This window comes from Anastrepha ludens, chromosome 5 (genome assembly GCF_028408465.1).
Source record: "Anastrepha ludens isolate Willacy chromosome 5, idAnaLude1.1, whole genome shotgun sequence".
NCBI classification, from domain to species: Eukaryota; Metazoa; Arthropoda; class Insecta; order Diptera; family Tephritidae; genus Anastrepha; species Anastrepha ludens.
In genome coordinates, this window is record NC_071501.1 from 108,756,662 (window position 1) to 108,828,750 (window position 72,089).

Consider the following 72,089-nt stretch of genomic DNA (forward strand, 5'->3'; position numbering starts at 1 on the left):
ACCTGACTTGACTTGAAACAATAAGTTCTTCATCTGCTTCATCAATTGAATCTTCATCGTTTTCTAAAAGTTCAGTTTCTGGCTGAAAATTGGGGCTTCGCCGACTTCAAAGTATTTTCAAAATCTCGTAATCTTGCCAGTACTAACTATGATATGATCTCAAGCAATATTAGCGAGCTAATCTGCAGAAAACCTATAAATCCGCCTACAACTACGTCACCTGCTGGTGTGCAGAAAATTTTAAGAAATTTATTTCTCCTATGATTTTGGCTCTATCCATGAATATATTTAATTTCAGAAGAACTTTAAAGTGGCATATATGTATGTTAAGTAGCTAATAAATATTCATACAATTTGTTATTACTAACTTTACCTTACAATGGGTATGTACGCACAACATAGTAATCGCCTACAGAGCTAAACTGCCAAATAGCCCGAAGTAGGTTTGTAATTTATGAATAAATTTAAACGTCAATTACATTAACGTTTACATCTTTAGCGTACATACACATACAAATACATATAGATTTACGTACACTCACATATGTGGGACCATAGAATATACAAATATACGTAACTGCATAAAAGTGTCAACACTGGCACTCACTCTATAAGTGATGAGCACCTTGAAGGTAGTAGCCCAGCACAAAGAGGCGAACCAGACCACCTCCATCACAACGCCACCGTATAAATTGCAATCAAAATGAAAGGATGCCAACCATAATGTCAGAGTGATAATTCAATTCAATTTAATTCGATGCGATATGATGCGCAACACTGAGCGATGTGGTGGATGTAAAGTGAAGAAAAGGCGGCGACATACTGAGACGTAAAAACCCCGCAGGACAATTAGGTAATGGATTCGGAGAACAAAGTAAAAGTAGTGAAGTATTCGCTTATAACTCAGGATGACCTATTGACACTCTATGCTATATACAAGTATAAGTATATTATCATACTCAGGAGGTGCTAGGTTCGAATCTTTGGATAGGCAGCTCCTACTACAGCTCCTCTTACTTTTTCAGTTTCATTATGAAATGGGTGGTACCCAAGAATGGTAGAATACAAAACTACGCAGATTGAAGAGGTAAATCTGGTGTGTGAGAGATCTAAGAACATGTTTTCTTCGTCAGTCAGCTTTTGTAAACGAGAACGAAAAGTTAGATTAGGTTAAAAAAAAAAGTTAGATAAGGTGGAAAACAAAAGAAGAAAATACAGAAATAAAAACTTGTAAATTTGATACTTTGAAAACAGCTGCAAAGAAGTAGTTCTCGCAATCGCTCTAACTAGAAATTCTTCTCCACTCATTCAGATTTTTCCCTATGGGGTAAATGTACAGGCATAGATTGTACTGCAGCAGGTCGTATGAGATGTGCTGGTTGTCTCATACGTTCGTGTGTCAGCTCGCCAATTTATGTGCGCGCATAAATGTGACGCCGATTGTCATCAACGTTTTTAAATTGAAAGATTTATTGCATTACATGCACAAATGTATCGGCAGAATTAAATGAGTAAGAAAAATACGTAAATGCAAAAACACTCAGGTACCTACGGATCGTACAAATCATCATTCAAACGAGAAAAAAAAACATTGCGAATGTACTTAAGACGCTTTAACTCATGGCATGTGTGTGTGTGTGTGTGTAGCTGTGTATGCGCTTGTGTGCAAGTAGCTGGAGCCGTTTTGTATAAACCCACACTTAAGCTGCATGAGATATGCTTATTGGCTGCCATTGGTGCCACACGTTCGACAGCAACGAGGTGTAAATGTGCGTCGTAAAGCATAAGACACTAATACTCGTACATGCAAACATAAATATGAGTTCATGTGTAGGTGTGCTGCACTGTAATCGACACAAATGTGTTAGTGAAATAAATCGAAGATGCAGAGGCTTTCTTTTATGCAACACCTTTGTTTGTGCGCCGCCCTGCCACTTGTGTTGAGTAATTGAATAGCATAAATGCAGCATGTGGCTTTGGCAATTTAGCGTGACAAAATATCGACAACAAAGAAATCACAATAACTCTAAAAGGATTAACGTTTTATTTATAGCCAATCAATTTGGTTGTCTGTAAGCTGCCTGACGCTAGAGGTAAGTTGTGGAGGCGGCCTGGGGTGGATGAGATATTTTCAGAAATCAGTGAATTCGATAAATTGCATATTTCACTTTGCTATTTTGCTTTATTTCGTTTTATTTCGTATTTAGATTTTGTTTCTGATTTATTTATTTAAATATTGCATTATATTAAATTTTTTACAATATTATTAACGTGTATTTATATTATTTTGTTATTTTTTTTTTATTTTATGTATGTTATGTTAAGTTATGTCCATTTATGAGTAACATAGACATGTTTCTTGTATGTTATGTTATGTTATGTTATGTTATGTTATGTTATGTTATGTTATGTTATGTTATGTTATCTTATGTTATCTTACGTTATGTTATGTTATGTTATGTTATGTTATGTTATGTTACATTATGTTATGTTATGTTATGTTATGTTATGTTATGTTATGTTATGTTATGTTATGTTATGTTATGTTTGTTATGTTTGTTATGCTATATTATGTAATGTTCTGTTATGTGTTGTTGTGTTATGTAAGGTTACTATAAATTCACATTTTTTTTTTTATTTATGATAAAATAATGTTTTATAATTTTGTATTTGAAATTTTATATTTCTTATTTATTTCATTTGATGCTCTCGTTTTAAGTTTAATTTTACTTTTTTATAATTTATTTTAAAGTTTAGTTATATTTTAATATATTAGTTACTTGTATTATTTTATGCTATGCTATACTAATATATGTTATGTTCTGTTATGTTTCGTTATGTTATGTCATTTTAAATTTAGTTATGTTATCTTATTATGTCTTGTTATGTTATGTTACTATAAATCCACTGAATTATGGGTATGACTTATATTTTACTCTGTTTTACTATTTATTTTAAATTCTTATTAATTTTGCTTAAATTTTGTATTACATATATTCTATTTTTTATCACTTACATTAATGTATAAGTATGTGTGCATATTATATTTTACCTTATTTTATATTGCATTAAGTTTTGTTATGTTATGTTTTGTATGTTTACTATATCATATTCTGCTATGCTATATTATGTTATATTATATTATGTTTGGTTATGTTATGTTTGCTTATGTTATGTTTTGCTAGATTTTATTGTAAATATATGTACATACTAAATATAGTTGGTGCCTAAATCCTCTGTTGGTGGTTCGGCCTAGCTTCTCTTTAACCGTCCGTTGTGTGAAAGTTTTATATTCTTTCGTTGTTTAAAATGGCCTGGCCAGGCCACCTATGAGAACACGTGCTTTATTTATAGGCTGGTACGAAAATTATGTCTGTAATCAATTTAAGTGTAATACGGATTAATAAAAAACCAGATTGATTAGTGTTAAAAGAAATTTATTTATCAAGGTTCATCCTTCGTACTGTTTTTTAAAAATTATTTGAAAAATTCAATTTATAAATAAATAAATAAAAATATAAAATTTTAAAAGTTGCTTATGAAGTTGACGTAGTTACTGCAGCTAGACATATGCTGCAAGTGTAGGTTTTGGTTTCTAAACCGTGAGTTAAGCACATTGCATCTTTGCAAATGTGGCAAGTAAATCGGGGTTTTCTTTTAATCTTATCCAGTTTGGTACATAGCTTGCACAATGGCCGGTACTGTGAGCTTACGGGCTTTGATGCAGTTTTTTGTGCTGGGGAAGTCGAAGTTGATGGTGGATCCTGTGAGAGATACATTATTTAAATTAATTATATATTTCAGTACGAATTCGGATGTTTGCATAAAATACATTGAACTTTTGCATTGCTATTTTAATTCCTGGTCTACCATATACACTGGGATTTGCTGCACGTGTTTCCATAAGGGGGATTGTCAGTTGTTCAGCCAATTCTAATATAAAATCCCTTCGTTGGTCTGACTTCTTGCTTGGTCGCAAATGCTTGTATATAATATAAGAAGCCAAGCCAGTAATATCAAGCATATTAAAAAAAATGGCCAATGGCCACCGGTTTGTTGCGCGTTTGCAACTGTAGCCAGAAAGCATTTTGTCCATTGTATCAATCCCAGACTTATTTTCATTGTAGTCTAAGACAGCTGCAGGTTTATATTTGTTTGAAGTTTCTGTGGCTTGCGTGTAATGTTGTGTCGACAATACTACCACATATTTGTCTACTTTGGCAACGTATGATAACATAGATATATTTTCATCCAGGAAAGCAAACAAAGTCTGATATAGAGGTCGAAACTTTTTATACGGCCTTGTCTTTTTGTTCAGCGGAAAGCATAGAGGAACAAATTTTCTATTTGGGCGCACTGTGCCTACGACAGCTAATCCCTTCTGCATAAGACACTTGGCCAATTCGAGTGATGTGAAAAAGTTATCGCAATACACCGTTCGGCCGGAATTACGATACCTCTCTACCAAATCCAGTACCACTCTTTCACCTTGGTTAATTTCTCCTTCTTCATTTGGTCGTTTTCCTGTGTAAATCTGTCCCTTGAGAGGGTAGTTTGTTGAAGAATCTCAGACCCATCAAATTTCCGTACTTTGCCGGCTTAGACGGAATATACTGCGTAAACCTAGTTCGCCCACGGTACGGAAATAGTTGCTCATCTACTGTTATTACTGCATTTGGAGTATATGCTTCTTGCAGATTGTGATTCATCATAGTCCAAATGTCGTCGATTGGTGCAGATTTACTCAACAGCATATGTTCAGAACGAGTATTAGCTCCATCAAATCGAACAAACCGAAGCAACATTTTGAATCGATCTAACGACATTGTTGCATTGTAAATATCAAAATGCCGAGAATGCCATAGATCCTTTGATTGCATATTATTACAGTGGAACACACCGGAAAATAATAGCAATCCAAACCAAGCATACATTTCCATTTCGTCTGTGGGCTTCCACTCTTTTAGTTTACATGTTGGATTAGCCTCATTCCCGGCCTTGATCATTTCTCCTGCTTTCCGATTCGTTAGAAGACCAAGTACGGTGCATGACTATACTAAAATTGCAGTGGTGGCCTGTGCAGGCCATTTACCCTAACATATGAAGTTTTTGTGTAAAATGTATTTTTTTTCATAATCACTTTGCTGAAAATGGTTATAAAATTTTCAGAAGATTCATCTAACAGACCTGTATGGTATATTTTCGCCGTTTTTTGAAAACTTAACGAAACAAAAAGATACACCCCTCTAAAATTCGGAATGGCCTGCGTAGGCCACATCACACAACGGACGGTTAAATATGTTGTGTGTGTCTTATTGTTCCACAATTGACTGAGATTACTACAGCTTTATGATTCGATCTGAATGGCAGCTGATTTCTTTTGAATATCTTTCACATTTTTTCATTACGAGAATATACCCGGAGGTTTTCAATTATCTGGCGAGGGGCGACCGCTTTTAGAAATAAACATTGTCTGTGTTTTTCTGATGTTTCATGACCCCAGTGGTTTTCGAACCTAGATCCGATTGTTAGACACGCATACTTTTTTTATTATTAATTTTTACAGTATCATAATTATTTGATTTTTTTGTTTGTTTGTTAGGTAGGAAGGTATAGTGGTTGTCGGTTGACACTCCTAGGCCTGTTGTAGGCCCACTGTGATACCACCAGGGCTGTCCCCTCTCCTCACTCTACATTGTTCTCATTGAACCAACCAGTGGCCTTAATAAATCTAACAAGACTTGTTATTTTTATATTGGCTACTTCTGCCAAGTTATTCAGGGAACTTTTTCCTAAAATGTTGAACCTTCTTCTATCCAGAGCCATGTACCCCCGCATAGAAAGTGTTCTATGGTCTCTTCTTCTTCAATGTCGTTACAGCTTCTGCAATAGTCGTCATAGGGTGCTCCCAGTCAACTGGTATGTCTACCAATCAGACAATGCCCGATTAAGACCCCGAGAAGATTTCTCATATTTTTCCTGTTTAGTTTCAACAGTCGGTTTGTGCGGCCCGTATTCCATTCCGACCACGTCATTCTACTATTTAGTTGCACAGGTCAGGGATTGAGTCCATAGCCTGTTAGTAGCACTGATAGTGTGTTTATCTATGAGCATTTTACAAGTTGCTAAATATATAGGTATGTTAGCTTTGTCTGGCTGGATCGGTAATGTGGTACAAAATCTCGCTAGTTCATCTGCTTTGCAGTTGCCTTCTATGTCTCTATGACCCGGCACCCAAAGCAGGTTTATTACAAAGTACTGTGATAGTTCTGTCAAAACGTTAAGACATTTCAAAACGTTAAGACATTCTTTTACTGTCTTCGAGTTAATTTAAGGCGATTTTAAAGCTTTTAGGGCCGATTGGCTATCTGAACATATGTTTATATCTCTTGTGGTGAGGACACTTTTATTTAGGGCTAGCAGGCCTTCTCTGATAGCCAATATTTCAGCTTGAAATACACTACAGTGATCCGGTAACCGGGATGCGATGTTGGCATTCATTCCTTCAGAATGAAGGTCTCCGCCCACTTGATCGTTTAGTTTGGAAACAGCGGTATAGATGCTGATTCCGCTTTTGTTGTCCATTATCCCAATCTTCTCTCGTTGGGAAAGTTGTGGTAAATGCAACTCCACTGAGCTACAAAAGTCTGTCGTTTGATGTAGGAAGGGGTATTTGTCTTGCGTGTTCTCTTCTGTTAGTGGCTAAGTTAGAAAATTATCTTAACCTAAGTGCAGATATCGCTGCCAGCTGTTTGCCGTAGGCCTCAATCGGTAATAAGTGCAGCATGACATTCATCGCTGCCGTAGGCGTATTCTTTAGTGCCCGGCTTATGCAGATACTAGCGCCCCTTTGAATACTTTCTAGGCGTTTTACTGCTGCTCTTTTCTCGAGTGTTTGGACAGACTAAGACACCGTATGTCATGATAGTCCGTACCACCGCTGTATATAGCCAGTGAACTATTTTTGGGGTTAGGCCCCATTTTGCCCCCACAATTCTTTTGGATGTATAGAGTGCTGTGGCAGCTTTTTTTACTCTATCATTAATCGTTTGTTTCCACGAGAGCTTCCTATCTAATACTAGTCCTAGGTAGCTCGCCTCTTCTCTAATTGATAGTGTGATTCCCTCAAAGGTAGGGGGTTTAGAACAGGTATTCTCTATTTTCTGGTGAACATGATTAGTTCTGTTTTGTTGGGATTTATCCCAAGACCACTGGATGCAGTCCACCGGCCTACATCGTTCAAAGCATTTTGCATTATGTTGCAGAGGGTATCTGGGAATTTCCCTCGAATTAATATTGCAACATCGTCGGCGTAGGTCACTACGTGTATCCTCCTTGCCTCTAGATTCTTCAATAATTGATTCATTGTCAGAATCCACAGCAGAGGGGTGCCCCGCTTGACAGATCTGCGTATCGACGAGGCGCCCAACGTCGAAATTACGAACCTGCAACTGTAGTAGCAACTGTTCCGTGAATTTCACAAGGCCCTCCGCGACACCCAAATCAGTCAGCGTGCTTTTTATGGCCTCCGGTTTGTTAATTTTACTTTGATTTTTTTATTTATTTATTTTTGCATATTTTTCCACCGCATGTTAAGTTATGTTTCCCTTACGTCCCGGGTCCTAACGATTGTTAGACCCGTACAATTTTTATTTTTAATAATTTTGACAAGAATTATTTTTTTAATTTTTATTTTTTTAATTTAACTAAGTTTTATTTATTTATTCATTTTATTTAATTAAATTTATTTTTGCATTCTTTTTCAATTTTATGTTATGTTATGTTACTCTTACGTTATGTTACCTTATAAATTTCATATAATTTTCTTCGCTATACTTTAACTAATTTTATTTTTGTTTTATTTTGTCGTTGTATTATTTAAATTTCCACCTAGCCATCAACGTCAAGCTTAACTCTTATCCATTGCCCCTTTAATCACCACCAGGCGTCAAACTGGCCAACATTTACCCATGTAATTGTCAAGAATTGCAGAAAATGCGAATTCTTCTTCTTCTATTTACCCCACAAATGACCAACAATTAATCAACATTAACCCATTCCGCATGGCTGTGGGCCATTTTCAACACTTTAGAGTGCCACAGCAAGCTGTAATTTTCAAGATTGATGTTTTAAAGTATCATCATTTTTCTGGCACACCTGTCTGACAGTCATCTACATAGAAAACTACAAAAATAAAGAAATTAAATTAAAAGCACATCGCCAGCGTCGCTCATCATCTGCAGCGCTTAAGCTCACAGCATCGGTGAATAGTTTGTTTGTTTACTTTATTGTTGCTTGGTTGCTCGATTGCATGCCTGCTTGCGTGCGTGCAACAACGCTCCATCATCATCAATTTCACATCAAAATCTCGTTTTTCTTCAACATTCAAACATATCAGCTCAAAAATTGCTTACTCACATATTGTCTAGTTTCTCGCGTCAACCGCGTAATGTGAAATTGTTAAGTTTTCAAGGAGAACGAAAAACTTATTTGCATTGTGAAGATAAATGAGCTCACTCTCAATCAGCTGGTAAATAAGTAAAAATGTTCAAAGAGCCCTAACTGCAACTAGGAGAAAGGCATAAAGAATCATTGGCAATTTAAGGTTTTACGCCCAAACCACATATTGACGATTTCGCACTAAGTGAATGAGTCGTCTCTCAGATAAAAAAAATGAAAATTTGATCAAATGTAGTTAAGCAGTTGTGCCAAAAATCAGTCGATATGCACATAGGCGCGTACAAATAGACGCATTGCAAATGACAAATGGCATATTGCAATACATCGTTGTTTGCCGTTGCCGCAAGTGCATCATCGAGTGTGGCAACTGATGCTGCTACTGCCGACATCACTTCTTAATGATGCTTGCACACATATATGTATGCACTTACACATGCAGTTTGACGAAACTGTCAGACAAGCTTGTTGGCGACATTCTTCAGTTGTCGTTTGCTTCATCCATACACGCACGCACGCACGCACTCAACGCCTCAACACCTCAGCTCCACTTCACAGCTTACACCTATTCAGGCCTCCTGCTGTTGTTCAACATTCTGCTGCATAGTTATTTGTGAAATGTAATTTCTCTCGATTCCCTTTTATTCCCACCGATCGTTGGTTTTGACTGCTTGTCAATTACAACTTTTCACATCTCTAAAATTTTTTTTTTTTTGTTTTTGCTTCTTTTCATTTCTTCTTACTTTCAAAACATTGCCGGCATTTCTCTAGTCTTGTGCATTATTTTCATAGTTACGATATCTCTTCATCATTTGCACTCACTGCAAATTCGCATAGAAATCGTGGCATTCTCAGTTGCCTGTTGCTGTTGCTGCTGCTCTTCCTGTTGATACCCACTTTAGCATTACTCGTTGACATATGAAAATGATGGCACATATTGATGCTATGTCATGACACCAATCAGCAACATTGGCAAATTGTTTCCCAGTACTGATGATTTTCGTTGCTGTGCAAAATGCTAGTGGAATGCAAATGTGTGGAATGAAATGTGCGAAAGTTCTTAAAAATTAATTATTTTTACTTTGAAATTTGCGAAAGGTAAAATATGAACTCGTCACCTATGACTTTCTCTTGCCGACGGTGAGTATGAGAATATTTACGAGTCTCAATTCGTAAGCTATAGAATTTAAAAGCCTTGCAAATAAATTTAGATGAGACAAGGAGGTATAGAGCGTTGAACACTTCCGCTGTCACTGCCCGCTCTTACCAGAACGCGATGTTGCTGTCTAAGATGTAAGATCTTTGGATGTCTAGCAGACTTGGAATTGTCAACCATCCAGAGTATTTGATCGTTTCTCCAAGAGACGAAGTGGTTTTCACACATTGGGAGTTAGATGTGGAGCTTGAGTCCAAACTGGTTGAATTACAATGGGTATCCAGGTCTAAGTGGCCCCTCTCTATACCCTTATAAAGAATGGCAACCACCACTTTTTTTTATCTTACCTGAAAAGTTCTAGTTTTTTAGAGCATATTTTTTTGGACATTTGTGCAGGTAAAAGAAAATTAGATTAGGTGGGACTTGGTTGCTCTTGTAAAAGGTGGTTAAGTTTCAAGGGCCGGTGTTGATTTTGAATAAAATAAAATTATTTTAGGAAATTATTCTCATTTCTCTTTATTATGATAATATTGGTATGGCTCAATTACGAATGAAACAAAATATAGGCCATATGGCCGCCGCGGCCTCGGCGGCATACCTCCATCCGATGGTCCAAATTTTCGATGACGCTGAGGCATAATTGAGGTTCTATGCCGTTAATGTGCCGAATTATCTCATCCCTTAGCTCTTGAATTGTTGCTGTTTTATCGACGTACACCTTTCCTTTCAAATAACCCCAAAGAAAGAAGTCCAAAGGTGTCAAATCACATGATCTTGACGGCCAATTGACATCGCCGCGACGTGAGATTATTCGGCCATCAAATTTTTCGCGCAAAAGAGCCATTATTTCGTTAGCTGTGTGACAAGTGGCACCGTTCTGTTGAAACCACATATCGTCCACATCCATATCTTCCAATTCAAGCCATGAAAAGCTCGTTATCATCTTACGATAGCGAGCACTATTCACAGTAACTGCCTGACCGTCCTCATTTTGGAAAAAAAATACAGCCCAATGATGCCGCCGGCCCATAAACCGCACCAAACAGTCACTCTTTGTGGGTGCATTGGTTTTTCAGCAATCTTGGATTATCATTCGCCCAAATGCGGCAATTCTGCTTATTGACGAATCCACTGAGGTGAAAATGTGCCTCATCACTGAAGATGAAGTGCGCGATATGCATTTTGATTTGAACGCCCGTTTTCAATAACTTTAATGCCTTGCTCGATTGTGTATCTTTCCATGGCTCAAATTGTGTTAATCTGAAATTGAAAAATGTCAAATGAAATGCAGAAAAAACTTGACGTTTAGGTGTGGTTCACATTCAACATCGGCCCTTGAACTTTAACCACCCTTCATATTGCACATAGGCCAGAAATTGATCCATAGTAATACCAAGTGATTCTGTGGAGGGTTTAAGAACTTTATACTTTGTCTTTAATACACAGTTCAGAGGATTTAAGTAGGTTGCTAATTTTTTGTTGTGCCACGCATTCTAAGATTGAAAATTATGCAGAACCTATGCAGTTTTTTCGTGTTTTGCTAAGTGCAGGACAGTGGCCGAGTAGGTGTTTCAGAGTTTCTCTTCCCTACGCGTTGTCGATGTACTGATCCTGCATGAGCTGGTTCTTTCTCATCTTGAGTTCGCTTCTTGAAGCATTACTTTATCTATAGCCAATCGTTGTTTGCAGAGAGATGGTTGTATACCAGCCGTGCTAGCTACAGGAAGATTTGTCCCAACTTTGGACAGTATATCCACTGTCTCGTTTCTTTCCATTCCCTTGTGTCCTGTGATGTTGGCTTGTTTCTCAGTGTCTAGCTCATCCATCCGGTTCCGGAATTGTCGTTCGCAGTGTGAGTTGTCGTTACAGCTGCTATTGCTTTGGTGGCTGCTTGTTTCTTAAGTAGAAGTTTATTTGTGAGTTCGGAGATGTGTTCTCCATGGCTAAGTCTGCTGCTTTCGTTGCTGCGTCACAGATAAATATTAAAACAAAAAATAAATGAACTTGGTATCTCTTTGTTTTTGTCTTAAAACGAATTTAGAGAATAGCATCAAGAAATATTAAAAAAATATTGGGGCATCCTAATTAGAGCTTCAGATACCGAGTAGCTTAATACTCGCTCGAAGCTCATTTACTACCCAACTAGTCAAATGTTTGTTCAAAATTTTCGAGCCGATCAACAATTTGTGCAGCTAAACAAAATATTTTCAATTTTACTTATCAATATTTCTTAGTTTTTCAACGATGTTAGAAGTCCGCACAAATAATTTGTAAATCTGCAAAAAAGTGCAGACAAAAAAGTCAAAATAATCAAAAGTGCTGCTACAATTACTAGAAAAAGCTCGATATACTCGCGCTCAGGCTCAAACATTTTCGAGTAATGAGCATCGAACAAGTGTGCGAGTACTCGTTGCTATTCGAAAATGTGTCCAGGCTATTCGAAAATGTGCGAACAAAATCTAGAGCTCAAATCCTAATATAGGTACACTCTCAAACCCCGCTTTCTTTAATGTACTCGAGCTTGACTGGAATATATCTTTAGCACATTCTTCGTTGGATATCCGCATAGAATGCGTAAAATATACACAAGGTTCTTTCTTAGAAATTGTTGTGGTTTATGAAACGACAGGTCATGGTTGGAAGTATTCCTTTGAAAGATCGCACACCTACTTTTCAAAACTTCAATAAATTCCTTGCTCTCCAATAATTCTTTAGTGCTAATCAAAGTGCGCGTGAAGCTCGGCAAGCTTTCATGTTAGTTCACATGCCGTTAGCATACGAGGCATTTCCTAGTATTGAATTATCTGAACGCTGGGTCACATTGATTTTGGATTTCCGTTTATGGGTCCTGAGTATTAGCACGTCTTAGCTGAGCGCGCACTCTTCAGCCTAAAAAGAGAAGAAAAAGCAACTCATACTGAAATAATCTATCAGGTTTGAAGCAGTCCAGGCCATTTGTGGAATCATGCAACATAACATACAACATTTTCGCAGTACAATCCTAGAATTATCACGGAAATTCTGACAGTACCATTTCGCAGGTTGGTCTGTCACCCGACTAAACGTGAAATTAATTCACGTAGGTTCTGCAGAGTAGAGACTTATCGATAAGTTTTGGCAAATTATTTGTTTTTTGTTTAATTTTAATAGTTGTTTTAAGATAATACGAGTAAAGCTCATTCTCCTGCAAAAACCCCATAATTCCTAGTTTAAACGTTTGTGGAAATTAAACAAAAATCAACAAATTTGTATCGACTTTTTATTAAAGTTGTTGGAAAAATTTTGGGTATGCAGTTTTATAGCCTTATCTACTGCTGTCCTGATTTCCTCGTAGAGCGTAGGGCCTAAAATTTAGGTATAAACAATCGCGAGCATTCGTCCACTATGAAATCAAGCGATTTTATGGCCAGAAAATTTTAATAAAATAAAGTGCAATCTGTAATGCGCTTTATTTTTTGTATGATAACTATTTGCCTTCATCTTGAGAAATCCACGAAAGCAAGCAATTTTTCTTTTGAGAATGGAGAGTAGAATTTCAAGGTGATGCAACGTTTTGGGCATTTTCGTTCCGCGAGAGAGAAAAAAGATACAACGTAGAGGAAAAGGAGAGAGACACACTTTAGGCTATTTCTCCTGAGTTTTTTCTTGTGGTTGCAAATTCCTAGTGAGAAATAACACAGCCTACTTTTTGGCGCTTGTTTGTTGGTGCAAACTTGTAGGAAATATATTATTGGTGCCTATTTTTTGGCGTTATATTTCCCTGATGCCTACTGTTTGGGGCGTTTTTTGGTCCCAATTTTTTTGGTGGTTTTACTCGGTACTACTACCTACCTACTTTTTGGCGCTTATTTCCATTTCCTCGCTAGTGCTTGTGCGTACTATAAAGTGCTATCCCTTCCGGCGTCGGATTTATTGGTATTGCCTTGCGGTAATTTGTGCCGTTCCTACGGTCCTGAAATCGCTGCGTTTGTGCGGCTGATAAACGCTCGGAGTAGTGTAAATTTTTTTGTAAATTTTGTTTATTTGTATTCTCTGCAAATGTTGTGAATTTATTTAGATATATATTCTTTCTCTCTCTCTATCTCTCTCTCTCTCTCTCTCATTCTCTCTCGGGTCTATCCCTCTTTCCTTGTCTGCCTTGAAAGTTTCACTTCTGTTATGTGTACTACGCTACACGCACTTTTCTTTTCATTTTCCTTTATATTTAATTTATCTTCAAAATACTTTTGCTTTCCTCGACTCATATTTTTGGTTAAAAACTGTTGAACTCTCGCGTTTCTCGTATGAATTTTTTAATTTCAGCACTTGTTCCGTAACCTGCAGTTATAGTTAATCCTTTAAGAGCTCACTGATGACCCAAATACAAAGTTTTGTATTTTTTTTTTTACTTGCTTATCATATTATTTCTTACAGCTGTAAATTTTATTGCTGATCCACTTGTTTTGCATAACTGAAAATGACTTTCATAACTTTTGATATTTCTTTTCCTCATCAACTTTGCATTGTTTCATTGGGCCACTCGCTCAGTCGCTCCTCATGCCACTTGTAACAGAAACAATGCGAATTTCACGTTGGCATTTCGGTGTGGAAAATACTTCAAAAGGCACGCCGGTCAGTTGCAGTGCAGCGCAAAGAACTGAGAAACAAAAGCAGAAGCGCAGAAACAATGCCTTTTGCAAGTGAATAGGTAAAAGGGACAGAAAACTTGACCCGCATTGTTTTTGCTGACACCGTTGTCCGAATTGTAGTTGCAGAGTTGCCCAAAATATGAGAGCGAGTATAAGAGCGGAGCCACTTGTAACGGCTTATTGTCATTAGCAGTTGTATTATTCCGTGTATTGTTTGACTACTACAATTGTTGTTATTGTTTTGCCGTTTTCACTTTTTTTTCAATTAATTGCATTTACTTTTAAATCTTCACTTATTCTCAATTATTGTTATCTTAAAACTTTCATTGCTCACTCTTACTTTTATTCCGTTGCGCGGGACAGCATTTTTTTGTAATAAATCTATCAGTTGAGCGGCTTTTTCCTCTCGGTGTATGAAATAAATGTTCCTTGAGGCGTGAAAGAAATATTTATGAGAGGCAGGTTGTTAACATAGGGGGAGGCGGAGGAAATTAATTTGAGGATCTGATTAATTTGTGTATTACAGCTGTAGAGATTTCTCCATCCGCAAACTAGGTTTTGAGGGCTATAATTTAAAGCAGGCCGGATGGGAAGGACGGGGGACTCTGCACAGATATTGGTACCTCTGTTTTCACCGACGGATCCAAGATGGAACCTGGAGTTTGGAGTGAGGGTTTTCTCTAAATCAAGCAATGTTTTAGTCTTCTGTAGTGTTTTTCAAGCAGACGCTTTCGCGATCCCGTAGGCATGCAAAAGGCTTAGATCTTACTGCTGTGCAGCTGTCTTCTGGTCAACTCCTGTAAGGAGGAGATAAAACGTCTCAAACGTGCTGGGAACATTCCTCTTATCTGGGTTCCAGGACATAGGAACATAGAAGGAAAGGAAATTGCCGATGAGCTTGCCAGGAAGTGGTCGATAGAACCGGTTTATGTTGTCCGCATTTCAGGCACCGGTGTTGCCTTGACCGTTGTTAAAGGAAAACTACACAATTTCTTTCTTAAAAAAGTCGCAAGACAGTTCTATCTTATCGTATGCTATCTCAAAAACACTTTCGCCTGAGTACGACAGAAGCAGGACGCTTAAAGTATTGGGGATCCTCGGGTGATCGGAACTCATGCGAAGAAGGTTGGGCTCTCACTGCAGAAGCTGGGTGATCCGCCAGAGATCCCAAACCAAGATCCGGCCAAATGCCCGGGTTTGGCGGTTAGGTGCTTGAGGTTCCTTAGTGCGCATTTTGGGTATAACCTGATGCAGTTCGACAGCTTGGAACCCTTTTTCTCCCCCACTACATCAACTGCACTGGATGGCTGTAGATGGTTTTTCTTTCTTTAAGTTTTTGCAACTTTTCGCAGGTAGTGGTCTACATTATGGTATCACAACGGAACATTAGTGCTACTTGTAGTGTACTCGTGGTACTCTTACCATCTAACCTGCCCTGCCTCCTTACCTGCACAGCTCTGTGGTTCGGGAGGCTCTTTATATGGTTGTTTGTGCCACTATTTGAACTCTTGCTTCGACTCAAATGCATAGTGATGAATCCAGACTTCGTCACCAGTAGCAATCCGGCTCAATATTCAGATCTATTATTATATTTGTAAACACTCTGATGTTACTTCTCAGGTTGTGTGAGCGTCCTTGGGGCTCATCTTGCGCCTGACTTAATATAGAAATTCATATATATAAGTAGCGCACGACAGATGAAAACACATCAACATTTTGACTACTCTTTTTCGTTTTTTCTAGTGTAAGTTAATTTTTTTTTATTAAAGTGGAAGGTGACTGAATTGGCTTCAAAGACCTCCTACACAGTCAATGGCATCCCTCTGACTATTGTTAAAGGGGAATTGCACAATTTATTTCTCAGGAACGCGGAGAAGAGATGGAGGATAATTTCTTCATGCGCTTCGAGAAGTCTTTGGCCCAATAAAATAAACGGAAGACTCACAAAGTCCTCAGTTTCCAAACTCGTAGCTGAATTTACCTGTAGTTTTTGCACGATCAGCACTAACGGGGGAAACCTAAGTTTACCATTTAACACACATTGTAGAAATTATGGGGATATTTCAGAGAAAAATACTATTAAGCACTTTCCCTGTAACGTCCGGGGTTGGCAGTTAGACGATTAAGATCGCTGTGTGCTCCTTTCTTCGACAGTTTTGAACAGTGCGCTAACCTAAATCCCATCAATCTCCTCCATTGCATCAACAGCTCTGACTGTTTGTGGATATCTGCTTGTTGTAGGTCTCATAATGGTATCAAAACGGCGTTTTAGCGCTACATGGGGAGTGCCAGAGTGGTACTTTAACCAGTTCACCTACCAACCTGTAGCTCCTTATCTAACAAAAGTCGTTTAGGTCAAAGTTTTAAACTTTGTAAAAAAAATTGGAAAAACTCCATAAACTTTCCATCACATTCCCACAGGTTTTATTTAGAATTTATATAAAAATGTTTGGTTCGCAATTTTATAGTCCTTAAAATTTTATTACTATTAAGTGGCAGAAAAATCTCGCTGATTTTTTATAATTTTTTCTTTTTTGATGTTGCATATTTTGTCCATATACAAAAATAATTTGTGTGTTCTCTTGGCGCTCTACCGTATATGAATAGACTATGAATCATTGCTTCCCACAGCATATAAATCATTGTTTCCTCGGGCGAGAGTACACCGAAAAAATGGCATCTCTTTCGTGTTGATCTGTAGTGCTTCTTCTTTTTTAGTGAGACATTGAAACTCACATTTCTTCAGGGATGATGCTTTCTTATTGATTGACTTGTTGAGCTGACAATATCTCACCAGTTACTAAACCGATTTGACGAAAACTGGGTACTTGTAAACTAATTACTTATGCTTTATTATAAAATATATAGTTTCAACATTAGTTGGATCCATCTTGTGAACTTTTTGACCTGCTCTCCTAAGCTACTTGTTAACTTTCCTTTTTACGTTTTTTTACTATTGCACAGAACCCTTCAATTGGACGGCCACTAGAACAATTCTGTCTATATTTTTTAATCCAGAGTTCTAAAATTTGCCATTTTTTTCCTTATTATCTATAGAAATATATAAAACCCCAATTCGTGCCACTTTTTATATGTAGAACTTTAAATCGTCTATAGCGAAAATATCGCAATTTACTACCGAAATTTCGTGCACTATTGTAGCACTTAAGTGATAAAGGGTACAGTTTTGCTTCTGCCAAATTTACACATTAAAGACTCTACCCCGGCCACTTAATTGACCACCTGCGGCGTATTCGTTTTTTTGTTGTTAAAGAAGTGCCCAAAAATATCGCCATCAGTTTTTTGTTCAGTATTCTTTTCCGCCTTTGCTACATCACCACAGTATGGTAATCCTTTTAGTTGCAAAAAAAAAGCAAAACACATAAATAAATACGAGCAGGAAAATCTACACAAAACAGACAAAGCAAAAAAAAAATCGCTGTGCCATTAGTTTATATTTCTTTTTGAAGTCGGGGGAAATGTTGCGGCAACTTATATTGAAAGGCGTAAAGCCGAAAAGAAATCGTTAAATCCTTCTGCACTAACAGCTACACAAAGAACGAACAACTGCTGGTGTACACCGCGTCAACTCATCAGCGCCAAATCAAAGCAAATCAATGGCCGTCGGCCAAATGTAATCAGCAAAGTCAACCAGAGTGCTTGGAAAAATTGAAAAGGTTTTTTTCCTCATTGCTTCCGCTTTTCTTTCGCCTTCCTTTCGCTTCACTTCATACAATTTTGCTTTCACTTGCTGCATGAATCGGCAGCGGCTGCATGAATGTCAGACTTTATTATGTCACTCTATAGTTTAGCTTAAGCGACACGCCCCCTCAGACATCAGCAGGTTCATTGGCGGGCGCTGCCTTCCACACTTAGCCGTTTCTGTCTGTTGGTTTAGCAAATATTGGCTTCTTGTATCAGACAATTGAATTATACTATATGCACTCCTTGTTCGCTTGTACCTCGTCGTCTGCATACGTGCCCAATATGTTCCAGGGATGATAATCCCGAAATATGAGTACCGAAAATATTTAGATTGATTGGCAGGATATTTTATAAATTTTTTTAAATTAAAATGTTGAGAGGGAGAAGGCCTTAAAATTTTCTCTTTGCTTGCTTACATATTGGGAAATCGGAAACGCCACAGTGCTTACGAAAATATTTTAAATTTAGCATATCATAAGCTTTAGCCAAGAGAGAAATAAAAAATAAAAATAAATAAAAGAACATTTTTGGTCAATATAAATATTGTGTAACTTGAATTTGAGTTATTTCTGAAGCCAAATGAAAGTGACTTGAAAACTGTTAAATATTGCTTTTTAAAAACAACAAACATAATAACACATATACAATTTTTTTTTTGCATCCACCACTGGTCAGTTTGCAACTAGTCCAACTCTAGTCCCTTTCGTACTAGTACTACTATGTCCTTTCGTACCAGTACTACTATGCCCATCAAATACCAATTCATAAACTAGAATGTCCACTTTGATTTCACACTCAGTTCTATTTGCGACTGGTCCAACTCTAGTCACTCTCGTACTAGTATGACCACTTGCATCAGTACCAATTAAATTAGAAAGTCCACATTATTTTCACATTCATCTCCAAATAGTTACTTTGCAACTAGACCAACTCTAGCCCCTTTCGTACTAGTACTACTATGTCCATCATATACCAATGCATAAGCTAGAATGCCCACTCTCAGTTATATTTGCGACTGGTCCAACTCTAGCCACTAGCTGCATCATTACCAATTAAGTTAGAATGTCCACATTTTTGTACATTCATCTCCAAATGGCTACTTGGCAACTAGTCCAACTCTAGCAACTCTCGAACTAGTATGACCACTTGCATCATAACCAATTAAATTAGAATGCCCACATTGTTTTCACATTCATCTCCAAATAGTTACTATGTAACTAGTCCAACTCTAGTCCCTTTCGTACTAGTACTACCGATTTTCATCAAATACCATTTCTTAAACTATAATATCCACTGAGTAGTTAAGCTTTTCACCGTAACTTTGAATTTCATATGACCCACCTCCGTTAACAAAAATTGTATTCTACCTTTTATTGTGATCTAAATAATAAATACAGTATAACTTATCCTCTAGGATATCTCTATTAGACTGCCACTTACCTTTGGCGGTTCTTGTTTACTATAAAAGTTCTACCTTTCGGAACAAATTACCCTCTCTTGAGCGGACACCTCTCTTGGGTGAACAAAAGTTAATTGACGGTGAGTGTCCGCCCTAAGAAAGTTTCACTTAAAAAATTTCACGCTAATTTAGGGCATCCCGAAATGACTACTTCTTATCAAAAGAACAAAAATTTACATTTTTGCTGAATTTATAAAAAAGTGGCCCATGAGGAATCCCGAAACTTCTTTTTAAAAAATCCCGAAGTCCCATACGCAAAAATTACCATTAATATTGTCACCCCTAGTATGTCCATACCACCTGCTGTGTTGGCAATGCTTTTCCAACTTTTCATTCAACACTTTTAACCCTCCTTCCTTTTTTTATTTTCTAACGGGCGCTTCTCAATATTTGCATTTATTTTTATTCGCTGGCAGTCGGCTTTTTGTTGAAAATGTCAAGCAGTTACGGCGCTTTCAATGTCAAATTGGTTTAGTAATTTGCTTTTCTTCTCAAGTTTATTTTACTTTTCTTATTTATTTAGTTATGTATTTTTTTGCCATTGAAGACTTGCATTTATTGTTGTTGTTCTTGTTTCTGTGTATTGTATTTCTGTGGCAATCGAAATGTCAATTTCGTTTTCAGTTCGCTTCAACTCTGGGCAGTCGCGCTAGTACGTTGTAATTTCAATTACGTCTAACAGCAGCTTGGGCAGGGCACACGCCTCAGGCTTTGACAATTCACGCCTTCTCTGCCAATCTGTGTAATTGATTGGCTTTTTAAGCGCGAATGACATAATGACTGGTTGTGAGATTTGCTATTTATATTGAATTCATTCCAAAGACATTTTCATAGTTGGTGAGGAGAGAGTGTTGGAGGCAGCAGAAATATTTGGAGATTTTTGCGACATTCTGCAGAGCTTTGCCGTATTTTCTAAAGAAAATCGATCGCATCATAGGGATGAGACACAAAGTTCGGCTAGGTGCAGCTTTTATTAAGTGCTTAGTCCACTGTACCGGCGTTAGAAATGTGAATATTTTGGGAAATTTTTCAGTGAGGCAATGAAGTGAATAGAAAGGTCACTTATTTTTCATATTATAAACCAGCGCGAACCAATACAAGTTGGTGTAGGTTCAATAGAGGAACAGCTGACTGATTACTGATTGTCAAAATGTGAATGCAGTATTTTCTTTCGCTCTCCTTCCTTCAACTGAAATTTGACAGTAGCCCGCCATTTTTTTAATTTGCAGAACCAATATCACCATGTATAGATTCATGTAGTCATACAAGGTGATAACGATTCTGCATAAATTATTATTATTATGGTTTTTTTTTTACTTGTTTTAGTTTTCAAATGACGCCTACATCGCATTTCCTTGGCGAAACCTTTCCTTGAAGAGCCTGCGGCCAACTGCACCCAAAATTTTTAATTTTCGGTGAAAAAAAAAAATGTTTCATTACACATTTGAATTACTTAATAGAAGTATATGCAAATTAAAAAAAAAAAAACAGAAGAAAATTAAAAACAAAAAGAATATAAACAAAAATTTAAAAATTTAAAAATAAAAACATTTTCGAAATTTTTCATAAAAAAGCTACGTAATAGACGTAACCAAAATTTTACCCATGCAGGGATAGACTACGCCAAAAACCAAAATAGTAGAGAATAAGAAAATAAAAATTTTAAATTTAAAAAATTAAATTTAAAAATTTTTCAATTAAAAAATAAAATTTAAAAATGTTTCAATTAAAAAAGTAAAAACCTAGAAAAAATTAAAATAAAACGAAAAACCATTTCGAACATTTTTCAAAAATTCGGCAGAGAGAGGCTGCGCCAAAAACCAAAATATGTTGGTTAAAAATTGTTTCCCATTTTAAAAGGAAATAATAAAAACATAAAAATTGTAAAATAAAAAGATTTAATTTAACAATTTTTCAAATAAAAAAATGAACCAACTAAAATAAAAACAAAACAAAAATTCAAAAATTTTTCATCAAAAAATTTATTTAATATAATATATGTATCGAAAATTCGATCAATGCAGTGAGAGACTGCGCCAAAAACCAAAATATGTTGGTTAAAAATTTTTTCCCATTTTAAAAGGAAATAATAAAAACATAAAAATTGTAAAATAAAAAAATTTTATTTAACAATTTTTCAAATAAAAAAATGAACCAACTAAAATAAAAACAAAACAAAAATTCAAAAATTTTTCATCAAAAAATTTATTTAATATAATATTTATATGTATCGAAAATTCGATCAATGCAGTGAGAGACTGCGCCAAAAACCAAAATATATTGCTTAGCAATTTTTTTCCACCTTAAAAAGAAATTATAAAAAATACAATAAGAAAGTAAGAAAATAAAAAATAAAGACTTAAGAATAAAAATCTGAAAATTAAAAAATAAAATTTCAAAAATTTTCAAATTTCAAATTTTCAAAAAACTAAAATAAAAAACTGAAACAAAAAAACCCAAAACAAAAGTTAGAAAAGTTTTCATAAAAAAAGCTACTTAATATTAATATAATGCAGTCCATGCTGCGCCAAAATCCAAAAGATGTTGTGTTGAAATTGTTCACTCCATAAAACGAAATAATGCAAAAATAAGAAAAAATATTATAAAAAAAAGCAAAAAAGAAAAGAAAAGAAAAAAAAACAAAAATAAGAAAATATATATTGTAAAAAATAAATTATTCGGAAATGTAAAAGAATAAAAAATTCAAAAAATAAAAAAATCGAAAATTTTTCATAAAAAAGCTTTGTAATACAATATATGTACCAAAACTTCGATACAAAAAAAAAAAAATAAAAAAACTTTCATAAAATTTGTTTCGAAAATTTTGCATATGTATCAAAAATCCCATCCGTGCAGAATACAATTTTGAATATACTGTTAAAATTTAAATGCAATCGACCAAGATTAGTTTGCATTATGAGTCCGGCTGACTTGAAAAATGTAGTTTCGAGCAAAATGCTTTTAAAGTTTTCGGCGTGGGACGCATTGGACTGAGAGAGAAAGGCTGCGCCCAAATTAAAAATATATTATTTAGAAATTTGCCTCACCTTAAGATTTTGTGTATGAAGCAAAAATATCGACATTTAAATTTCTATATCAATAAAAAGCCACTCGAAAAAGGTTTTAGCGATCTCACTCCGGACTAAGTCGCTTTAGCAGTTATCGCGCCCATCAAGAGGAAGTAGAATCTTGCTGAGATACCATTACCCATTATCATCAATTCCAAACCATTATCATCAATACCACTTCATACTTCAACCCAACTTGTTGCTGAGACGACCATTTAGAAAAATGTACTAGTAGAAAAATTATTCTTGCGAACTCATGCAGATATATTCCAGTTGAACGTAAGAACTAAATAAGAAAAAAGTTCGTAGTGCCGACGATTAGGCTTGAGGCTACATATTGTATCAAAATGGACCTGCTCTTCTCCTATATTGTAGAGGAGAGCTATTCTACCTAGCCATTTCAACCTAACCAACCTAACAAACCTAACATTTCCATATGAAACTCACTACTGCCTTGTGAGAAGGCGGTACCTATATATAGGCAGTATGCTTTTTTGCATCTCTGTATGTAAAATGTTTCAGGACTTTGATTTTAGTGAATTTTCATATTTCATATTTTTAAATTTTATATCACCCCAGTTCAGCGGCAGCCTGAATGCATAGCAAATACATAGATAAATTTAAAAAAAAAATCCACCTGTTTTTACACCAACTACCACAAAGCATTTTAGCAGTTACTTCAAATCTTTTTGCATTATTTTGGCAACTACTAAAATCTAATAATCACTGAGTTTTCAATCCTCATATTTGATATGCACCAATTTTTAGCATTAAAATCATTTCGAAACATGTCCTTTATTCAATCGATTGAGCTCACAAATCCATTATTGTTTTGCCGTATATGTAGAAAATAAATTTCACAATTCCACAAGAATTCACTGAATCCACCTTTCGCCTCCACTCACTACACATACGATTGCATACTTATGTACATCCTTGTACAGCAATCATCGAACTCGTTATGGCCAATAATGGCTGTTAATATTGCTCTTTAGATCCGCATGCGCTTTAGCAACAACAAAACAACCGATAATTTATCAAACATTATCCAAAACTCACCCAGTTGCTGGCACGCCCCCCCGCTTGTGGTGGCCTACCTTCAATTCAAACGCTTCCAGCTCTCGTAGCCATGATTTTAATAATATTAGGAATATTCACTGCGCTCCAAGTAGGAAGGTAGCTGATATCGTACCACAGCAGACGCCCACCAAAACCAACAGCGCCTCTCACCCGCCTGACCAACGATTTCACATACGAAACTCCAAATGGTTTGCGCGTCCTTTACGACCGCGTATTTGTGATTGCGTGCAGAAAGCACAGATATGTACATGGAATGTGTAGTTAACTCTGCAGTCAAGCAGACTAGTTCCGAACTAATGCGATTACTACCAGTTTTCTTTGCAAGTGGAGTAATTTGCCTTTCAATTGATATTTGTTCTACGAAATGTCAATTGTCAGTGCCAACAGTAGCCTCATACCACTTATTGAACTAGTTCATAATGAAAAAAAAAGGTTCTAGTCCAATTTGTGCCTGATTTCATCAGTTTTGGGTGAGTTGCAAAAGTACGTAGAAATTGATAAATGAGCGTTCAAAACAGGGAACATAGGTTCGAACCTCGGTGAAACACTAAAATGAAGAAAAAGTTTTTTCTAATAGCGGTCGCCTCTCGGCAGGCAATGGGAAACATCTGAGAGTATTTTTGCTATGAAAAAGTTTCTCATAAGAAAAATAAGAACACAAAGACGCATGCCACAAATAGGGGAAGGAGCTCCTCCAAACACCAAAAAGTTTGCACACAATTTTTCTTATATTTAAAGTGTTTGCTCGACTTACGATTTTATTTTTTTAAAGTTCCGTATACTCGTATAAATATTTCAAAATTTCTCACTGAAAACTGACTTCAAAGTTATTAAATATTGCTTGCCCCACCAAATAGTTACTTTGCAACTAGTCCAGTTCTAGTCCCTTCCATCAAATACCAACTCATAAACTAGAATGTGTACATTGTTTTCACATTCACCTCCAAAGAGTTATTTTGCAACTAGTCTAACACTAGTCACTCTCATACTAGTATGACTATTTCCATCATATAGCGATTCATGAACTGGAATGTCCACATTGCTTTCCAAATAATTATTTTGTAACTAGTCCAACTTTAGTCACTCTCCTACTAGTATGATTATCATTACCAATTAATCTAGAATGTCCACATTGTTTTCACATTCATCTCCAAATGGTTTTTTTGCAACTAGTCCGACTCTAGTCACTCTCGAAGCAGTATGACTATTTCCATCAAATACCAATGCGTAAACTAGAATGCCCGCATTGATTTCACACTCACTTCTATTTGGTTACTTTGCGACTGGTCCAACTCTAGCCACTCTCGTACTAGTATGACCACTTCCATAATTACCAATTAAACTAGAATGTCCACATTGCTTTCACATTAATCTCCAAATGGTTACTTTGTAACTAGTCCGATTCTAGTCGCTCTCATACTAGTATGAATACTTCCATCAAATACCAATTCTTAAACCAGAATGTCCACTGAGTAGGTAAGCTTTTCACTGCAGCGTGTACAGTACATACATATGTCTGCGTGTGTGTGTGTCTGTGTTCCGCCGGCGCGTGTGTCACGTGATGAAAACTTTGGGCTCAACTAATAATAAATGCCGTCACGCTTAGTTGCCAACGCCATTGTAATCGCAAAATGCCAAATATTATCGGCATGTGGCATGTGGCATGTTTTTGTGTTGTGGCATGTGCCATACTACATATGTTTGTAAGCATATCTGGCATGTTTTGGTATTTTTGAACCAAAAATTATTACAATTATCAGCAACAAACGATTGCGGCATGTTAATACTACGATTCGTAAATATTTTAGCACGCATACCCAGAAAGATTATATATATGTACGAGTATGTATATGTATATATCAGTGTCAATACACATATCATTACTTCTCAAACATTTGCAGAGTGGTATGCAATAATACCGTTATTGTTTCGCGGAAATGCCAAGTTTTATTGTTACAGTTTCGAACAAGAAATTACTTGAAACTTTGCGTGCCACAAACTTGGAAATTGTCGATTCGTGTTGCATATCGTTTTGTTTGAGAATTTCGCAGCAAAATTATTCGTACCATTTTTGGCAGATACTTATTGACAGGCTTCTTAGTTAATGACGTCATTTAGCGAAGTTTAGTTAGTATATTTCTAAAAATTCTATGCGAAAGTTTGGTTTTTGTGGCGGAATGGTAGTTAGTTACTGCGAACAATGGCAGTTAGAAGCGTAAATAGCCGAAAGTTAGCGAGTTAGTAAAAGTGGTTTTGGCAAGCGGAAAACCTCACAAACATTTTTCATGTTTAGCTCAATAAAGTTTTGGACTATTTTTTTACACTTTCCTGGAAATCATCATTCTCTACCCCCTCTACCATTTTCTATTCGCTATTTTTATGTAAATGCCCACTACGTTGAATCCGGTGCCCTTTGCTGCTATAGCCTAAAAAGCGAAAAATGTGGCTTCTAGTTGAATGTGCAGCTCAGGGTGATTGTTAGTACACTAAAATTTTACCAGTTTTCACTATTTTTCAGTTTTTCTTAGTGGATATTATTAATTTGTTTCACAAAAATGTAGCTCTTTGTCTGTACAGGGATCGAAATTTCAGCTTTCATAAAAAAATTAAAAAAATTGCACAAACTTTTCATCCCAATTCCACGCATATTTAATTAGAATTCATAAAAACAAATTTGTGTTTTTTTACTGGAATTTCTGGAAAAATTTTTGGTATGCAGTTTCATAGTCCATTAAATTCTGGTTTAATAAAGTGCGAGTTTGAAGTCGCTAAAAAATCTCGCTGCTTTTGTATACTTTCGTTAAGAATTTCCTCCATCTAAAAAACGTGCATTCGCTTTATGAAGAAAATGTGCAACTCCGTCAAGAAAAAGAAAAAAGAAACTTCGTTAGTAGGCATAGCAAAGAAATGCGAGCCAAGATACTTAAATCTAATCCCCGAGAAAGGAAGGTAGCTAAGGGAAGGTGCAGAGATGATTTCACCTCATCCTCCATACAGCTGACGCAATAAGAATTTAAAGGAATGCCAAGTTTCTCAGCATGCATACTTCGCTGACAGTGGCCTGTGAAGGCACCGACGAAATTCGAGGGCTGAGATTTTGTTAACCTCAATAGTTCCCTCGAGTACCTCCACTGTTGCCACTGCATTGCGGCCACACACAGCCAGAAAGCTTTCGCGAAATTACAAGTTCGTGCACTTGCCCAGCGCCCGCTGAGTTGACGCGAAGCCAACCTCTCCAAGAGCAGACCGAAGATAGTCAACAGGATCTCAATCATCTCATTTCGCGGTTAAACTACCTCACAAAACCCCTATCTAACCAGCTCATCCGCCTTGCAGTTTTCTGAAATGTCGCTATGATAAGGTACCCAGATATGAGCCCTAAATCAAAGAATTCGCAATCGATCGAAAGTGAAATCAGGCATTCCCGAAATAGTTTCGAGTGCGCCATCAACGAGCCCAGATCCATGATTGCCGCTTCGCTTTCGGAGCAGATATTTGCTACAGTGACAGTTATTACACAAGTGAGCAGCCAACCAGCTGCTTTTTTAATTGCCGCTACGTCTGCTTGGAATACACTGCAGTGATGCGCTAAGCTGAACTTGAGTCTAATAGAAAGCTCCTCGCAGCAGATTTCTCTATCAATCCTTCCATCCAACTTCGAGCCATCCGGGAACAGTTTCACCAGGCCCTGCCTCCAAATAGTGCACCCCACCCACTCTTCCCTTGAAGGAATGTGAGTAGAGAGTATTCCGCTTGGGCCAAGCACAGGTATGTAATGATAACTGAATGAACCCAACATTTTTAAGGATACTTGAGTGCCCGTAATTCGGTTAAGCCTATATCCCGAGCCTCTCAGTCTGATTGTGGCACTGCAGCGGCTGCTTTGTCTGTGATGTCTACAAGTACCATATTTAACATTGCATTAAGCACTAGAATGGGAGTAGTTCGAATCGTGACATTAATTCCAATGAGAGGAGACCTAGGATCTTTTTCCAGCTTCTTCACCGATGCCATCCTTTCCAATAACTTCCACTAGACAACGATTCCATGTCACAGAATTGATTTTATGCTGGAATTCTGGAGACAACATACAACTTAGGGCGAGAGATCTCATTTTTTACCAATAGCGAGATGGCAGCCATACAGAACGACTATTGCCTTGCCTATCCTCTCCTTAATGTTGGGCTTCCAAGTTAGCTTTCTTTCAAGGATTAGGCTCAAAATATTTCGCCTTACCAGAAAGCGCTAACGGAGCACTTGTTATTGAGGGGAGAGAGGGGAGGGGAGAGGGGAAAGAAAAATACATAATTGGCCTGTACACTTCTGTTAAGAGTTTCGCCGAGCTTCTCCTCCTATTTGCGGTGTGCGTCTTGATGTTGTTTCCCAAATGGAGGGATACAGCTTTAAGCCGACTCCGAACGGCAAATGATTTTTATGAGGATCTTGTTCATGACAGAAATACAGTTGGAGGCTTGCTATTACCTGCCGAGGGGTGACCGCTCTTAGAAAAAAAACTTTTTCTATTTTTTGATGTTCATGCCAGGAGATTCGAAGCTACACACTTCAGAATGGTAGTCACGCACCAACCCAGTCGGCTAAGGTGGACGTCTTCAAAGACAAGGCCTAAATATTTCATCTTGCCAGACGAAAGCACCAACCGAAGCACCCCCTACTAAAGGCGATTATTTACCATAAAAACCACTACTGCTGATTGTTCTTATGCAAAGGTATACATCACTTCAACAGCTTGAAGAGTAGCCCCATAAAAATCCTTCTTTCCACTTCCGCTTCGCATGCCAAGCGGCAACTCTTCCACTTATTTAAACGCTTCCATTGTGTAACCAATTTTCGCATTTCTAATATTTAAATTCTCTCAAATAACTGAAAAATATAAATTCTCATCTCGCGTGCAAAATTTCGTTTTGTTGCACATGTCACTTGCAGCATATGGCATGCGGTAGCTTGAGCGTAAATGTAAATACTTAGTTTATGTATATCAAATCATATCACGTCCTTGCTGCTGCCACACGGATGGTGGCCATAAGGAAATACCAGCCTTGATTTTTGTTACGAAATTAGAAATTCTCGACATGTCACGAACAACGCCGGCACAACTTAACTCAACTCAACTTGCCGACTACCGGCTTCACAAAATCCGAATATTTTATATATGAGCGTGCGTCTAGACAGATATGGCAATATGGCTGTTCGAGTGAGATGTAGAGAAGGCAGCGTTTGCTGCACAAAGCCGCTAAATGTCTGAGTATTTGTAGGTATGTAGCAGCCAGGCGTTCAGCCGTTTGCTATGATGGCTGCGGTAATGGTGGCATTGCCCGCGATTGCCTGCCAATATTGCCACATTGTTGTCGAGGAGCGATTGTTGAACGAAGCTCGCGGATATGGCGGTGGTGCTCCTTTGGATTTTGCGGCAAAATTGCAAAATTTGTTTTCGCATTTTTTCGTGCCACATTTCTTTTGCACATTTTTTCTTTTGTTGCCTTGAATTGGTTGCCACTGTTGCCACTGCATTGCGGCCATATCGTATGACTAGCAACTAACAGTTTAAGCCGCCACAAAGTAGGCAACACAATAAGCGCGCGCTAACAACTATCTGTGAATGTGTGTGTGTATGAGTGTGTACATTGTGTTGCTGCTGCTATTGTTGTTGTGCCAGTACAACCACAACTCAATTTAGAATGTCAATTTTCAAATTATAGTATAAGGATAAGGAGGAATATGGGCAGCAAACAGTAAAGGCTGGCGCATGCCATGTCAGACGTATGAGTGAGTGAGTGAGTGAGTGAAAGAATGGCAAGAAAGTTTTTCTCTGCCGAAACACACAAACACATACTTATGTATCTATACTTGCACTTACACTCTAATATCCTGGACTTGCCTATCCAGTGGGGCGTCACGTATTCATGCACTTTGACTGCGCTCAGTGCCACCTCCGGCAGCCGCCTCCTTCTGCCGCCATATGGCGATTGTAAGTCCGCCGTCTATGGTTCATTTCATTTGTTGCCTATTCGAGTTGTTTTTGCTGCTTTTGCTGTTACTGCTGCTGCTGCATAATTAATTGGCAATTTTATGCGTTTTATAAAATGAAATTGTCGACAGTTTAGACAGCGCCGCGTGATGTGCGTGCAACATGCGACTTACAGCTGAGAATGATGATTTTCATAAGCCAACAGCGCATGCAAATTGATGCTTCATGTATGTGTGTGTATGTGTGCGTAGATGTAGATGTGCCACCAGTCTGCCTTTAGCCACACATGCCTGCTTTTTCCAATGTATTTCTGGGAGGCGTGTCCAATTATACGCTTTATGAAATCTCCATAATTTTGCCAATATTAACCGGCTTTTGCCAGGAAATGCAAATTTCGCTCGTTTTGCGGGGGTTGCGGGAGTTTATGGGCGTATGTGTGATAAAAGTAAATTACATGTTTTGTTGTTGCATGCGAAATTGACTGACTCGTGATTGAGGCTTATCTGGCTTGACTGAGCACGCGCATTTATGTGTGTGTGTGTGTGCAGGTAGTTTTTTGCGGACTTGGAATTTTAAATCAGTATAATGGAATTGTGTGGAGCGAAGTAAACTTTATGGAAAAAAGTGGAGAAATATGAATAGTAATATTTTTCCTAAACTGATAAGCTCACAAAAGTTAACATTTATATAGAAACGGGTCAATGTGGCCAAACAGTGCCGGTCATGTCAAATCTGTTGTTTATTACTCATTCATTGTTATCAAATCACCGTGGCAAGTTACCAGTTTGGGCAGCTCGGGCCAAAGATAAAGTTTTATTATGTCAATTTGGGAGGAGTTAAGGTTGCCTTCCCGCAAAGGTAAGATGGATTGGTCACCCAGCTCGGGTAATTTGTACCCGCTAGACTTTTACTTGTGTGGCTTTTGAAGTGACTAGTGCATGCCAACAGGCAGCCATCGACGGGTAATTTCAGAGTCTGTGTTATTCACTTCACTGCTCTGCTGTAAGAAGCCAAACGTAAGCGTTTCGGCGCGTCTTCCTAATCACTGTAGCATATTTCAGGCGGAAATTCTAGGCATTAATGAGGCAGCTGTCTGGTTAGGCTAAAATGCGACTACCTTTAGAGAAATATATATTCACTCAGATAGCCAAACGGCGATTAAATCTCTGGGTGGGGTTGTCACTAATTCCATCATTGCTCGCAAATGCCGGGCGTATCTTAATGAGTTGGCGGAATATTTCCGTATTCATTTGGGCAAAACGGGCCGTTAGTCGCTCAAAGACGCTACTTTTCCGGTCAAGCAAAAACGTTTCTATATTAGTTGCTTTGCGCACAGGCTACTGCCTCAAAGGTTGACGTACTAAAAGATTGAACGCATCTCATTTTGATTATTACAGAAGCTGCACGAATGAGGAGGAGGAAGTGTCTGTCAGACAGCTTCTCTGTTACTATTCCGCGTGGCATGCCACTAGGTTGAGATACTTTGGCTCATTGTGTCGAAATGTTACTGATGATCTTAGGGATATAAATGTTAGGTAGATCAGTGGGCTTACACTTAAAACGGAATAGTTTAACGAAAAGTACTAGATAAACCGCTACTGTGATATCACAATGGATCGGCAACGTTCTGATTGAGTTAGTCTAGAGACCGACTGATCCTTCTACCTACCCACCACCTTCTTGGAATGCATGCATCTGTGCTGCAAGCGGAGGTGTATGCTGTTCAAGAAACGATGAACTTTGTTGTAGAAAACAGATAGAGAGGCAGATCTATATGTATCTGCAGCGACAGCCAAGCTGCGCTCATGGCCTTAGACAGCCCCCAACCACTTCAAGGGTAGTCGGGTCCTGTAAATCCAGGCTGAACTATTACGGTAGACATAATAGCCTGATGCTAACATGGGTCCCGAGAGACGTGCGTACCGCTGACTCCTTAGCCAAAGCCCGTCAGAGCGCGTTTTGCCACCCCCTTCTGCAGCCATCAAAGCCACGGTTAGCAAATGGGTTACTACAACCCACAAGCGAGCTTGGCAGGCTGAGAGGGGCTGCAGATAGACTAAACTGATGTTACCTGTCATGTCCGTTCGACTGTCGCAAACCCACCTGTCATTAAGCAGAAGCGACTACCTTGGCTCCTTGGCACCACAAAATCTACTCAGATTTCTTCGGAGATCGGGTAGATTTAAAGAACATTAAAAGGGAATTCGAGTGTAGTACAGTGGACTTAATTGTGTTTGAGTGCTGTAGTGGCTTATTGTCCAGACAAAAAAAAAAAAAAAAAAAAACTGAATATAAAAAATACATAAGTATATGCTGGATTTTTTAATATTTGATCTTAAATATCCAATATGCATATATATGTATATCTTGATCAAAAAGTCCCTCGAATATATTCAGAATATTCAAAATACAAGTTTATTGGTATTCCTCACAAATGATATTACCCTGAAAGTAATCTCCAGGAATTCCAACCCAATTATGCTAGCGTTTGATCCAGCTCTCTAAACATTTTGCGTTACTTCCTCTCGACTGTTTCCCGTTCCCCGAAAATCCATTTCACATAGTGTTTTTTTGACTTGATCAAACAGTAAAAAAATTACAGGGAGCCATACAAGGCGAATTCCATGGCTGTTAGATGGCATTCGTTTCGTTCTTGGTCAAAAATGCAGGGTTAATAAGGGCATTGCGAGACGGTGCGTTTTCATGGTGTAAAATCCACGATTTATTTTCCCACAAATCCTTTCTTTTTTCACGATTTGCTTCACGTTAACCTCTAATAACGCCCAACTAATAGTCTCTATGAACTGTCGGACCTTCTGTAAAAAATTCGTGGTATGCACTACCGTTTTAAAGCAAAAAAAATCGCGAGAATCGCTTTCTCTCTTGACAGAAAAAAAGTGTTGTTTTTTGGTCTTGGTTCATTCGGAGCTCTCGACTCACTCGTCTGGTGTCTGGATTGTGTGTTATACTCACAAACCCACGTCTCGTCTCCGGTAATGATGCGTTTGATGAATGTTAGTTCGGATTCATCCTTGGATGTTATATCTTTGATGATTAATTTGCAGTTACTGGTTAACTTTTCTTTCCCTCTATTGATGGTTTAATCAGTTTTTGATGTCGACGATCTGCCACTACGTTCGTCATCCGAGAGGGAACCCCGATCACTTCTGAAGCGTTCATGCCAATCGTAAATAGTTGCTTTCTTTAGAATTATCGAAACAGTATTCCAACATCTCTCCATTTTCGCACCATTGATTCCATTTTTAACACAACATTTAATACAAACTCGTTATTGTAAGCTCAAAGCCATTTTTAAAATTGTAAAAAATCGAAAACACCTGCAGGGGTAGATTTACTCAAGACGGCGTAACTTTTACAAATGCCTAGCGATGGTGCTACAATTTTAATAGGAATGCTAATCACAGATGTGGCAACCAAACAAAAAAGAAAAAAAGGACTCAAATCAGTTGACTTAGAGCAACACCTGGCGTTTGTTCCGTAACTTTTTGAGATGATGAAACAAACCGGATAAGGTGGGTATACTGATAAATATAGTATTCGCAATCATACTCACAAAAATTCATCACATTCGGTTCAGCAATCGCACCAGGTTGTGCATTTTTAATCATTAACTTAAGTTCCACTCAGTTTTGTATGAGTTGATTGAGTCTCCGTATTTTGCGACATCCTTTCCGTTCATCCCTTACGATACCATAATCTTCTTCATGCAAAGTGTAACTCATCCGATTTCATCTTCTTCTTTTGCGTCCGAGTTTCCTGCGGCACAAAATCGCTTTCAGAGGCGACTACACCATTATCTGCTAAGCCTAACTGCAGCTCTAACTGGGATTCCTTGCGAAATATTATTTTCGGAGGGGTATACATTGCTACGAAGACCTCGAAGATTCCTTCGTCTAAGCGCTTAATGCAATAGGCTTAATTGACAGTCTACCTTTGTCTTTAAACCACGAATAATTTCCTTTTTGAATTAACTAGCTTCTGAAGATATACGCGTATAAGCGCTCATTTAATTTCGATTCACTCTTTTAGATCTTTTGTTTTCAGTATTTCAGTAAATGAAGATGAGTGTAGCGACCATCGCTCTGAGTTCGTTGCGATTCTCCACGGATTTAAAGTTGAAGGGCGACCAGAGCGGGTATCTTCTCGAGCATCTTTCTTTGTCTTTCTAAAACTGCTTAACCCAATAATTCTTTGCCAAATACATCCTTTTATAAATCGGAAGTTTCAAAAGCAGATTTTCCGAATTAGAGCGAAGACTATCGATATGTTGAATTGTTTACAGAAGCGGGAGGTACTGCATTCGAGAGAGAGAAGTATTCCGCCAAACAGCTGGCGGCCGTTATTGGGGCATAGTAGCCCCTTCTTGGGCCATATTCGCTTCATGAGCCCATGGGTAGACTACACCCAGCCAAGATGCAACGACTTTAACGGCTGGAGTGGTTTTATCGTCAATCACAAAATAGCTCAGCTAGGATTTGTTGGTCTACTTACTGATAGTGGCAGGCGAAGCGCGACTCTCTGTTGACCGAAACGAAGCGGTCGCTCATATACTTATATAAAATATACATTTTCCCGTAGCTCCTAGTTGAAACATAGGGTCTCAACAACCCGATTATAATTTGATTTATTTGAAGCTAGAAATTGTATTTGTCTCCATGAATAGCCAGCTTTCTGCGCTTCTGCATGTACCTATCGCCTCGAGGTGTTGGCTGGTCTCCCGCATCTGCGGCTTTCTTGAGGACTCCAATCCAATGCAGCTCTTGTGATGTCGTCCAGGGGTTTAAGCAGTGTACGGCCGATCCACTTTCAATTGAGACATCGTATTTGGAGGGAGATGGTTATTTGTTTAGTAATAGCCCCCATAGATCAGTGTTACTTATGGTTTTAGGCCAGAATATCAGCATAACTTTGCGTAGGCAGCTATTAAGAAAAGCTTGCAAGGTTTGCAAGTTGCACGTGCTTAGGTTCCACGTCTCACAACTATATAAAACCACCGATTTGAAGTTGGCGTCCGGAACTTCGTACGTGTGGATATGTGGGCCGACCTGCAGACTTATCCAGGACATCAAAGACAGAATGTCTTTTTGATATGCGACTGCGAATATCTACTGCTGTCAATATCTTCTAGCTGATAACAAGAGAAGACGACTTCTCAGAGGGAGAGCGATTTCTTAAAGGATGGCTAGTTTTTCCTTTGAACTGTTCGAGCAGAGCAGAACTTGACATCATTTGGTGAGGACTTGAGTTTTTTTTTATCGCGTTCGAATTGAGAGTAACACTCGGCAGCTATTAACTTTTAATTTCCATTTCGCTTCCACAATAAACCCATCCCTCGTTTAAATTCCATTTGGAATGCATTCCATTTAACTTTTCTTCCTGCAAATAAATTGCCAAAATTTTGCATGCCAGCTCATCACACTCATATATTGCATCTGTCGGCGTGTCTTATCTAAAACATGTCTCTATCGCTAGAGCCTTAAGTGTCGTCAAAGCGATTAATTCTAAATTTTCAGTGCGCTAATCTTTTTAATGTGCTTCATAATCTATGCGCAACTCTCTACCAATTTTTCTACGCTTCTCACCAGGTTCTTCGTGTTCACTCATAAGCATTGACCGCCCGCCTCTTCGCCATATCTTTGCCCAACATCTCCTGCTATAAAGCTCATATCAGGCACATCATTTCACTTATTTGCAATTTTTAATGACAAAATACATTTACGACTTATCTTAATACTCGCGATCTTCTTCTACTCCGCTCACCGCCCACCCTCACTCGCACCCTGTCTGTCATTCGAATTGGCGACAGTTCGCGTAATTGCGATTTTTATTGCCCTACTGGCGCTTAAAACTCCACTCATGAATAGCAAATGAGTCTAACGTGCAAAAACAAAAAAAAACAACAACAAGCGACAACTAGCAAACAAAAACAAAAATTATATCTACTACAATAACAACACTGCTAATGGCAATAACAAAAATACGATATAAATGCATTTATAAGCTCGTATGCTCAGCTGAATATAAACGTAAAATTTATGACATTCGATGGAGTTTCCGTCGTCACCAAATAAATTAGCCAACTGCCGTCAGGCAGTGCCGATATGAGACTTGAGGCAGGCGACAAATGACGTCGGGCAAAATAAGTGCAAAAGGAGTTTGTGTGTGGCACATACTCACACTTGCAATATTTGTGTTTTTCATGTTGCAAGTGTCGAGAGAAAACACCCCCAGGAAGCAAGTGGCAGGACATGGCTTGGCAAGTAATTTGCAATGTGTGTGTTTTTTTTTTCTTCAAAGTTTTCTAGCAATATTACGTTTTTATTTCATTATTTTCGTTTTTTTTTCTTCACTTTTTTTCGAAAGTCATTAACACTTCGCCTCAGGAGCGCAAGTAGAAAAAAACAAAAACAAATCAGGATAAAAAAAAATAACCCATAAATTTCGTTTTAATGCATTTATGTCCTTATAAAAAATTACTTCATTTCCTCTTTTTCTATACCAAAGCAGCCACTGGGGGAAATCCGGCATCAGCCATATGTTGCGCGCGCGTGCAATCAACAACTAAAATAGCAACAACAAATTTTAAAAATGCAAAAAAATTCTTTATGCTAATTTGCAAACATGAAATTCTGCAGAAAAAAAATGCTTCAGTGCATTTTTGTTTTTTGGTGTGAAAACAACTTGTCAAAAATTTTATGAATTTACAACAAAAACACAGGCGCACAAAAAATGCGCAATTTTAATGGCACAAACATTTATGCAAATGCAAATATCCTTCCGCAACATATTTTGACTGCTGCTGCCTTAGTCGGCCTCTAGCAAAGGCGCGTTGTCCTGGCTGGCTGCCTGTTCGCACGAGTGAAATGATGGTAGCTATAGAAGGCAAAAAAAGCCAAAAACAAAAACAACAATACCTAAAAAATACTGAGGTAGAAGTGTGAACTTTTATGGAAGCCTGACAGGAAATATATGCAAATTGTCATTTGTTGTTTGTGTAATTTGTAATATGAAAATTTTTGTTTTTGTTTGTTCTTAAATTTGTTAGCGAACAAATTGCTTGTAAGTAGTAAACAAGAGCCGCCATACAAATACATAGAGTTTATGGTAGCTGTGTAAGTGCATTAAAGACCTGCAGGAAATTTCATGACTTAGACAGCGCTGAGCTGCTAGTGAATTTTGCAGTTTACTGATTTGTTCGCATTCCTTTCACGAGGCGTTGATTTCTATTGATTTTTATGTAAAGGGTGGTTAAATTTCAAAAGCCAATGTTGAATGTGAACCACACCTAAGCGTTAGCGACACCGTTGGACTTCTTTCTTTGGGGTTATTTGAAAGAAGAGGTGTACATCGATGAGCCAGCAACAATTCAAGAGCTAAAGGTTGAGGTAATTCGGCACATTAACGGCATAGAACCTCAATTATGCCTCAGCGTCATCGAAAATTTGGACCATCGGCACCCATTTGGCCGATAATTTCTTCCATACGTAATTGAGCTATACCAATATTATCATAATAAAGAAAAATGACAATAATTTTCTAAAAAAATTTTATTTTATTCAAAATCAATACCGGCCCTTGAAACTTAACCACCATTCATAAAGAAATGCGTTAAATCAATTTATAATTTATGTCTGAGGTCGCCGTAGCCCAATGAGTTAGTGCGTGACTACTATTCGGCACGGCATGACACATCAAATTATCGAACAAGATTTTTCTTATAGCTGTCCTCGGCAAGCAATGGCGAACCGCCAAGTGTAGTTTTCCTCTTTACAAATAACCATTTACCATTCGGAGTCGGCTGTAGGTCCCTCCATTTGTGGAACAGCATCAAGAAACACGCCACAAATAGAAGGAACAGCTCGGACAAACACCAAACAAAAGTTTACGCCGAATTATTTATTTTTTTAAATTATGTCCGCACTCTCTATATTCACTTTGTAATAGTTCGAAAGTAGTCCTTCTTGAGATTTAGTAGATCGCAGGCATTTTTCGATAATTATAAGCTCGTTAGTTGAAAAACTGTATTTCTCTACTTATTATTTTTTTGCTTACATTTCATTTAACAACTTTTTTTATTTTGTTATTAATTTTTTAATAAAAAAATCGTCTCCAGCTCCAGCCCAAGTGGAATTAGTAAAGTGGGTTCGATCATAAGCAAACGCAGTGGAATATAGTGGTCAGGGAATCCCTCGATTCCCACCATTTTTAAATCCGAAAAATTACTGGACTATTTTCGAACAGTCGCGAAATTTTCAGGATTTATAATTGCTAACGAAGTATGTGAAATGGGGATTGAAAAATCCCCTTCTACTAGAAAAAAGGCAACAATAAAAAGCATTTTGTGTTTACAAATTTTTTGCGTTAGAAATCAGCTATTTTTTTTTGGTCTCAATGTTCAACTCTTCAAAAGACTGAAATATTAATATCCTTGTTGTGTCAAATAATATTGAAATAATATGAGTGAACAGTCATCCACTTTAGGTATGCACATTTTTCCTTACCCGTATTAATTTGTACCCCTACGATTCTTCTCATATGTACAATACACCATATATCTAAATTACATTCAAAGAACAAACTACCGCATAATCTGACACTGAAAGTATTTCGAAAAAACACATTCTGGGCTGAATCTCTTAATAAAATAGGAAGGGGATTTAGTTTAGGATGGGATGTCAGAGATCTAAACCCTGGAAAGGAAAGCTTATAATGATGAGGAATAATAAAATTCTGAACATCATGAGAGAGCGGTCCGAAAAAAGTGCAGAAAGAAAATATCGATGGTTTTCGAGAAAAGCGACACAACTCAAAATTAACTCAAATTCGGAGTTTTGCCGTTAAAAGCAAAAATCAACTACAGAGTTTATATTTTTATCTGGAGAAGCGTCACAAGCGAATCTTGAAGCAATTCTGAGAGACGGCGTTAGTGTCGTTTTGTCAGGTGATCGAATTGGCGCGTCACTTATCTAGAAAACTGACCCAACTCAGTATTTTGTATTTTTGAATTATGTCACTTTTCTCGAAAACCATCGATATAAACAATTACAAAATTGGTAGGTACATAATATCCGTAATATCAGGCCAATCCATAAGATCGTGCGTATGTTATCCATAACACGAAAGTTTTTTGAACTGTATCGTTACTGGTGATGAAAAATGGGTCCTTTACAATAATCCCGTTCGTAAACGCCAATGGTTAGATAAAGATGAAACACCAGAGCCGACCCCTAGAGATGGCCTCACCCCAAGATGATTCTCTGGTCTCTTTGGTGGGATATGGCCGGTATTTTTTATTATGAACTTCTGGGACCAAACCAGACAATAATTGCTGATTATTATCTCCATCAGCTATGAAACGTGAATAAGGCACTTAAATAACAACGACCGTCTTTAGTGAATAGACGCAAAGTTTTGTTTCACCACGACAACGGAAGATCTCATACCGCAAGGCGAACATTAGGCAAGCTGAACGAGCTCGGATGGGAGCTAATGCCATATCCATCATACTCTCCGGATATTGTACCTTGTGATTACCACCTTTTCCGTGGACTTCAATCCCATATGAGTAACAAGAACTACTCCTCAAAAGAAGCTATAAAAATGGATATCAAAGCGTATTTTGGCTCCAAGGGCAATCAATTTTTCAGGCACGGAATTAAAAATTTGACTAAACGCTGGAAAGACATCTATACTATAAAGGTGAATGTCTGTACGTTGTCCACGCATTACTACGAAACGACAACACCAAATGACGTAAAAATTTGTATACATTCATATTTTCACCCAATGAAGGTCATAGGCATGTTTTTATGATGGAACTCCCTTCCCACAGCCATCAGGCCGCGCCACCTCTCTCATTCGTCACTAATAATCGAATATTTGCTTAAATTTAATATTAAAAAATCTTAGTTTTTCCTATTTCCCACTATTTACTTATCTTCATAATCCGCATAAGCTGTTCAACTATGACCCAAATGCAAAGTTCAAAAACGGTTTGAGATAGAAAATTAATAAAAATAATTTTGCTTGATATTTTTCTGATTGGTTCTTTTCATTTTATTCAACGAGGCATAGCAACGGATGCCGGGTATTGTAATATTATGGTTATTAATATAATAAACAATTATTTTCTATGAATTTATTGTTTGTAATTCTTTCATATACATATCCTAAATCTCTCAAAACTACTCCTACGCGAGCGGGGCCGCGGGTTAAAGCTAGTTGTAAATAATGAGGGAAAATATATTATTGATTAATAAATATCTACTTTAAACATCTTTTTTATTAATTTTAAAACCACCTTTAAAAAACGCACGAACTTATGGACTGATCTGATATTATTATTATTTTTTTTGTTGATGGAAGTTATAGGTGATAGTGAATATCTGGCGTATTTGCTTCCTTAAAGGAAAAGGTGTTGCTGTTTGACTTGTTGAAGTCAATGTTTGAGCAAAGGCTGTAAGTGTGGGGTGAGGAAAGTTTTGCATCTTCAGCATATCGCTCATTAGCACCGGCGCTCTAAGGGAGGAGCTGAACTAAGCTAGAAAAAATCGCTTCTGTGAGCGTGCCAAAAATTATGCTTGTAACTTTAAAATATTTTGCGGAAAAGGCGATTTTTTTTATCTCCGAAAAGCAGCCGCCGAAAAATTTTGTCGCTGGGGTTATGATATAAAGATTGGAATAGTGAAGCAGAGAATGTAGAGCAAAAAAAAATTCAAAACTTAAACAAATTAAAAAATTGAACAAATTCAAGAATTAAACAAATTAAAAAATTTAATAATTCAAAAATTAAAAAATTTAAAAATTAAACAAATTCAAAAATTCAACTAATTAAAAAATTAATAAATTAACAAATTAAACAAATTCAAAAGTGAACAAATTCCAAATATTACAAAATAAATATTTTTCTCTGCAATGGAAATAAAATTTCCTACTGCCCCTTCCTACTGCCAAATGACTAAGTTAATATCTCAATACTCCATTGCTCGTATGGAAATTGCGAAAATTTAATTTGTACGAGCAAATGTGTGAATGTCAAACTTGCAAATTGCATTCTCCAAAGGAAACGGAAACTCGTCGAAAGGCTGCTCTGCTGCTAAAGACAGTCGACTTGAATTGTGGAAAAGTTGGATATCAAAATTGAAGTTGGAACAGAAAGGAACAAATTACGGAATAAGTCAACAGTATTTACAGTCAACATATACAAAGTGTGCACTCACACTCACTCACTCACTTTGTCTACTCTTCAAAGCAATTTGTATGCACAGAATTCACTAAAAGTCTACACACACACACACGCAAACACGCGACTACACAAATTTGTGCTTTAATTTCATTACAGACCCCTTCAGTGAACTTTATACTCGTAGAATCATAAAGGCACACACACATACATATGTATTTAACTACTCGTAATCACGTACGTAGATATGTGTTGTGCTTAAAAGGGCTGTACTAAATTTTGTGCACAAAGCGCAGATTTTAAAAATCCGAGCATACTGACACTTACAAATACACAAGCACACACGCATACATACATACTTCTACTTCTGTGCATTTGCTTTTAAATTGAAAAAAAAAAGAAATCTATAAATAAATAATCTCTTGCAAAAGGACGTAAAGCCAATGAAAGCAATGCGCATCAGCTGAAAAGTCATTGAACATCGAACATATTGAAAAGCGTTGGGCAGCTTACACCCCCTGTTGTGTATGTACAAGTATGTGTGTCTACATGCAAGTGTAATGTATGTGTTTTGAACCGGAAAATTAAGGCAAGGAAATGGCAAAAAAATCATTTGTTAAAGTTTCGGTCAAGCGGAAAATAAGTTATGAAGCCATTTAAATCAGCACAGATACACGAACAGGAGAGTAATTCTTCACGCCACTACGATGTTGCATCTTTTATTTACATGCATACGTGCACACATACGAATATGAGGTATTGGTAAGTTATCTGGCTGGCCATTAACTTGGGCGTTTTTGCGGTTTTTGTTTCTTTTTATGAATTTTATACTATGTAAAAATTTGCAAAGCGATGCTTGTATTGAGGTAATTTTGTGCAACTATGTTCGAAATAATGAGAGTGTGATATATTGTAGAGTTTTGAAAAAAATTTGAATAAATTAATTAATTACGGGTACTTTCTGATCTTTCAAAAGTTTCCCAAAAAAATGAAATTTTTTTTGTAATAAATTAATTAATTTTTCAATTAATTTTTAAAATTAAAATTTTTCAATCAAAAATTAGTTAATTCATTAAACTAAATTTTTTTTAAATTAGAATTGTTTTTTTTTTAACTTTTTAGGAATTTTTTGAAAGATCAGAAAGTACCCGGCACAATCAAAATCTGAGCATTTGAATTAGAGGCGGTGATAACGTTTACATATTTGGTATTTAAACTAAGTTATGACAACTCAAAGGATGGGCATGACAATCGACCAAGGAATACCAGCAGCTAAAACAGCACACTTCTCTCAATCAAAACTCTTCTAATCCAAGCTGCTTAATCAACCATGCAAAATTACTTTGTAAAGGGTGGTTAAGTTTCAAGGGCCGGTGTTGATTTTGAATAAAATACAATTTTTTAGGAAATTATTGTCATTTCTCTTTATTATGATAATATTTGTATGGCTCAATTACGCATCGAACAAACTATCGGCCAAAGGACCGCTGCAGCCTCGGCGGCACACCTCCTTCCGGTGGTCCAAATTTTCAATAACGCTAAGGCATAATTGAAGTTCTATGCCGTTAATGTGCCGAATTATCTCATCCTTTAGCTCTTGAATTGTTGCTGGCTTATCAACGTCCACCTTTTCTTTCAAGTACCCCCAAAGAAAGAAGTCCAACGGTGTCAAATCACATAATCTTGGCGGCCAATTGACATCGCCGCGACTTGAGATTATTCAGCCATCAAATTTTTCGCGCAAAAGAGCCATTGTTTCGTTGGCTGTGTGACAAGTGGCACTGTCCTGTTGAAACCACATATCGTCCATATACTAATCATCTAATTCGGGCCATAAGAGTTCGTTAACTGCCTGACCGGCTTCATTTTGAAAAAAATACGCCCAATGATGCCGCCGGCCCATAAACCGCACCAAACAGTCACTCTTTGTGGGTGCATTAGTTTTTCGACAATCAGTCTTGTATTATCATTCGCCCAAATGCGGCGATTCTGCTTATTGACAAATCCACTGAGGAGAAAATGTGCCTCATCACTGAAGATGATTTTCTTCACGAAGTGCGCGATATGCATTTTGATTTGAACGCCCGTTTTCATAATAAGCCTGAATAACTTTAACGCGTTGCTCGATTGTGTATATTTCCATGGTTCAAATCGAGTGAGTCTGAAATTGAAAAATGTCAAATGAAATGCAGAAAAAAGCTTGACGTTTAGGTATGGTTCACATTCAACATCGGCCCTTGAAAATTAACCACCTTTTATAACTCAGAAGTCCCCCTAGTTTTGTGCTACCGGTGCACGTCGCTTAAGATGGAATCATGAACTGGACCAACTAATGAAAGGGAAGAATGTTGTGCGCTTCATCAAAACTCTAAGAATCAGAGAATGTCATGAGAACGAACCAAACGAGAGCTCTACGAAAAATAATTGACGCTAAAACATTAACGACGAAAGCAGAACGTAGATCAAGATCGAGATAGTTTGACGAAATAGAAGATGACATGAGGAAACTCAAAGTAAAAAACTGGTAGGAATTAACCAAAGATTGGGTCAAATGCAGACATTTTGTGCAGTAGGTCAGAGCTCGCACAGAGCTGTAGCGCCAAACGATGATAATGAACAAATTTTTTTGTAAAAATAATGTTTCTTCAACAATCAAAACCACATAAATGAAAGTCTCAACGTTTTGCAAAATTTAAGAAAAATTAAAAAGAAAAAATTTATCAGCATCCCAAACTTCTTTTCAGAATTAAAAAAAAAAAAAACAATGTGTGCATGGAGTTTTAAAAAAGTTATTCTGGTGATTAATTTTGTGGCACCTTGTACGAGTAATAACGTCATACCTGGCGATACGTAGTAAAAACGGCTCGCTTATGGGCTCGCAAGATAATCACAGTATCACTTGAAGCGGTTTACCATACAATGTTGCGCAAAATCTTAGTCTCAGAGGAGCATCTGAATCTCAAAAGTCATCTTCAAATTACTCTGTACTAAAATCAACTCTGTAAATCGGGTTCGAAACCGTGCAACGAAACACCAAGGGAGGAACAGCGGGTCACATACATCCTAGAGTAGGTCCTTGCATTTTCTATTCACAGCTACACCTACGTACTAAACTCCTCTCACTACAATATGTCACTCTCTAGGCGGAACTGCCAAGAAGGTAATAGGACTATGAATAAGTTCGTGCGGTTTTTTTTCGAAATTTGAAACTTTATTGACGTAAAATGGTTACAAATTTAATATTCAAAATATTGTCCATCGCTTACTACTACTTTTTCCCATCTTTCTGGCAATTCACGGATTCCCTTTGTGAAAAATTCGGTCGGTTTTGCCGCAATCCACGAATCGATCCATTTTTTGACTTCATCGTAATTACGGAAGTGCTGGTCAGCCAGGCCATGTTGCATCGATCGGAAGAGATAGTAATCGGATGGCGCAAGGTCTGGACTATACGGCGGGTGGGGTAGGACATCCCATTTGAGCGTTTCTAAGTATGTTTTGACCACTTGTGCAACATGTGGCCGAGCATTGTCATGTTGCAAAATAACTTTGTCGTGTCTATCGGCGTATTGCGGCCGTTTTTCTCGCAGTGCTCGGCTCAAACGCATCAATTGTCGTCGGTAGACATCCCCCGTAATCGTTTCATTCGGTTTCAGTAGCTCATAATACACAACACCCAGCTGGTCCCACCAGATACACAGCATAACCTTCAGGCCATGAATATTCTGCGCCGACGTCGATGTTGAAGCATGGCCAGGGTATCCATACGTTGCCCGACGTTTTGGATTGTCGTAATGGACCCACTTTTCATCGCCAGTCACAATTCGATGCAAAAAACCCTTTCTTTTGTGCCGTTGAAGCAGTTGTTCGCATGCCATAAAACGGCGTTCAACGTCTCTTGGCTTCAATTCATACGGCACCCAATGGCCTACCTTTCGGATCATTCCCATGGCTTTTAAACGTTTGGAAATGGTTGATTGATCAACTCCCAAAGTTTTTGCAACCTCTTCTTGCGTTTGAGCCGGATCTTGATCGAGCAATTCCTCCAATTCGGTATCCATGAACTTTGGCGGCGCACCCTCGCGTTCTTCGTCTTCCAAGCCAAAATCACCACTTTTAAAGCGTGCAAACCACTTCTGGCACGTTCGCTCAGATAGAGCATGCTCACCATAAACTTCCACCAAGATACGATGACTTTCGGCTGCTTTTTTCTTCATATTAAAATAATGAAGAAGAATTCCCCGCAAAAACACATTATTTGGCACGAAATTCGACATTTTCAAGTGTGGTAAAAATATTGTTGTTTACGCTTCAAATAAAAAACTTATACTGACGTTTGTGCCTTACGACAGTAGCTCTCCAATGAATGTTTGGAAATGTGGATCGATGGAATAATAATCAAGTTACGCCATCTGTTGTAAAACCGCACGAACTTATAAATAGACCTATTATTTCCTCACATGACTGATTACCTCAAAGGCGCCTCATAATTATTGGCGACTGCGAAACTTCTCGCACTTTAGATCATTAGGAATATGTGTCACATGTGAGCAGATTCCCTTCCAATTGCAAGCCGATTTCAACATAAAATCGACAATATTTTGTTCGTCTAAGATTTTAGGGGTAGCGTGGGCATTAAATCAAGATCAACATTTTCTTCCTTCTCCGTGCAGATTGGGCAGTTTGCTGAACTGTCATGGCCAAATCTACGGCCCTGAAATGGATTAAGATAAGTTGTAGTTCGTCCCACTATGGTTTCTTTCTAACCACGTCGCAAGAATGGGTACGCCGGTCTTGCCAGTGGGCGATCGAACGACGACTTTCTTTTGCTGCAATATCTTTATTTTCGCCTTGCGTTAGAACCGTATTCGGATGGTATTATATATACTCTCTTCATTACTTTTACCAAAATGTCTACCGAGACTAGTTCTGCAATGACGAAGGAATCGTCATTAGAAATTGTACAGAAGCCGAAGACTATAGATCATAGATTTGTGGGGCGTTGGACAAGTCCAATCACTCAGTTAGGAAGAACATTTTACTACCCTCCGATAGATCACAGTAGAAGGAATAGAGAGACAGAATAGATACTATATGGATGGTAAGACTGAAAAAGTTGGTTTGAGGTCACTCTTCATCGTACCCCAACAGCTTAAGCTTGATTCTAGAAAACGCCGGGCAGCTACAGAGAAGCTGTGTTTCCTCGTTTTCCCAACAGGATAGGCATATTGGATTGTCAATGATTCCCATGGTAGCCATATGCTAACCACAGGCGCAGTGCTCTGTGATTATACCCACCAGTACTCTCAGATCCTTCCTACTGAGTTTAAAAAAAAATATCCTAATTTCCAGTATAGTTCTTTTACAAAATACTTGGCTACTCGGCAGAACCTCATGAAGTCGTCAATCCAACTGATGCAGAATTGATCCCTAAAAAGGGCTCAGGGCCTAGTGGCATGCTTGCAGAGCCTTCATTTCAGCAGCTTATCAGCCAACTCATTTCCTGTAATACCACAACGTCCAGGCACCCAAATAAGACAAACGTTGTTGTATTTTGCAACACTGTTGAATTTGGTCTTACATTCACTGACTAATTTCAAAGAGCAGCGTGGGTTAGCAAGGGCTCTTAGTGCAGTTTGACTTAGAGCTACCTGCTCCTTATTGGTAAGCATCCTGAGATTAGTGCGCATACATCATCCGCATAAGCTTGGATGTATCCAATTTCCTGCAGATCATTAAGAAGGGAGTCCACAACAAAGCACCAAAGTAGGGATGAGAGTACACCGCCTTGTGGATAGCAGTTCTTACGCGACCTTGATTTCTTCATCGTTTCCTCCATCTGTGATAGGCAGTCTTTTGGATAGCATAGAGTGAATGCATCTGACAATGATTTCTGCTACTATACGCCGACCGATAGAAGAGCACATAGAGTCAAAGGTAGTACTGTCAAAAGCTAGGGCAGTACTGCATGATCGATACCTTCTTCGCAGCATAAGAATAGGTTAGGTGTTGTGGCAGTCGGCTTAGAATAGCCAATGTACGTAGACCATGTAAGTCCGTTGTGGTACCACTGTATAACACGGGAACCTCAGTGCTCATTCATCATTGCAACCATTTAGACGCTCTTATGAAGCGTAGGATAGGTTTTATCCCAACACCGGATAGTTCCGTAAGAGAGTAAAAAGAGTGTTTTCCTAGCAATCTTGCTCTACTCCAAGGCTGGATTATTACAAAGAAGTGCTGTACTGTTTCTTCTTCTTCCTCGTCTCTTTAACTTTTGCAGTTTTCATGCGAAAATACTCCTAGCCTAGATAGTGGAGTGTCTGGAGCGTTAAAAACGTTAAAACCTAGGATGTCTCAGGGACTAGATGAAATTAAATTATCTTTGCGAAAATGTGTTGTGAATAACATAAATAATAATCTCTACCTATTTAAAAGTTGTGCATTTGATTTTTAAATAGCAAAAATTTATGATTGCAATAACTTATGTGCTATAATGCAAATAACGTTGTAGATTTTATTGTTTTTGTAACAGAAGTGGAAGCAAATGAAAAAATAAATAGAGTATGGATAATTAAATGTTAAAAAAAAAAATATTATGTAAACTATTCGTTTATTTAAATAATTAGCATACAAAAAAAAAAAATTGTTTTCTGTTATTATAGCATAAAAGTAAAATCGAATTAATTATTAAAAACAAAAAAATTATGACTATTTAAAAGAAAAAAATGAATTAACAAAAAAATGGGTCTATTGAAAAATTAAAATTTTTTCAAATATCATCTTCAATTTCACTGATGTCAATCATAGGCGGTCAATCAATCGTTGCACTGTAGGCATGCTACACTCCACTTTTTCGGCATCCGCATGCAGCTCTACATCCTTTTTTGCAATTGCAAAATAACATTTTTAATAAATTTTCCGGAGCAGGTAATTGATTCGTAAATATTGGATGATAGGTATTATTGGAATAGTTCCATCCCCAATTTTCGATGATTAAATCATTCCCTAACCACTTCTGGATTTGTAGGTAAACCCGTTTAATGTTCAAATGCTGCATCAGATGTGGGAGGTAACGAAGATAAAAGAACACTTGTGTCTTTGGCAGTTGCTTTGATGAAAGAATTGAACCTGAATGTATTCAAATCTGTAATTTTTGCCGAAGCACCATACAGTCCCAAAATACATGTAATACCAGATTGAAATATATTATTTGCATCTTCATGTACATTTTTAAATACTGCTGCTGAGTCATGTAGATCATTCCGCTTCTCAAAATTTTTGATAAACTTAATTTTTCCTTTATTGTAAAACGCAGAAGTAGTATCACAGCCCGTGAAAGCATGTAAAAATATAACATGTTCTTTAGATGCTGGTAGAGATTTTTCTAAACTTTTCAATGAAAAAATTTGTTGGTTAACTTTGCCTCGGGATGGTTTTAAAAAATATATTTCACGATCAGTAGGCGCCAATGACGTTAACACAACCAAGACGTCAATGTCTTCAGAAATTACAACAATATTTTGAGATTCTAAACTAATTGCTGTATCAACATTTATTTTATCTGCATCGCTTTCCGCTTGGCATGTAAAAATATTGTTATGAGCTAATTTTATACTTAACATTTCGATTAGGCGAGATTTATGTTTTTTATTCGTTAGAAATTTATCTTGAGCGATTTTTAACGGCATATTTTCATCAAATTCAATATCTGTACTTACATATATTTTTTAGTGCGCGACAATTCCTTTCAGCAGATTTAATACCGTGCTTCTTATATCCATCAAATACCACGTATGCGTTATTATAATTATTCCTCAAATATCTTACGTAATGTTCGCATATCATTTTGAATGTTTCATTTAATTGCCATTTGCAACGATATAACAACATGCCTCCATCAATAACATAATGAACATTTTCTAAGCTTTTCAAATTAATCTGAATTTCTGGGAATAATTCGTAGAAAGTTGATTTTTTTGTTTTTCGCAGTTGGCCATCTTCAAACAAAGCAAGTGGATATGGTGCCAGTTCATAATTCATATAAGTTTTTAGTTCATAATCTGTTTTTTCAACGGGAATAACATTGTCATGAATTTTTATTTTATTATTTTTAGCCAATAGATTATTTATTTTATCTTTCCTTAATAACTTCAATTCGCGTACATTTTTCCCTTCGATTTTCTTCATAACTTTTAAACTTTCTTCAAAAGCATTGTAACAATTTATACTTTTATCACCGGTAATTCCAGTGGCAATTGACATAATTGCATCTGTATCAGGAAAAGGACTGTGTTCTTTGAAAAAGTCTACCAATCTTTTTACATCGATACCATCCCTTTCAATTCTAGCATCTGTAGAATCACTGCGTTGATGACTTTTACTGAAAGATATGTCACAAAAATTTTCTATGCTTTCAATAATATCTTTTCTATAAATAACTCCTCTGATCCATTTATAAACTACACTTTCAGTGGCACGTCGTTCAAAAGGACCCCCTTCGACGCTTATTCCTTTCATTAAAGTCTGATCACTTGCAATACCAGAAAAAAAATATCTGATCGCCTAGATGTGAAATATCCTGTTGTATATTTTTTGAACTCTGCTGGATCCATTTTACACTGTAATTCCTTCATATCTTGCAGATAAATTTGTGCAGCCTTCGCATAGGGAAAATGTCCTGATGCGTCGAATAGTGGAATCATCAGCTCAGTACTATGTAGATGTAAATTCCAATCCCCCATAAGGTCGGCAGCAATGAAGTCTTTCAATATTGTTACCATTCGAAAATACGTAATCCATAGTTTTGATGTTTTATCTTTATTTTCAACTAACTTATCTTCAAAAATTCTACTCAGCATTTGAAATCCTTGATTTTCTGTAATTTCATTGTAATTGAACATTTCAAAAATCATCGATATTTATTCGTCATTCAATACATTTAAAAAATCCGCATTATTTTCCTTAAGATCTTCAAAAATTAATTGTGATAAAGCCTGCTGCAATAAGGTATGACCACGTACTGCTCTAGCATAGGCACGTCCTGACGTTATGTGATCAATCGTATTTTCTGCATAAATGGTAGAAAGAACTTCTTTTATCCCACTTCCAGCCATAATATAACCAATAATATATAACGTTGGGAAGATGTTTTTCTTTATCTATTTAAGTAAAATTTAACGTAGAACTAAAAAAAATTATTTCCAACTAAATATTATATTATGCTCCAATATATTAATTTTTCATATTTTTTTGTTTAAACAATGAAAAAATTAATTGCACAATATAATATTGGTAGAAGTTACAATTTAGAGCATACAAAAGAAAATCCTGATGGTTACATGGCAATTCATTCAGTCCCTCAGAGATCCGAGGTCAAAACCCCCGTGCACTCCACTAAGAAGAGTGCCTACCTAACAGCTAATAACCGGCTGCATATGCCACAACCTTCCAGATGTTCTCTTTTGAGAGGATGAGCAATTCCACTGATCTTTTCTTATCTATTTGTGGCTGAATTAGCCTTATTGTAGCAGAAGTATATTCTTCTCTCTATAACCTATTGGCCTGCTGGAGAAAATTATTTTTTATACTTAATTTGCAAGTCGTTATAGGAATTCAAATATTTTCTTCTCACCATTGACCTCCTGGAAGATACTATGTTTTTTCTTTAATTTGCAAGCCGTCATAGGAATTCAAATATTTTCTTTTCTCCATTGACCTCCTGGAGATTACTATTTTTTTTCTTTAATTTGCAAGCTGCCATAGGAATTGCGATATTGCATCTGTTTTTAAGCAGAGGAAGATTAGTAGCCTTTCAGGCCGGCTCATCCGCCTTGCAATGTTCTTCAATATCTCTTTGTCCCGTAACCCGTGTATGGCTGACCTTGAAGATAGTGCCAATATCATTTAGTGCTGCCAGTCATTCCTGAACAACCTTTGATCTTAGTATAACTGCCACCATCGATTTGTTGGTCGCTTGGCTGTCCGAGAAGATATTTATCGTAGTTTTTGTTACGGCGTGCGTGTTAAGGTTGTGCACCTTACCTCTTTTATGGCTAAGACTTCTGCCTGGTAGACGATACAGTAGATAATGCAGGGTCTAATTTTTTTGAAAAATCTTAATTTTCTAGCTTGGATCTATCCGTTTAGTGATTTAATGCCCCTCTTCTCCACGGTCTTTGGGTTTCTCACTCTCTTTTTGTCGCGATGTTAGTCTGGAAGAGCCTATTCAAGGTGGGTTTAGGGAAAGAGTAGTCGAGATCTTGATTAAATGATCGGATGTTGATTTCATTGTAAAGAGGAAGGTATGCCGTTAATAGTGGAAAATAACATCACGGAAATGACCACCACGACCACGCTTACAGGACAAATATCTTTTTCATGAAATTTTCCATAACCGAATTGCAAAGTGGCTGCCCTATTTCCTCGATAGAATCACGAATTCCATCTTTGAGGTCTTGATTCGACCCTGGGCTGTTGGCGTAGACCTTCTCTTTCCCGTGATCCTAAAGAAAAAGGTCGCAAGGTGTTAAATCACAAGATCTCGGTGGCCAATTGTGATCACCTCTTCGAGAGATAACACAGTCCGGAAACTTTTCCCGTTAAATATCAATGGTTCCGTTGCTTGTGTAGCACGTAGCGCCATCTTGTTGAAAATAAACATAAAAAATCGTTAACCATCTCTCTATAGCGCAATCCATTTATTGATAACATCTGTTTTGGGAAAACACTATATTAAGTCTGATAAGGGCTGAAGTGGCGGCCACCTGTTTTCCTACTTGATTTAAAGCAGACGTAAACAAGGAGTTAAAATAAGTTTAGCTTTCATTTTGTATATTGATTCGTAGACAGGCAAGCCTGGTATTAGCCAGTAAATCTGTAAATTAAGTTTGTCACAATAACTCCATTAGAATCTCATTTAAAAAGTTACCTGTGTATTTTTGTTACTTGGCAATTAAGTTTAAAATAAATTTAGTTTGTTAGGATTTTCAATATTCACATGCAATTGAAGCTGCGAGTGGCCTTGCAAATATGTTGACCTCTTGAAAATATTGAATTCTCGCCTTTTTGTACTGCACTTATGGCTAAGTACCGCCTTGGCGCTCTCCTCTCTACTCGCATTCTAAAATAGTTTCGCTCAAATTGAGTTTCATTTATGTGCCTAAATTTTAAAGTTCACTTTAAATAATTTGAGTGTCTTTCACACACACACACACACACACTTACCCGCAAGCATTTAATATATCGCAATGTTTCATGAAATTCCTGCGACAGTTGGCCATTTGTGGTAAATACTAACTGCGGAAAAATTGCATTGACCATAAACGCAATGAGAAAAAAACAATTAATAGTAATAAAAAAGCGCTCGTAGTGACAAAGCGTTGCATATCATAAACTACAGAAAAGGGCTATCAAAAGCGCCATTATTACCAAGCGAGCGGCCGCAAAGTGTCTGTCTCTATGTGGTCGACCGGTGATGGCAATTTGTGGCTGATCATTAATTTGGTGTTAGTGATGCGGCAACATGGCGTCAGACGGATAATAGAATATAGAAAAAACGCGCTTTATTGAAAATAATTTCACACAAAGCGCCAGCTGTTTTATAAGAATAGAACAAAAACAAACAAAAAAACGATTTAGCGAAATTATCAAATATTTGCGCATTCAGATGCAACAATTGCGGTTTGTCAAAAACACTGGCACGAATTTAAGCTGGTCAGATCCTGCCTATTTGACTATGCAAAATATCCACTTAATCGTGCTGAAGCGCTAAAGCTTTAAAATTTCAAAACTCTTTCGCATGCATACAAATATTTTTCCAATAATTTTTGAATCTTTTTTTTTCTATGCAATCTAGGCGAGCGTAATATTTGATGGCAAACCAACTGGTGGCTGGCCAATCAAGTGTTTTCGTATAATAAAATATAATTTTTTCCTGTTTCTTATTTGGTGATTGTTGCTCTTTGCAGCAATTTTTTCACCTTTTCTGCGCACTAGCGCTTATCTATCATAAACAAATGCAGCAAACTAACTGCAGAATAGTTGGAGGAAAACAAAAACAAAAATATGATACGTGGGCAAAAGTGCGCTTTGTTAGACAACAGTTGCTTTTAATTGCCTGGTTTGTGCACTGCCACTAACGGGCTGCGTTATTTATTATTTATGTATGCGTTTATGTGTGTGTGTGTTTGTGTACACTATTTTTTTAAGTTCGTTTTTTGTGTATGCGACCTCCGTTGCATCATAAAGTGCGGCTAGTGAATGCAATGAAAAATTTGCCTGAAAAATATGTTTATTTTTTTTAATATTTTTTTTGTTTTTTTATATATATTTTTTTTAATATTGATCACGCTATAAAAAAATTTGAATTTATGCAGCGGCCGCATATTTGATAGACACTTGAAACGATTTGGTGCATTTTGCTGTCGGCAAGTGCAAACACATAAAGGGTATTTCAAAAGACGCGCCGAAATATTATTAAAAAAAATAATAATTAAAATTTAGATGCTTTCGTGTTTCATTATTTTAATTCAAAATACTGCGCTTAACAATTATATCTGAAAAAGGCATTATTCAAATGTCCAGCTGATCACATCTGCAGCTAAACTCCGCCAATCGGCCAATTCATGAATGCCCAATTCTTGGAAACGTCGCTAAGTCGAGGTTGAAGGTTATTCAGAAACATTGCGCAATTTTCTCAACAGATCGCCCACTTTTTGGTCTGCCAGTACATTTACTATTCTCGACAGAACCAATTTCTGGAATATTTTTTGGTAGCCTTTGAATTGTCAACTCTTTCTAATGATTATTTCCACACAAAAAATCGCGAATTTTGCGTTATGTTGTTCTTAAAGATCGACCATTTTCATAATAAGTTTCACAAATTTTAACGCGTTGTTTTATGGTGTAAAATTGTGCATCTGTCTACTTGACAAAAGTCAAAGATGGCATAAAAAGAAGATTAGTTGGATAAAGTGGTGGTTTGTCCACAATCCAACTAGCGCTTCCGCACCATTTTGTTGCCACATCCTCGCTACCAACTTGTTTAACGGTTAATTACAACATGACTATATCCAGTCTGTGCGGTTTAAGAACCTTATTAGTTTGTTGACGTCTAAGCCAGACAGTTGTTCAAAATTCTCGAATAGTGATTGGCCCAGGATTGACATTATCTGCTTCCATAGGGCAGCACATTCACAGAAGAAATGGTAAATCGTTTCCTTTTTCTCTGCTTATTTACAACTGCGGCAGTGTGTGTTGTGAGGGATGCCCATTTTAACTGCCTGTTCCGGTACCGCCTAGGAAATAGTCATTACTGCCATGTAGGCGCTGACTACACTCAAAAGTTGGGCTGCCAGTTGCGGTCTCAGAGTCAACTCTGGCAAAACGGAGTTGATGCTATTCACCAGGAAATACAAGACTCCACCTTTTAAGCTTCCAAGACTAAACAACCAGTGTCTGACACTCTCATCGGAAGTCAAGTATCTTGGTGTAGTACTTCAGCCCAAGCTCCACTGGAAGCTGCCCATAGAAAATCGAGCTGAGAAGTCCAGTATAGCATTCTACGCCTGTAAACTTATGGTCGGCAAAAAATGGGGTCCCAAGCCACGTGTCGTACTTTGGATGTACAACTTAGTTCTGGAGTTCTGCCAATTTTGACGTATGGATGCTTGGTTCAGTGAGAAGCTCTTTGTAAGGGCTATAATAGCACTAAACTGGGGAGAGTGCAGAGAACTGTATGTGTGGGTATCACTGGTGCTTGTAGAACATGCCCCACTGCTGCGCTCAACGTCATTCTGCACTTACTTCTCGTGGATCTGCAAGTTAAATTCATTGCTGCTCAGAGCGCTGTTAGGTTGAAGGAGATTGGCCTCGGGAGGCAACTTCCTATAAGACATAGTAGCATATTGAAGCAGATCTCCCCTTCCTCCTCCGTACATCGCACCGATCTCTCCATCCGCAAACTAGGTTTTGAGGGTTGTGCTAGGGCTATCTCTCCGAGCAGGCAAGATTGGAAAGAGAGGAGAGTCGCCACGGATATAGGTGCCTCTGTTTTCACCTACGGATCCAAGATGCACCCTGGAGTTGAAGCGAGGGTTTTCTCTAAATCAACCAATGTTTCAGTCTTCTTTAAACTGGCGGAAACTAGTAGTGTTTTTCAGGCAGAGGTCTTCGCGATCCTGAGGGCGTGCAAAATGCTTAGAGATCGCCGTTGGGAAGGAGACATAAAGTCCACTCGCCATGTTGTAGTTCTCTTCTGGTCAGCATATGTAAGGAGGATATAAAACATCTCGAACGTGCAGGAAACATTTCTCTTATCAGGATTCCTGGGCACAGGATTATAGAGGAAAATGAAATTGCCGATGAGCATGCCAGGAAAAGGTCGACAGAGCTGGTTTCAGTTGTCCCCTTCTCAGACATCGGTGTCCCCTTGACCGTTGTTAAAGGGAAACTACACAATTTCTTTTTAAAACAACCGCAAGACAGATGGAGGTCTGTCTCATCGTGTGCTATATTATTTCGAAAATACTATGGCCTCAATACGATATAAACAGAACGTTTAAGATGATGGGAATCCCAAGCTTATCAATTTCCAAACTACTTTGCGTTGTTCACTGGTCACTGGGTGATCGGTACTCATGCGGAGAAGCTTGGAATTCCGTACAACTCCTATTGCAGAAGCTGTGGAGATGCTGCAGAGAAAGAGACTGTTGAGCTCTTTCTCTGCAAATGTCTGGCTCTGGTGGCTGGGCGCTTGAGATTCCTTAGCGCGCCCTTTGGGGATGGCTTAAAGAAATTCTCCAGCCTAGATGCCTTTTCTCTCCTCCACTGCATCAGCAGTACTGGATGGCTGTAGACGCTTTTCTCTTCCCTAATTTATTTTATTGTTTTTTTCGCAGGTAGTGGTCCACATTATGGTATCAAAACGGCACGTAAGTGCTACTTGTAGTGTACCCCTTAACAAGGTGGCGCAAAATTAATCACCTTCTTGGAAAATTTATAATTTTTGTAAATTTGAAAATTGTAGGATTTTTAAAAGTCGAGCCAGTTTCGACGAATCTGGATATTCCGTATTAGGAGGACTGACCCCAAGTGAACTAAGATAAAAGCTATACCTTTTTAAAAAGAAAAAATTAACAATAAAAAAAGAAAATAGTCAAAATGTTCAGGTGTTGTATTTTTTTCGAATGCAGTCTATGCTGCGCGACTAGCTGGACTTATAATTTGTACGCAGATTGCACTGTGGAACAGTATGCGGATTGCTGTTTAGGGTTAGAATTAGGTTAGGTTAATTCCAGTTGTAGTGGTGGCCCATTATGGGTCACACTCAGGCTCGTAAAAAATTATTGTGATGCCCTAACTTATCTTTATCTCTGCTAAAACTATAGCGAGCCGCTCAGAAACTTTAGAAGAACCCTGATATTCGCTGAGATCTTCACGCTCACTACAGAATAGTCTACCTAAAGTGGTGAATCCACCTCTGTCCAGGTACAAAAGCGTCTTTCCTTCATTTGGGCAGTTCCTGTGGATGGCGTGAGTCTGCGGGCTTAGCTTCTGGGTTTGTCTGTCTATTAGAAAAGAGTCACGCTAGACCCGAAATCAGTGTGCTAAAACTATACTTATTTTGGCATGGGCATTGAGAAGCGGCCAGAATTGTCGCGCGATTCTGCAGAGGAGTTCGTTACGTCATCTTTCATTCGCTATTCCTACAAATTTCTCATATCTGTAAGGGTATACCTGCATCAATATCTGTGTATATATTACTCAGTCTCGTGCCGATTCTTAGTTAGTTCATCTGCCCTACTATAGCTCGCATCGAAAGCCACAGTGACTATTAAAGGCTCTGTTATATTTCAGCGAAATTACTCAGCCAGAGAGAAATATGCGGCATTTCATAGCCACTTTAGAGATATTCAACTCTTATATGCAGCTGCAAAGTTCATCATCCATTCGTGGTAGCCAAACCCCAAAAAAGGCTTCTTCCAAATGTCAATGAAGTGTTTTTCCTACCATCATAAGGTGCTGGTATATACTAATATACATATACACATCATGGTGAAAATAAAAATTCCGAAGATGTGACCTACATCAGCCGGTTATCCGGCTCTCAGTGAATTTGAAAGAATCAGCTGATTGGCGGACATAAACGGGGCCAACACAGTCTTCGTTAATGTTGCTTCCTTGCCGTCTGAATGGACGTGTGTATAAATACGTGTGAAATGAGCGGACAGAATTCTGCTGCCGAGTACTCGGTGACGAGGCATGGTGAAAAGATTTGAGATGGTGTGAATTTGACAGAATCAGCTGATGGGCTGACGTAACGAGGGTCACGAAGCGGTTTGTTTACAAAAAAATTAAGATTGTGTTAGTGAAATACGAAGAAAAAATCAACGCAGTCCTCGTTCATGTTAAGAATACATCTGAAATGATCGTGCAGAACTCAGCTGCCGAATCCCCTATGACGTAGGAGCCGAAGTTACTCGCTCATTTTCGTTTCTCACCATAGCTGAAGGCCAAACCTGGTAATTTATCATCCTTGTATACACAAAAGGAAAATATAAGTTGCTTTCACTGAAAAAATTTGTTTGCTCTTTTTTTTGGAAAAGCGAATCTATAAATTTTCAAAAGATTTTCGTACTACTCCCGCCTTAGCATCCGTAATAGATGAGTTGCAATTTCTATGAAGAAACGAATTTTTCTCTTCGCGCTTGCTTTGAAGTTCTTGCCAGGTACCATTTCGCCATCCTGCATACCAACATACCACATTTCCGGCAGTTCGTTACATTTGCTTTAAAAAATCTCTTGCTATTATTTGGTATTTTCATTGTAATCGTTGATTCTGTGAACCCATCAAAATTCGATCGAGTGTTGCAAATATTCATGTTGCTACCAAAAGGTGAATTTTTTATTTACTCTTTTTTCGTCCATTTTTCTCTTTACTTCATTTGCATTTACATTTGCCACAGTTTGTTAGTTTTAGGCCGTGATTTGTTTATGCAACTGTCAGTTTTTTTGACAAGCGTTGCATTGCAATCGTTTGTTGAGTTCATTCTTGATTTTATTTTTTATTGATTTTTGATGTTTTGTGAATGTTGTTGTGTTGAGTGTGTGCATTGCGAATGCAAAATTTTTATCAATTGCAATCGAAAAATAAATAAATAAAAGTATTTTTTTTGCATTGCACACAGAGTGCAAACTCGTCAGAACAGGGCGTCGATTGAGAGTGCAGCCGTTCGTAAATATACAGTAACTACAAATTGGCTGGTGGATTATTAATTTAAATTGAGGTGGCGAGAATGTTTGTTTCGATTTGTGTGCACGCAAGTGCTTTTATTGTGCTTCTGTCTATTCAATTACGAATTTTTGCTTCTGTTTATGCAGTTAGTTAGTTAATTTTAACAGACTGAAATAATTGGATTTGTGAATCGCCAAAGTTTGACTTTGGAAACGTTCCTTACAAATCCTTCAACAGACTAGGCAATTTTGAAAGCAATGGAATTATGCAGCTGTTTGTGAAAGCAGCGACATGAGGTTGAATGAGGAACTTTTTCATGGCAGAAATACACTCGGAGGTTTGCCATTGCTTGCCGAGGGGCGACCGCTATTAGAAAAATGTTTTGGTTTTTTAATTTTGGTGTTTTCATCGAGATTCGAACCGACGTTTGCTCTGTGAATTCCGAATGGTAGTCGCGCACCAACCCATTCGGCTACGGCGGCGAATTACTCTTCACTCAAAAATATCGTCTTCCGCTTTGCAAATGAGTTGAAATGTGTTTGAGTAAAAATGTAAGCTCTCGGAAATTCAGTTCCATAATTGTGAATATGCCTCTCTAGGAACCATTTTGAACCATTGCATTATAGAAAATAAAGGGTGGTTAAGTTTCAAGGGCCGGTGTCGATTTTGAATAAAATACAATTTTTTTAGGAAATTATTATCATTTCTCTTTATTATGATAATATTTGTATGGCTCAATTACGTATGGAACAAAATATCGGCCAAATGGCCGCCGCGGCCTCGGCGGCACACCTCCATCTGATGGTCCAAATTTTCGATGACGCTGAGGCATACTTGTGGTTCTATGCCGTTAATGTGCCGAATTATCTCATCTTTTAGCTCTTGAACTGTTGCTGGCTTATCGACGTACACCCTTTCTTTCAAATAACCCCAAAGAAAGAAGTCCAAAGGTGTCAAATCACATTATCTTGGCTGCCAATTGACATCGGCGCGACGTGAGATTATTCGGCCATCAAATTTTTCGCGCAAAAGAGTCATTGTTTCGTTAGCTGTGTGACAAGTGGCACCATCCTGTTGAAACCACATATCGTCCACATCCATATCTTCCAATTCGGGCCATAAAAAGTTCGTTATCATCTCATAATAGCGAACACTATTCACAGTAACTGCCTGACCGGCCTCATTTTGGAAAAAATACGGCCCATTAACCGCACCAAACAGTCACTCTTTGTGGGTGCATTGGTTTTTCGGCAATCATTCTTGGATTATCATTCGCCCAAATGAAATTGAAAAATGTCAAATGAAATGCAGAAAAAAACTTTATATTTAGGTGTGGTTCACATTCAACATCGGCTCTTGAAATTTAACTACCCTTTACATCTGAATCCACAGAAGCTTATGATAGGGATAGGCATATTAGCCTCCATGTATTGGAAATATCAGTGGATGCATCACAGAAATCTTTCAAGACGCAAGGTAGAAGAAAATAATGCGAAAAGTGTTCTCGATACATTGGGAGTCGTAGTGTGAAATAAATGAAATCTGAACCCAGAGAATCTTTCCTCAAAGCAAGCATAGACAGATGGCGTACACCTCCGCTTGATGTAATAAAGGGGTTTCCAATAACAGGTGTTATTTTGGAATGGATTGCGCTATCGAGAGATGATTAACGATCTTTTATGTCCGGAATTGGATGGTATCTGGATCTGAACAAAGTATATTTTCAACGCGATGGCGCTACGAGCCACACAAGCAACGAAACCATTGATCTTTTACGGCGGGTCATATTTCTCGGGAGTTTTGCTTTACCAAGTTCTCGGCACCTTAGTCGTCCAAACCTTTCTACTTTGTGTGATATCAGAAAAATCATTCACAGTTTTCTTATTCTGATTTGACACTACAAAGCTCGTAGGATTGCTTGGCTGTGCAATACAAATATAGGTAATATATATATAATGTATTTCAACTTTAAACCAAGCATTTCTATTCTAATGTAGCCTTCAAAGTTTCTTAAAGTCTATAGTTTGGAAATTGCAGCAGCTTGCATTCGCAATATGGGGCTTCCTGTGATACATCAAATTTTTTATTTACAAACCAATGCTTCTGATTGTATCCTCAATCATAATAGGGTCATAAAATCCTACACTCATAGCTTTTACCGATATGTGTGTGTACAGTGCGTGAAAAAAGTTTTGATACAATGGGTTTTTTTACAATATTCGCAATGCTTTTCATGGAAATTTTCTTCGTTAATTTTTTAAGAAAATGCGATTTATACTACAATAAAAGCAATATATTCTAAAATTTGAAACATAACGGAACATTAAAAAAAATGAAATCAACAATTTTCAACAATTTCTGAACTTCTTACTCATAATTTTTATTATTATTGGTTTTCGTTTTTGTTTGTTCATTTCAATCTAGTGGGATTTAGTGCAAGTTTCGAGTGACATTTTTTTTTTTTGTTTTTTTTTTTGATGAAGGTTTCGAACATATTCTGGCAAAACCGCTTAAATGTTGAGGAAAATATAGGGATAGTCGGCTGAGAAATTATTAAAAATCAACGGAAATTTTGAGCAACTGCAAATTTGCACATTGAAACTTAAACTTAAAAATTCTGAGTAAAAAATTCGAAATTCTGATGAAAAATTACTTAATATTATTTTTTCCTTTTTGAATTTTGGGCAAAGTTCGAAAATTCGATTCTCACGGCTTTTATTACAAAAAAAACAATAATGAATAAAAAATTTCAAAATGTTCAGTAAAAAATTCGAAATCCTGATGAAAAATTAATTATTTTTTTTTTTATTTAATTTTAGGCAAAGTTTGAAAATTCGATTTTTATGGCCTTTATTATACTAAAAACAATAATTAATAAAAAAATTTGAAAATTTTCACTGAAAAAATCGAAATTCTGATGAAAAACTAATTATTATTTTTTTTTTTGTTGTTTTGAATTTGGGCAAAGTTTGAAAGTTCGATTTTGAGAATTTGGGAATCCCTTATTAACTTACTAAGGCTAGGCTGTTAATGGCAAAATAAGAAACAAAAACACTGATGCGGAGTGTTTTTGAAAAATTACAACAGTAAAAATTTTCCCCAAATGTTTCTTTCCTCTTGATTGGAGTGGTAAACCGCATACACTTTCTTGTTTTTACCAAAAAAAAACATTTTTTTATATATTAATTTAAAAATTAAAATAATAAAAAACATGTCCTTTTATTTCTTTAAAATACATACAATATATTAAAAAAAAATATTTTTTTGCACGTTTTTAGGTATATTTTACTCAAATATTACTGCAATAATTTTTTTTAATTAAATATATTCAAGCGTCTTTTTCAAAATTTTTTTAAAAGTTTTTTTTTTTTTTGAAATAGTTTTTTAAAATCAATCTCACTTAAATATTTTTAAATAAATAAATATTTTTTATAATGCTTTTAAGCATTTTGCTCAAATTTTTTAGTATGTTTAGTTCTTTTTTAAGTATTGTATATTTTACTCAATTATTTTTTATAATTTCACTTAAATATTTTTTTATAATTTTATTTAAATATCGTTTTATAATTTTATTTAAATGTTATTTTATAATTTTATTAAACTATTTTGTTATAATTTTATTTACAAAATTTTTTAAAACTTTTTTAAGCATTATACATTTTTTTGTTTTTTTAAGCATTTTGCTCAAATTTTTTTTTTATAATATAGTTTTTTTAAGTATTTATATTTTACAAAACAATTTTTTTTTAATATCGCTTAAATATTTTTTTATACAATAATTTTATTTAAATATTTTGTTATAATTTTATTTAAATGTGTTTTTATAATTTTATTAAAATTTTTTTTAAATTTTTTAAGCATTATACATTTTTTTTATAATTTTTTGAAATATATATGGCTTAAATATTTTTTATATAGGTTTTTAAGTAGATTTTGTTTTATAAGGTTTTTAAGTATAATTTTTTAAATATATATTACTTGAATGTATTTTTAAGTGTATTTTATGTAAATATTTTTATAATGATTTTAATTCTATTTTATTTAAATTTAATTTTTTATAATTTTTTTAAGTCTATTTGACTTAAATATTTTTTAAATATTTTTTTTTAAGTATATTTTGTTTACATTGTTTTTTTTTTATGTATATTTAAGTTTTTAAAAACTTAAAAACAGATTTTGAAGAGGTTTAAAAATCCGAAAATACATTAAAAAAATTTTCTACCAACATTTTAACATTGAATGGATCGCAAGTTTTAACATATTTTTCAACGTTTTTTTCAGCTTACTTCTTATTATATTAATTCTAGAAATAAACCAATTTTCAGAAAAATTTATAAAAACAATGTCTGATTAAAAATATCGAGATTCTGCTGAAATTTAAACAGATTTTCTTATTTACTTAAAACAACTTTTTTCTTAAAATTTTGACAAAGTTTCGATTTCTGCGGCTTTTATTAATCAATTTATTTTTATTCATACATAACGAAAGAAAATTTATACAAAATATTGTGAATTTCGAAGAAAACAGCAATGTCCGAACACTTTTTTGACTGACTGTATATAAAGTTGACTTTGAAATATTTTCGCGCACAGCACGTCGTTTCCTTCGCTAAGCTAATGTTTTTCCTTCGTAGCCTTTTCCTATATCAAATCAAAATAAATGCCATTGCAACATTGCCTTGTTTCCTAGCAAAGTCACACTTCACAATCAATTGCTGCCTGCAAACAACTGCAACAGTTTATTTCCCATTTGTCACGCCAACCAAATAAAAATAAATGAGATAGAGAATGTAAATTTCTTACCCAAATACTGTCATCAACTAATTTAAGATGCCCGTGGGGTGCCTTAACGACTACGAATGATGCTACAGATGCGCCACCGCGTGCCCCAACTAAAGCGCGCCATTTTCATTTGTTACTTTGGCAATGGCAGTAGGTATTAAATATGCTAGCGAAAGTTAAGCGTTAGCTCCACGCCACCACCTCCCCTTTTGGGAGCCATTCAACGGATTTTCATCAACTGACAACCGATGAAATCAGCAATCACCACTGGCTGGTTGGCTGCTGCTTGCTTGGTTTGTTGGTTGGCTATTCATCCCTTCAAGATGCGTACATTTCGCTATAATACCTTTGTGAATGGCTCCACTGTGACCAAGCGGGATTAGGGATCGTTGAGTGTAGTTGTCTAGCTTGGCAGTCGCAGCCGCGATTGCATTGTCACTCTCAACGGCAATTTGCGATGTGAAATTATTTTGATTCTCAACGTGACCCGCGCGCTTGAATGGCCAAATGTGAGGGCCTAGAGAAGTTTTCACTTTATGTAGAGCGAGTTGTTTCATCCTTCTGCCCAATGTGCTGTCACCGGCTGCGTGCGTTGCAAAGCGTTGAAGTTGTATGCGTGTCGGCTAGAAGCTCATCCCAAATGACTATTTCGCTGTTATGAACGTCTAACAGCCATCCGAAAGCCAACTAATTCTCCTTAAGATTTGCTGCATTGGCAAAAATGTATTTTTCTTACAACCCGTACTTACTTGACGTTTATGTGGACACCGCACACACACACACATACGTGTGGGTACGTGAAGGAATTGCAAAGGCAGCGCACGGGATGTCTACTCAGTTTGATGACAGTTTCGTATATGGCAAGGCAAAAATCGAAATAGGATTAACTGAATGATTACGCGCGCTCGAATAGACGAAGGCATTTGCGGTATTTCCAGTTGATGTGATGTTGCATGGTTACGAAGTGTGTTGGATTTGGCAAATATGTATGTGTGTGTATGTATATGCGTGTATAGGTCTGCCATCGAAGGACTGCTTGACAGTAGATAAACCGCAGGCGTTCAAGCGTGTTTATGAGTTTGAAAACAAGTACCTCACATCACATCACATCCTTGAAGCCGTCTATGCCTGTATGTGTGTATGTATGTATGTAATAGCCGTACATGCACTGGAATTGCTGGAATTTGTGTAAATACAGTTGTTGACATTCGCACTTTCGACACTCCACGAAATTCACTCGAAACGAAAGTTTTCGACTGTAAGTGCGCTGAGTAGCATAAAAGCCGCTTTTGATGTGGCAACATCAAATATCGTTTCAACACATACATATGTACATACACACATCTGCATGGAATATTCAGTTTCTAATATTTTTTAAGAGAAATTTTGTGCAAAATCGAAATGGAATATTATCCACGTAACAACTGAAACCACGCTGATGATGACGATGCATGCCGCACGATGGCTGGAGAGCTTTTTGCAACCACAAATCAGTAGTAATACACCCGAAAAGCTTCAGCATATATCGATCTTAATCAGCTTCGTCAAGCAAGAATGTCACAAACATTCCTGTTTCTACTTTTGCTGCTTCTCCTGCTTCCTCTTTCATCCTCTCGTGTCACCTCCATTGCTAGTGAGTTTTAAAATGCACTTTATTTCCAACTCTGTATCTATTTCATCACAGTTTTTTTGTATATTTTTAGAATGCGCACATACGAGTATATTTAAAGGGTGTTCTTTCAAGGGTAGATAATTTTCAAATGAAATGAAGTAAAAAATTTACATAATTCCAAACTGAAAATTAACTGCATAAGAAGATGCTCTGGTTAGTCTATCACCCCTTGATGTTTTCATCCAAAGAGAGACTTTGAAGGGCATCTGCAGGCTGAAACATAATGGCTCTTGTCCGTCATTGGACAACGGAGAAGGCATGGACTGCAAGCCAACGATTCTCTTCATACCAGTCGTACTTGAAAAGAGATAACATACAGTGTGGTGCTGCCAGAGGCTCAATTCTGGTCAAACTCTGAAAATGAGCCCGGCAAACACTGTTTTCGCATTTTCACGGATGGCTTCTGGACCGAGCACGGCTTCGGTTCTGGTGGCATCCAGCGGGACAAAACTAAACTTTGCTTTTAGAATACACGCATCTGTGTTTCAAGCGGAGTTGTATACTGCCCAACTTCTTTGGCTCGGAGTTCGTTCTGCCACTCCCTTCTGCAGCAATCAAATGGGTTACTTCAACCCACAAGCGGGCTTGGCAAGCTGAGAGAGGCTGCAGATGGTCAAAACTGATGTTACCTGTCATGTCCGACTGAATGTGGAGAAGAAGATAAGACGACGAACCACTTTCTGTGCGTCTGCTCGGCCTTCGCTCGAATCAGGCTTGAGGTCTTCGGCACATATGTGTTAAGAAGCTACCACCTTAGCTCCTTGGCACGACAAGCTTTATACAGACTTCTTTGGAGGTCGGCGGGTTTAAAAAAAATTAAAAAGGGAACCCGAGTGCAGTACAATGGACTTAATGTTGTATGAGTGAGGTACTTGCTAGTTATCCCGACAAAAAAAAAAATGTGAACGTCACAAACCGGAAGCTCAATTCTCGACCTCTTTCCCAAGCAACTGGATCTGTATCTGGGAAATGATTTTCACTATTTTATCTTTCAAGGCGTCCAAAGTTTTAGTTTTGATCGCATAAACCAATGAACTCACGCAAACCTAGAGAAATTAACCTAGAGGCGCTAAATCGTATGTTCTTGGGTTCCCTAAACCTTTTCTTTACAAAGAATATTTTTTGATCCGCTGTGCCATACAGCCCTGTTGCGGCAATATGCCTTCACACATTATGCCTTTCGATTGGGGTACCAAATAATCAGCAATCATGGTTCTGTAAGGATCGCCCTCCTCTTTCCTAAAAAAGAAACGACCACCGTAGCCATGCGTGATTAGCGCTCGGTTCCGGACTACCACGTACCGGATTACAAACCCATTCTGGGCATTAAATATCAACTTATATAAACCTGTTTTCTAATAGCGGTCGCCCCTTGGATGGAAATGGCCATCCCCCGGGTGTATCTTTGTCATTAAAAAGCTTCTCCTAACAACCCAGCTGCAGTTTGGAGACAGCATAAAACTAAAGGTCGCTCCATTTGTGAAGCAATAGCAAGTTGCGCGCCGCAAATGGGTGGAAAAGCTTATCCCAAGCTCCTCACTCTCGATGCACGCGCAAAGAAAATAAATACAGTGCGTAAAATAAATATAGCACAGAGACTTATTAAGAAGCTTTGACTATTTGTTTGTTGCTTATTTAATTTGAATATTTGTATATCTTTTAGATCCTCAGGATTCACTTAAGCGCTTTTAGCCAATTTTAACAAAGCGCGCCAGTCATTTCTTTCTCGTGGTACCGGCACCAGTTGGACACACCAAGTGAAGCCAAGCCCTTCCCCACCTGACCGTTCCAACGCACCTGACCGTTCCTCTTCTCCAACTGACCGTTCCTCTTCCTTTACTACCACCAGCTGATATCCCATCGAATACTTTCAGAGACGGAGCGTTTATATCCATTCGAACGACTTGACCCAGCCTATGCAGCCGTTGGCTCTTCATTCGCTGCACTATGTGTATATCTTCGTACAGCGTATTGTTCCATCGCCTACGACAGTCGCCGTAGCCAAAGTGCTTTGGACCTTTACATTATTATTCCGCAAAAATCTTTCTCTTAAACACTCCAAGGGACGCATCGTCGGATATTGCCACCGTTCAGGCTTCTGCGCCATGCGAGAGGAATGAGAGATTTATAAACTTAGTTAGAGACTTAGTTTTGTTCGTCGGGACTGGACTTTACTACTCAGTTGCCTGCTAAGTCCTAAGTAGCGCTTGTTGGCCAGAGTGATTCTTCGTTGGATTTTATGGCTGACTTTGTTATCGGTGTTAATGCTGCTGCTTACATAAACGAGGTGTCTTACAACTTCAAAATTATTACTGTCAACAGTGACGTGGTGGCGATACGCGAGAGCGCCGACTGTTTGTTTGATGACAGGAGGTACCTTGTTTTCTCCTCGTTCACCACCAGACCCATTCGCTTTGTTTCTATATACAGCTTAGAAAAGGCAGAAATAAAACCGATGATGTCAATTCATCGGCCGGAGTGATTAAGTTCTGCGGCTCGCACAATATTTTCCTGCATCAAGTTAAAGAAGTCACTCAACTGCGCCTCATCCTATCTGACATCTCGTTTGGTATTAAAGAGTAGCTTGACTTCCGATTGATTTTGTGTTGTCAGACCTCGTCAGCGTTGAATAGTTGGTTGAATAAAAACACCCTTTACATCATGCAATCTCACGCTTTTTTTCATGTTTGTTTTACCTCTTTTATTGTCGAGTTCGCTTCGTCTCCTGTCTAGTCTCGTCGACATCTACTCTAAATGTGCATGGATTTGTTGTTATGTAGTTTTTGCTGACATCTCAGCCGCTCAGCCAAGCGTATGTGCTGGTTTTTGCGGTGAAGGTGTTCATATGTGCAAAATTGTCATGTTGAGACATCACCAGCAGCAGCGACAACGTTGAAACCACTCGTCTATGTTGGTTGGCTCTATTCACTACCTCAATCCTACCTCCATTTATTGCTCTTCTGTTGGTTTTGCTTCGCTAGTTTTTGTCCTGCTGCTAGCATTCCGTTTTACCTATTTATAAATAACTCTCGCTTGATCCTTTTCGTACTCGCAATGTGATATGTGTGTGTGTGTGTTCGTGTGTATGCGAGTCCTTTTAAATGCTTCTTTTTGTTCCAAACTTATTTGTCTTCTTCCATGTTAAACATCTACGTATCATCACTGTTGCTTATTTTTCATGCAGCTTCAGCTTCTTTACTGGTTTGTTTATTTTCTTTTCGCCAACGCTAGAGTTGTCTGTGGCGCGGTTTGCCTTTATCCTTTACTCTTTGTACCTTCGGGTCGCCTCGTTCATATCGGTTGTTCTTTCCATTTGACTGATAGTTCTAAACTTATTATGACATCCCATCCTTCGTTTTGTATCTGGATGTGTGGTGTAATGTCATTCACAGCAGTTTTCACTTAGTTGATGAAACAATTTGTTATCTACTACCAATGCGCGCCATGGTTACTATGACACAACAACGTTGAGTGATTAAACGTTTTTTCTGAGCACGAGGAATTTTGTAAACTGCGTTAAAATTTACAGTACAGAACTTGTGGTGCAGCCAATAAAAATGAAGTAATTCTTGGAAAGTTAAGTTTATTGCATTAAAGTTTTTTGAAAGTTGAAGAAGTTGCGGAAAAGTTCATGGTAGGCCCACTAAAGGCTTAGAAAAACGACGTGAATTAGTAGTAAACTTAACTGCATACTCATATCCTCAATAGAGCTGTTTTTAAAGCTTTCAAATGTTGTTGCTTTCATTCTCAGTTGATGAAAAAATTAAAGTGCTTAATATCGAAGCCCAAATTGCGTCAAGAGATATCGAGGCATGATATGAAAGCTTATGAGCTTCCTATTAGAGACAGAAAAACCTATAGGAAAGCTTTCATATATTTTTGTGATAACAAAAGAATGCCATTGCCTTTAAAAAATCCGAACTTTGGAAACTGTTTAAAAATACTATTAGTGCTTTTGGGCTATCGCAAGCAAAGTGAAAGCGCTTACTGTGGAAGCTCATATCGCGTCACGAATTTTCAAAGCCTAAAGTGATTCGATATTACAAAGACATGCCTTTATTCTATAGAAAATGAATTGATTGTTAATTTGGGAATTCCTTTGAACTATTAGCCTTAGTATTTTGTACATGTTATTGGAGCTTTCATGCTGTCGATAGAAATGTGAAAGCGCTCATCATGCAAGCTCAAATCAAACTATGAAATTTTGCATCTTTAGAAAGACAGAAAGCTCTTTCGTAACTTTTGAAACCCTGACCTGTTGTTGAGACCAGGTTTTGTTTTTTTTTTTTGAGGTAGATTTTGTAGCAGCTGATCGGTGTGAAATAACTTCATATTCTTGTCCACCGATATCTTTTAAAAGTGTAATGAACCTTTGACTTTTGTAATTTCTGAAATAATTTCATATTCTTTTATATGTATGTACGTCCGATGGACTTTTGTCGCTAGCATTTTTAATACCTCTAGATAAGCGTTGCCAAGGATTGCTAACTATTGATGATACCTGCTAATTGCCTTCGCTGTTCTATTTACGATAATCTCTAATATATCACTAAAACGAGACCTCTGGGAACTATGAAACAAAATCCAACAAAAAAGTGGCCAATTTCTTTCCATGAGTCAAGTTAAGTCCAAGCTATCTGGACTTTTAATTCAAATTTTTTTCAGCGCTTTTAAAAGGAAATGATTTTTTAAATTCACAAACAATTTTGTACCGGAAATTTGCCTCAAAACTTAAAAGTTTGTTGTCTTAATTTGGCATTTATTTAAAAACAGTGAAAGCGTCTATAGCTGAAGATTTGATTATTTGTAGGCTGGATTATACTTCAATAATAAGAACAAAATTGAAAAAGTTAAAAAAAGATTGTTCAGAACTTTCAAAAAAATGTATAATTAAAAAAGAAATATTTATAATTTTGGGATTTATTCAAAATTTAAAATTGCGGTATGAAGTTTTATAAAATGAAATATCTTCGTTTCTCTTTAATACTTTATAGGTTGTTATTATTTTTTAGGATAAAGTATTTATATTAAATAAACTTTTGGATTTTTTTTGTAATTTTTTGAAATTTTTTTTTATATTTTTAGGAAAATTATTTTTTTTTGTCATTTTTGAGAACCAGTCTTTCAGATTTTTTTCTTATTTTTTCATTATTAGTTAAAACGTTGTTCAGTAATCCCTAAAAGTTTCATTTTGGATGTCCTATAGCTTTTCGAGATATTTTCAAATAAAAAGCTATGTATCAAAGTAAAAAAAAAGTATAGTTTTGAGACTTTTAAAATGAAATATCTTCTGTTCTCTTTAATAATTTAGAAATGTTTTTCTTTTTGTTTTAATTCTTTAGTATAAAATATATTAAAAAAAAATTTTTGGAAAACGTTTTCGAAATATTTGTTTTTTTTTTAATTTTTTTATGTTCAACATTTTTGGGAAAATGTTTTTTTGTTTTGTAATTTTAGAAAAACATCCCCTCTCAAATTTTTTTCTTATTTCTTCCATTCTTAGCTGAGACTATTCTCAGTCATCCCTGAAATTTTCATAGATATTTACAAATGAAAAACTCGGTAAAAGTTAAAAAATTTTATGATTTTAAAATTTATTCAGTTTGAAAATTGTGGTATTGAGTTTTGCAAAATGAAATATTTCCGGTTCTCTATAATATTTAAAAAAAAGTTTTTTAGGATAGAATAAATTAAACAAATTTCTTTTGAAAAAGTTTTTGAAAAATTTTAAGAAATTTTTTTTTGGAACACTGGAAAAAGGAGGACTTTAGGAAAATTTTTTTATTGTCATTTTTGAAAAGTACCCCCTCTCAGATTTTTTTCATAAATAACTAAAACTTTGCTCAGTAATCCTTTTAAAATTTCGTTGTGGAAGTCCCGTAACTTTTGGAGATACTTTCAAATGAAAAGCTCTATACCAAAGTTAAAAAAAAAAAACATTATAATATTGATACTTATTTAATGTTGAAAATTTTGGTATAAAGTTTTTTTAATGTTTTGTAAGCTGTTTTTAAAATAAAATATATTTATTTTCTTATTGGAAAAATTAAAAAATTAAAAAATGTGTCTTTAATGTTTTATAAATAGTTTTTTTGTTAATTTTTTTAAATAAAATATATAAAAAGAAACTTTTGGTTTGAAAAAAAAAAATTTTTTTTTTTTGAAAAATTGAAAATTTTTTGGGAAAAATTTTTGAGCTCAAAATTTTTGGGAAAACAATTTTCTGTTGTCTTATTTGAACAGCACTTCCACTCAGATTTTTTTCTTATTCTTTTCATTATTAGCTGCGACTATACCCAGTAATCCCTGAAAGTTTCATAATTTTGCGAGTTATATTCAAAACTTACAGCGAATCAGTGAAAAATGCCGTGTATTTGCTCGTAGTGCTCATTGTACTGAAGTGTTCCTAGTAATTCTTGCACCGTTTCTTTTATGAGTGCAAACAGAAAAAAAACGCCTTGCCGCTTTTAGTCCCGTTAATGCCGCAGTCCATAAACATGAAAGTACATCAAAAAGCAACTTTTGGCAAAGTGATACGATTTCGCATTTCCGGTTCGTTAAATTTTGCCAATGTGAAGTGGACAGCCACATTAAAAGGCAGGCCATCTTGATTTAAAAGAGCCGACGTGCCGCACAAGCTCCCAAGCAAACCCATGTGCATACATACACATATACACACATATATGTGTGTGTTTGTAGTTTTTCTATTTCTCTATAGAAATCTATGTATGTATGCGTGTATGCGATGAAAATGCGCCAAAACACGAAGAAATAAACGCTACGAAAATAACAGCACAGAAAAAAATCTACAAAATGAGGTGGAAAAGAGCAATCGAAGGTCAGTCAGAAATAACATAAGAGTGTTGCCAAAGTTTCCTTAATGCTGCCTGAGCGTGTAAATGTTCGTGAATGCACAGCTGAAAGGAAATGCGTGTAGCTCAACTATTGAGTTTTAGAAATATTTCTATTTTTATTTGTCTGTAAGTAATCATAGATGTGCCATTTTATGGCAGCCAGACGGGACGCGTACTCAATGAAAGGAATTTCTTTCGAATGCCAAATTGCAACTGCGAATATTTCGACATGGAAAAACTCTAAACCACAGTCAGCTGCCTTCTAGTCAGTGAGTTAGTCAGCCAACCAGCAAATACTGACATATTCCATTAAAAGTAGAAGAAAAGTGGAAAAGTGGCAATAAGAGAGTGCCGGGTACTTACATTTTAGTGCGTGAGTGCGCTGGCTCTACACACACATACATATGTATATATCAATGTTTACTCGTACATACATACATTCATAGCCATATCTCGGTCAAGGCAAACAGGGCGCTAGTTTAGGTGAACCACTTTAGCGAGTTGCTGAAGCTTTTATGGCTGGGTTGAGGGCATCATAAAAGTAGCTGCGAAATAAATTGAAGTATAAGAAGCGAAATTTGCCTTCGTCATACGAACACTGCTGCGCATACTGGACTATCACACGTCGTCGCTTTAGTGCCACTTCCGTAAGCGCCCGCATATTCAGTGTAGGTAAGTACAGCTGTGTGTACGATAAGAGCAGTACGGCATATTGCGAAGTTTTGATGATTTATTTTTTATATACAGTTTTTCCTTTTTTTTATATAGTTTTTATTTATTGTTTTCTAAAAATATTATTCATA